Source organism: Jatropha curcas, chromosome 9 (genome assembly GCF_041381405.1).
Source record: "Jatropha curcas cultivar XTBG-Jc1 chromosome 9, XTBG_Jcur_1.0, whole genome shotgun sequence".
Lineage (NCBI taxonomy): Eukaryota > Viridiplantae > Streptophyta > Magnoliopsida > Malpighiales > Euphorbiaceae > Jatropha > Jatropha curcas.
Genome location: NC_143159.1, coordinates 15,623,592 through 15,695,680, shown reverse-complemented (window position 1 = coordinate 15,695,680; position 72,089 = coordinate 15,623,592). Strand labels below are relative to the sequence as shown.

General features: G+C 39.0%; 1 protein-coding gene across 1 annotated transcript; it reads left to right on the top strand.

Moving 5' to 3' along the window:
* Positions 1 to 25,212: 25,212 nt before the first annotated feature.
* On the top strand, positions 25,213 to 68,378 carry LOC149493696 (uncharacterized). Its single transcript, XM_089726313.1, has 4 exons — positions 25,213 to 25,665; positions 65,116 to 66,290; positions 67,713 to 68,252; positions 68,336 to 68,378. Exons 1-4 carry the CDS (start codon positions 25,213 to 25,215, stop codon positions 68,376 to 68,378), a joined length of 2,211 nt encoding a protein of 736 aa, XP_089582439.1.
* The last annotated feature ends 3,711 nt before the right edge of the window (positions 68,379 to 72,089 follow it).

The following is a 72,089-nucleotide window of genomic DNA, read 5'->3' as shown; positions in this document are numbered from 1 at the left end:
TCTAGAAGGGGTTGTAGAGTTAGAAGTACCTTTGTTGCTTTTAAATGGAGTTTGGACAGTTTCTTTACCTTTTGAAGTTGAATCTGTCCTTTGAGAATTAGAACCTCTAAATTCCTTCTTCTCATCTTCTTTAGGCCATTTAGATCCCCATGTGTTGCTGGAATACTTATTGGTGTTGGATCTCCCCTTTTTCTGTCTTTCAAGTTTCATGGCCATATCTACCATCTCCTCTAAGCTTTCATACCTATACATCTCTAAAGCATCAGCAATGTCTTTATTGAGACCTCCAAGGAATCGTGACATGGTGATTTGCTCTTCTTCCTCAATCTTGGCTCTAGCCATGCAAATCTCCATCTCCTTGTAGTATTCTTCAACACTTCTTCCTCCTTGCACCATTCTAGCTAATTTGTTATGTAAATCCCTAAAGTAATGAGTAGGGACAAATTTTTGGTGCATTAGCTCTTTCATGATCTCCCATGGTGGTACGGGTCGTAATCCCTTCCTTCTTCTTTTCAATAGCAATTGTTCCCACCAAAACATAGCATACCCTTTGAATTCAACAGCAGCAAGATGGGATTTCTTTTCTTGAGAATAGTTATGGCATTCAAAAATTTGTTCTACTTTTCTCTCCCATTCAAGATATTCTTCAGCATTGTTGTTGCCTTTGAATTCTGGAATCCTCATCTTAATTGATCCCAAGTCCCCATCAGGTTTATTAGGATTGGTCTCTTCACTCTCTTCATCAACATCATGGTCTTGAAATCTGGTTTATGGACGAGTTCTAGTTGTATTAGAGCTTTGTGAAGCTTTTATCTCTTGCAGCTCCTCCCTCATGTCTTGGACAAGATTATTGAAGGTCCTAAACTGTCCTTGAATTGCTTCCATGAAGAGTTTTAATTGAGGATCTTTAATTGGAATTCCATCATTACCATCTCCAGATTTGCCTGAACTCATGGTTAGTATTCAAAAGAAAACACAAAAGATTTGGGTTATTGATAAATCACTCCCTCACGTGTTTACACTCTTGAATCACTCCTTGCAATTCTTCTAATTGAACTTCAGAATCTTAGTTCAACCAATCAACTCAAAGATCACGTTTAGAATCAAAGAATGAAAACTTAACAATGAAAAACAAGCACAAGTTCTAGAAAGAAGACTCAAAACGATATGGACAGTAGCACAAGAACATAAACAATGCACTACTTTAATGATCAATTAGAGTGTAGTGAACAAGCAAACACACCCTAATAATATAATAGAAGCAACAGAAAGCTCACACAAAAACAAAGAAACTAGAATTTGAAAGACAATATTAGGATATAATGTATGAATTTAGCTTACTACAAAGCAAACCAAATATGGACCTAATTAATTCTACCCAAAACAAAGCAAGTAATCAAAGAAAAACAAAAGAAAACAGTTTGTTTAATAGGTTCAGAACCGTGCACGGGCGTGCTAGATAGAGCACGGGCGTGCGTGTAAGATCTTAGTCCAACAAGTGGAAGTCAGAAAAGTGCACGGTGGTGCTTGAGGTGAAGCACGGGCGTGCTGCCTTGTGTCCCTTTTAATGCAACCCAATTTAAGTAGGATTCTTAGATTTGACAAGGATTGTAGTAGATTTTGCTCAATCTCAAAAGATATGGTCAACTAATTTTTTGTTATCTTATCCACAAGTAGTTAAGATTGGATTTTATCACAAGATTATAGTGGATAACTAATTCCCATAAAATATGGTCAAATCCCTTTAGGATTAGGAACAATCCCACTAAATATGGTCAAATCTCCTAAGGATTAGGAATAATCCCATAAAATATGGCAAAATCCCACAAAATAAGGTAAAATCCCTTTGAATTAGGATCAAATCCCTTGGATTCAGGAACAAATCAAGCTCCACACAAGCAATTTCAATGGTGGACGAAATTTTCTTTTTATACTCTTTTTTTTTTTTTTTTTTTTTAGTCAACAAGATCTAAGATCTAAACTTCCAGAATTGAAACAAGCACGAAATTACTAAATTTAATTGAAGCAAAAAAAAACGAATTGAAACTAAACAAAAGAAAACAAACACACAAAGAAACAAGATGAAGAAGAAAACAAACACAAGAATAATAAGAATAAGAAAAACAAATAAACACAGATCCTAGAGCTAAGATAAATAAGAATTTACCTTAATCTTTGGCTCTGATACCAAACTGACGCGGAACCCAATGAAAATAAATTTCATGAACTCAATGACAAGTTTTGGAAGAGATCAAAGATCTAGAATAAACTCCCCTCTATGGCACCCAAAGCTTAAAGAAGCAAGAACACCAATAATAGAGTAAAAGAATAAGATAAACGCCACAAAGAATTGATAAGTTTACCTTGATTCTTGATGCAATTAGAAGAATGCAATCTCACACTCTCTAAAAACATGAACACGCCAAAGGCATGGAAGAAGAAAATCTCTCTTTAATTGATTGAATAATTGATGTTATATTTACAAAATAACAAGCTATTTATACTAATCTAAGAGGTCCAGATCCTTAAAGGATTTAGAGTTAGCTAAGGAGTAGGATTTAGAAAATCTAAACCAACTAAGGATAAGACTAATAAAATCATAACAACTTAAGGATTTGGAGATCTAATCCAAATCCACTAAAGATTGACTAAATCTAATCAAAATAAGTCTAATTATTCAAGGGTGGACGAAATATTGGAGGCCCAACCCATTAACAAAGTAAAAACCCAAAATAAGCTAACTAACTAAATGAGAGGCAAGGACAAGCACGGCCTGGGTGTGCTATTTGGCACGGGCGTGCTTCAATGTAAAGGTTCCCTCGTGAGAGTCAGAGGGAAGCACGGCCAGGGTGTGCTATTTGGCACGGGCGTGCTTCAATGTAGAGGTTCCCTCGTGAGAGTCAGAGGGAAGCACGGCCAGGGTGTGCTATTTGGCACGGGGGTGCTTCAGAGTCAGAGGGAAGCACGGCCAGGGTGTGCTATTTGGCACGGGGGTGCTTCAGAGTCAGAGGGAAGCACGGCCTGGGTGTGCTATTTGGCACGGGGTGTGCTTCAAGGTAGTTATTTTCCTCAGCAAGTCAGACGAGGGCACGACCTGGGGTATGCCATCTAGTACGGGCGTGCTAACCAATTCATGTTCCCATTCAACATGTGCTTCTATTAATGTGAGAAACTTAGGTGTTCCTTCAAGTTCTTCATAGCACTTGTTGAAAGCAAGGTCATGGAGCTCTTTTGTAACTTGTTCTTGAATGTGTAAGGACATGGTTGCTCCATACTTCTTTGCACGGCTCCTTGTAATTGGTCCACTAGGAAGTGCTAATGGATTGTCATTGTTGTGGTCCTTGTTCCCTTGAGCTCCATAGGTGGTTGGTGGTAGTGGATCCGTATCATGTTCTTATTGATATGGATCCATTGGTGCTTCCTAGTGGGCTTGGATGTGTACTTATCCCTTGTTGCTTGTTTTGGTCTAATTAATATGTAAGGGATATGGGCGCATAGTGTTTATTTAAGTTGTTTTGGGTCGATTTTATGATGCATGCAATCTGCCCAATATTAAGTTGTTTGTTTTGGGCTGGAAATGACTTTATTTTGTGTTTTAGAGTTAAGCCCATGTGTTTTGGCCCTAGGGCAGCCTAGTTAGATGCTCTTCTTTAGGGTTATGTTTGTGTAAGGCATATAAATAGCCTCCTTAAGATGTAAAACGAGATTTTTGGCATAATTTGAATCAAAGGCAGAATTGCTCATGCTCTTGCATGTTCTTCTTAATTAGAGTGATTGTGAGAATTTGCTATCCTCTAATTGCGTTAAGAATTAAGGTAAACTTATCAATTCATTTGTGGCGTTTATCTTGTTCTTTGCTCGATTATTGGTGTTACCGTTTCCTTATAAACGTGGGGTGCCATAGAGGCGAACTTATATCCCATTCCTTTGATTCCCGATCCCGGATGAATGATATGGATCCATTGGTTCTTCCTAGTGGGCTTGGATGTGTTCTTATTGATATGGATCCATTGGTGCTTCCTAGTGGGCTTGGATGTGTACTTATCCCTTGTTGCTTGTTTTGGTCTAATTAATATGTAAGGGATATGGGCTCATAGTGTTTATTTAAGTTGTTTTGGGTCGATTTTATGATGCATGCAATCTGCCCAATATTAAGTTGATTGTTTTGGGCTGGAAATGACTTTATTTTGTGTTTTAGAGTTAAGCCCATGTGTTTTGGCCCTAGGGCAGCCTAGTTAGATGCTCTTCTTTAGGGTTATGTTTGTTTAAGGCATATAAATAGCCTCCTTAAGATGTAAAACGAGATTTTTGGCATAATTTGAATCAAAGGCAGAATTGCTCATGCTCTTGCATGTTCTTCTTAATTAGAGTGATTGTGAGAATTTGCTATCCTCTAATTGCGTTAAGAATTAAGGTAAACTTATCAATTCATTTGTGGCGTTTATCTTGTTCTTTGCTCGATTATTGGTGTTACCGTTTCCTTATAAACGTGGGGTGCCATAGAGGCGAACTTATATCCCATTCCTTTGATTCCCGATCCCGGATGAATGATATGGATCCATTGGTTCTTCCTAGTGGGCTTGGATGTGTTCTTATTGATATGGATCCATTGGTGCTTCCTAGTGGGCTTGGATGTGTACTTATCCCTTGTTGCTTGTTTTGGTCTAATTAATATGTAAGGGATATGGGCTCATAGTGTTTATTTAAGTTGTTTTGGGTCGATTTTATGATGCATGCAATCTGCCCAATATTAAGTTGATTGTTTTGGGCTGGAAATGACTTTATTTTGTGTTTTAGAGTTAAGCCCATGTGTTTTGGCCCTAGGGCAGCCTAGTTAGATGCTCTTCTTTAGGGTTATGTTTGTTTAAGGCATATAAATAGCCTCCTTAAGATAAAACGAGATTTTTGGCATAATTTGAATCAAAGGCAGAATTGCTCATGCTCTTGCATGTTCTTCTTAATTAGAGTGATTGTGAGAATTTGCTATCCTCTAATTGCGTTAAGAATTAAGGTAAACTTATCAATTCATTTGTGGCGTTTATCTTGTTCTTTGCTCGATTATTGGTGTTACCGTTTCCTTATAAACGTGGGGTGCCATAGAGGCGAACTTATATCCCATTCCTTTGATTCCCGATCCCGGATGAATGATATGGATCCATTGGTTCTTCCTAGTGGGCTTGGATGTGTTCTTATTGATATGGATCCATTGGTGCTTCCTAGTGGGCTTGGATGTGTACTTATCCCTTGTTGCTTGTTTTGGTCTAATTAATATGTAAGGGATATGGGCTCATAGTGTTTATTTAAGTTGTTTTGGGTCGATTTTATGATGCATGCAATCTGCCCAATATTAAGTTGATTGTTTTGGGCTGGAAATGACTTTATTTTGTGTTTTAGAGTTAAGCCCATGTGTTTTGGCCCTAGGGCAGCCTAGTTAGATGCTCTTCTTTAGGGTTATGTTTGTTTAAGGCATATAAATAGCCTCCTTAAGATGTAAAACGAGATTTTTGGCATAATTTGAATCAAAGGCAGAATTGCTCATGCTCTTGCATGTTCTTCTTAATTAGAGTGATTGTGAGAATTTGCTATCCTCTAATTGCGTTAAGAATTAAGGTAAACTTATCAATTCATTTGTGGCGTTTATCTTGTTCTTTGCTCGATTATTGGTGTTACCGTTTCCTTATAAACGTGGGGTGCCATAGAGGCGAACTTATATCCCATTCCTTTGATTCCCGATCCCGGATGAATGATATGGATCCATTGGTTCTTCCTAGTGGGCTTGGATGTGTTCTTATTGATATGGATCCATTGGTGCTTCCTAGTGGGCTTGGATGTGTACTTATCCCTTGTTGCTTGTTTTGGTCTAATTAATATGTAAGGGATATGGGCTCATAGTGTTTATTTAAGTTGTTTTGGGTCGATTTTATGATGCATGCAATCTGCCCAATATTAAGTTGTTTGTTTTGGGCTGGAAATGACTTTATTTTGTGTTTTAGAGTTAAGCCCATGTGTTTTGGCCCTAGGGCAGCCTAGTTAGATGCTCTTCTTTAGGGTTATGTTTGTGTAAGGCATATAAATAGCCTCCTTAAGATGTAAAACGAGATTTTTGGCATAATTTGAATCAAAAGCAGAATTGCTCATGCTCTTGCATGTTCTTCTTAATTAGAGTGATGATATACTCATCTATAGCAAGTCTCTTAATGATCATATTGAGCATGTTAGGATAGTATTACAAACTTTGAGGACAGAAAAGTTGTATGTTAAACTTAACAAATGCACATTTTGTATAGATAGACTTGTATTTCTTGGTTTTATTGTGAGTGCACAAGGTATTGAAGTAGATGAGGAGAAAATGAAAGCTATCAAAGAGTGGCCAACTCCCAAATCAGTTTCTGAAGTTAGGAGTTTTCATGGGTTGGCAAGCTTCTATAGAAGGTTTGTTAAAGATTTCTCTTCAATTGCAGCACCACTAACAGAAATAATCAAAAAGGAAGTTGGGTTCAAGTGGGAAGAAGAGCAACAAAAGGCGTTTGACACGCTTAAAGGGAAGTTAACTTCTGCACCTATACTTTCTTTGCCTAATTTTGAGAATACTTTTCAGATTGAGTGTGATGCTTCTGGAGTGGGAATTGGGGCTGTCCTAATGCAAGAAAAGAAGCCAATTACCTACTTTAGTGAGAAGTTGAATGGAGCACAACTCAACTATTCAACCTATGACAAAGAACTTTATGCCTTGGTAAGAACTTTACATGTTTGGCAACACTACTTATTACCTAAAGAGTTTGTCATCCATACTGACCATGAGGCCCTAAAACACTTGAAGGGTCAAGGTAAGCTCAATAAAAGACATGGTAAGTGGGTTGAATTTATTGAACAATTTCCATATGTGATTAAATACAAGCATGGAAAAGACAATGTTGTTGCTGATGCATTATCAAGAAGATATACTCTAATTACTGCTCTTAGTTCTAAATTACTTGGATTTGAGTATGTTAAAGAATTGTATGTGAATGATTCTGATTTTGGCAACATATATGTAGCATGTGAGCATGGAGCATTTGATAAGTTCTATAGACATGATGGTTATTTGTTTAAGGGCAGCAAACTTTGTGTGCCTAAATGTTCTATGCGTGAATTGCTTGTGCTTGAATCTCATAGTGGGGGATTGATGGGACACTTTGGGGTACATAAGACTTATGATATGTTAAATGAACATTTTTATTGGCCTCACATGATTAAAGATGTAGAGAGGGTTTGTAACTCTTGTATTACTTGTAAACAGGCCAAATCTAAGTCTATGCCTCATGGATTATACATGCCTTTACCTGTTCCTAGTTCTCCTTGGATTGATATATCTATGGACTTTGTACTTGGATTACCTAGGACTAAACGTGGTAAAGATAGCATATTTGTTGTTGTTGATAGATTTAGCAAGATGGCTCATTTCATTCCTTGTCATAAAACTGATGATGCCAATAATGTTGCTGATCTATTCTTTAAAGAAGTGGTAAGATTGCATGGGGTACCAAGAACTATAGTTTCCGATAGGGATGCAAAGTTTCTTTCACACTTTTGGAGAGTTTTGTGGGGTAAGCTTGGAACTAAATTGCTTTATTCTACAACTTGTCATCCACAAACAGATGGACAAACTGAAGTTGTGAATAGAACCTTAGGAACATTGCTTCGTGCCATTGTGGGTAAGAACTTGAAAACTTGGGAAGAATGTTTACCATTTATTGAGTTTGCATATAATCGTACCATACATTCTACCTCAGGTTTTAGTCCATTTGAACTTGTTTATGGCTTTAATCCACTAACTATATTAGATCTTGTTCCTTTACCTTTGAATGAACTTTCTAATCTAGATGGTGAGAAAAAGGCAGAATTGGTGAAGTCTTTACATGAGAAGGCTAGAGCCAACATAGAAAAGAGGAACAAACAATATGCTGATAAAGCCAACAAGGGCAGGAAGAAATTAGTGCTTATGCCAGGTGATTGGATTTGGGTGCACTTTCGCAAGGAAAGATTTCGCAAACAAAGGAAAAGTAAGCTAGATGCACGTGGAGATGGTCCATTCCAAGTCTTAGAGCGCATCAATGACAATGCCTACAAAATAGACTTGCCAGGTGAGTATGGTGTTTCTGCAACTTTCAATATTAGTGATTTGTCTCCCTTTGACATGGATGCAGATTTGAGGACAAATCTTTTTAAAGAAGGGGGGGATGATACGGATCCACTACCACCAACCACCTATGGAGCTCAAGGGAACAAGGACCACAACAATGGCAATCCATTAGCACTTCCTAATGGACCAATTACAAGGAGTCGTGCAAAGAAGTATGGAGCAACCATGTCCTTACACATTCAAGAACAAGTTACAAAAGAGCTCCATGACCTTGCTTTCAACAAGTGCTATGAAGAACTTGAAGGAACACCTAAATTTCTCACATTAATAGAAGCACATGTTGAATGGGAACATGAATTGGTTAGCACGCCCGTGCTAGATGGCACGCCCGTGCTAGATGGCACGCCCTAGGCCGTGCCCTCGTCTGACTTGTTGAGGAAAACAACTACCTTGAAGCACACCCCGTGCCAAATAGCACACCCAGGCCGTGCTTCCCTCTGACTCTGAAGCACCCCCGTGCCAAATAGCACACCCTGGCCGTGCTTCCCTCTGACTCTCACTAGGGAACTCCTACATTGAATCACGCCCGTGCCAAATAGCACACCCAGGCCGTGCTTGTCCCTGCCTATCATTAAGTTAGTTAGCTTATTTTGAGTTTTTGCTTTGCTAATGGGTTGGGCCTCCAATATTTCAGCCACCCTTGAATAATTAGCCTTATTTTGATTAGATTTAGTCAATCGTTAGTGGATTTAGATTAGATCTCCAAATCCTTAAGTTGTTATGATTTTGTTAGTCAACTCCTTAGTTGGTTTAGATTTGCTAATCCTACTCCTTAGCTAACTCTAAATCCTCTAAGGATCTGGACCTCTTAGATTAGTATAAATAGCTTGTTATTTTGTAATTATTCAACTATTATTCAATGAATTAAAGACTACTTCTTCATGCTTAGGCGTGTTCATGTTTTTAGAGAGTGTGAGATTGCATTCTTCTAATTGCATCAAGAATCAAGGTAAACTTATCAATTCTTTGTGGCGTTTATCTTATTCTTTTACTCTATTATTGGTGTTCTTGCTTCTTTAAGCTTTGGGTGCCATAGAGGGGAGTTTATTCTAGATCTTTGATCTCTTCCAAAACTTGTCATTGAGTTCATGAAATTTATTTTCATTGGGTTCCGCGTCACCACTACCACCAAGCACCTATGAAGCTCAAGGGAACAAGGGCCACAACAATGGCAATCCATTAGCACTTCCTAGTGGACCAATTACAAGGAGCCGTGCAAAGAAGTATGGAGCAACCATGTCCTTATACATTCAAGGGCAAATCACACAAGAGCTCCATGACCTTGCTTTCAACAAGTGTTATGAAGAACTTGAAGAAACACCTAAGTTTCTCACATTAATGAAAGCACATGTTGAGTTGGACACGTCTGCTACAGTAACTTTGACTTGAAGGCTTGTATAAGCACGCCCGTGCAAGATAGCACGCCCCAGACCGTGCACTCTAGTGCCTCTCGCAAGGGAAACTAATGCATGCGCGCACGCCCGTGCCAGTCAGCACACCCCAGGCCGTGCACTTCTCTGCCTCTCACGAGGAACGCACATACCTGCGCGCACGCCCGTGCGCCTTGGCACGCCCTGGACCGTGCAACTCCCTGCCTCTCAAATATTAGTTAGTTATTTTTGAGTTTTTGCTTTGTTAATGGGTTGGGCCTCCAATATTTCGACCACCCTTGATTAGTTAGCCTTATTTTGATTAGATTTAGTCAATCTTTAGTGGATTTGGATTAGATCTCCAAATCCTTAAGTTGTTATGATTTTGTTAAGTCTTATCCTTAGTTGGTTTAGATTTGCTAAATCCTACTCCTTAGCTAACTCTAAATCCTTTAAGGATCTGGACCTCTTAGATTAGTATAAATAGCTTGTTATTTTGTAATTATTCAACAATTATTCAATGAATTAAAGACTACTTCTTCATGCTTAGGCGTGTTCATGTTTTTAGAGAGTGTGAGATTGCATTCTTCTAATTGCATCAAGAATCAAGGTAAACTTATCAATTCTTTGTGGCGTTTATCTTATTCTTTTACTCTATTATTGGTGTTCTTGCTTCTTTAAGCTTTGGGTGCCATAGAGGGGAATTTATTCTAGATCTTTGATCTCTTCCAAAACTTGTCATTGAGTTCATGAAATTTATTTTCATTGGGTTCCGCGTCACCCTCTATGGCACCCAAAGCTTAAAGAAGCAAGAACACCAATAATAGAGTAAAAGAATAAGATAAACGCCACAAAAGAATTGATAAGTTTACCTTGATTCTTGATGCAATTAGAAGAATGCAATCTCACACCCTCTAAAAACATGAACACGCCAAAGGCATGAAAGAAGAAGATCTCTCTTTGATTAATTGATTGAATAATTGTTTTATAATTACAAAATAACAAGCTATTTATACTAATCTAAGAGGTCCAGATCCTTAGAGGATTTAGAGTTAGCTAAGGAGTAGGATTTAGCAAATCTAAACCAATTAAGGAGTTGACTAACAAAATCATAATAACTTAAGGATTTGGATATCTAGTCCAAATCCACTAAAGATTGACTAAATCTAAACAAAATAAGGCTAACTAATCAAGGGTGGTCGAAATATTGGAGGCCCAACCCATTAACAAAGTAAAAACTCAAAATAAGCTAACTAACTTAATGAGAGGCAGAGACAAGCACGGCCTGGGTTTGCTATTTGGCACGGGCGTGCTTCAATGTAGGAGTCCCTCGTGAGAGGCAGAGGGAAGCACGGCCTGGGTGCGCTATTTGGCACGGGGGTGCTTCAAGGTAGTTGAGAGGCAGAGGGAAGCACGGCCTGGGTGTGCTATTTGGCACGGGGGTGCTTCAAGGTAGTTGTTTTCCTCAGCAAGTCAGACGAGGGCACGGCCTGGGATGTGCCATCTAGCACGGGCGTGCTAACCAATTAATGTTCCCACTCAACATGTGCTTCTATTAATGTGAGAAACTTAGGTGTTCCTTCAAGTTCTTCATAGCACTTGTTGAAAGCAATGTCATGGAGCTCTTGTGTGACTTGTTCTTAAATGTGTAAGGACATGGTTGCTCCATACTTCTTTACACGGCTCCTTGTGATTGGTCCACTAGGAAGTACTAATGGATTGCTATTGCTGTGGTCCTTGTTCCCTTGACCATCATAGGTGTTTGGTGATAGTGGATCCGTATCATAACCTCTCTAGCTCTTGCATAAAAAGTCTATTTCTTTTTCTCCTCTCTTTCTTTTTCTCTCACAATTGGGCCATTAATTTGTTTTGTTATTTTTGTGGCCTCTTTTCCCTCATCCTTACTCTTTTCTCTCTTTTGTTCTCTCAATCTCAAATTCTCACTCTCATGTTTTCTTAAGGCCGAAACCTCTCTTTCTCTCTCAACTATCTTTCTTTGGTCTTCATAAACCTCTTGAGGTGATAATGGTACAAGAACCACCTTTTTCCCTTTATGAATCAAAGAATATCGATTGTGGAATCCATCATGAAGTGCTCTTCTATCATATTGCCATGGTCTTCCCAACAATAGATGTCCAGCTTGCATAGGTACTATATCACACAAAATTTCATCTTCATACCATCCAATAGAAAATGGCACAAGTACCTATTTAGTCACTTTCACTTCCCCACAATCATTCAACCATTGCAACCTATAAGGTTTAGGATGCTTGAGACAAGTCAAGTTCAGTTTGTTTACCATGCTTACACTAGCAACATTAGTGCAACTACCCCCATCAATAATAAGAGTACACACTTTTCCACTAATCAAACATCTAGTGTGAAATATATTCTCATGTTGCTTAAGGCTTTCTTCTTTAACATGCATGTTCAAAGCACGTCTAGGAACCAAAGCTTCTCCATGTTCAGGAAGTATTAAATTTTCTGAATCATCATCATCATTATCATCAAGTAATTTAGGCATATCATCATAATCACTACATTCAGATTCAGAACTAACATTCCCATCATCTTTAACAATCATAACCCTTTTATTAGGACATTGAGATGCATATTGCCCTTTCCCCAAACATTTAAAACATTTAATTTCTCTAGAAGGGGTTGTAGAGTTAGAAGTACCTTTGTTGCTTTTAAATGGAGTTTGGACAGTTTTTTTACCTTTTGAAGTTGAATCTGTCCTTTGAGAATTAGAACCCCTAAATTCCTTCTTCTCACCTTCTTTAGGCCATTTAGATCCCCATGTGTTGTTGGAATACTTATTGGTGTTGGATCTCCCCTTTTTCTGTCTTTCAAGTTTCATGGCCATACCTACCATCTCCTCTAAGCTTTCATACCTATACATCTCTAAAGCATCAGCAATGTCTTTATTGAGACCCCCAAGGAATCGTGACATGGTGATTTACTCTTCTTCCTCAATCTTGGCTCTAGCCATGCAAATCTCCATCTCCTTGTAGTATTCTTCAACACTTCTTCCTCCCTGCACCATCCTTGCTAATTTATTGTGTAAATCCCTAAAGTAGTGAGTAGGGACAAATTTTTGGTGCATCAATTCTTTCATAATCTCCCATGGTGGTACAAGTCGCAATCCCTTTCTTCTTCTTTTCAATAGTAATTGTTCCCACCAAAACATGGCATAACCTTTGAATTCAACAGCAGCAAGATGGGATTTCTTTTCTTGAGAATAGTTATGGCATTCAAAGATTTGTTCTACCTTTCTTTCCCATTCAAGGAATTCTTCACCATTGTTGTTGCCTTTGAATTCTGGAATCCTCATCTTGATTGATCCCAAGTCTCCATCAATTTTATTGAAATTGGTTTCTGCAGTATCTTCATCATCATGAGCTTGAAATCTAGTTTGTGGACGAGCTCTTGTTGTATTAGAGTTTTGTGAAGCTCTTATCTCTTGCAATACCTCCTTCATGTCTAGGAAAAGATTGTTGAAGGTTCTAAACTGTCCTTGAATTGCTTCCATGAATACTTTCATTTGAGGATCATGAATTGGACTCTCATCTCCAGATTTGCCTGAACTCATGGTTAGTATTCAAAGAGAAAACACAAAAGATTTGAGTTATTGTAATTCACTCCCTCACGTGTTTACACTCTTTAATCACTCTTTGCAATTCTTCCAATTGAACTTCAGAATCTTGGCCAACCAATTCAACTCAAAAGTACATTTACAATCAAGGAATAAAACTTAAAAATGAAAGCAAGCACAAATTCTAGAAAGAAGACTCAAAACGAGATGGATAGTAGCACAAGAACATAAACAATTCACAACTTTAATTATCAATTAGAGTGTAGTAAACAAGCAAATACACCATAACAATGTAATAGAAGCAATAGAAAGTTCAAACAAAAAAAAATAAAGAAACTAGAATTTATTTAAAAGAAAATAAATAAACTTTTAGTAACAAGGCTCTAATACCAGATTCGCCCAGGGTAGACACTTTTTTTTTTTTTAATTTAAAAGTTGATCTAGGAAGCGTACAATAATATTAAACAGTGCTAATAAACGTTCAGTTTCTTCATAGTTACAGTATTGATTATGTGTTTCAATATGTTCTTCAACTAGAGCAATACCATTATCTATGACTTCTTGACGAAAGAAACGAATTTGATTACGATTAGTTAAATCAAGCAAACATAAATTACGAACAATAGCAGGAATAAAAGACATAAAAACAAATTGTACTTACTTGGAAGGAAGAAAGATACTTTTCTTTAATATTATTACAAGCGAGACAAAGATCTCCTAGCTGGTAGTCTATATCACAAACTTGATCGTGAAGTTGATCAATAGCTTCATAAATAAAATCTAAGTTTACTGCTAATTTAGAGGCTGCTAATTGCTCCAGGATGAGAGCTAGTCTACTTACAAGAGAGAGATTATTTTATTCGATGCCTAAAACACAACATACTAAGGCTATATATATACATAAAAGGAATCTTCTGACGTCAGGGTGTGCGTCAGAAAGAGAGTAAGTGCTAGACTGCTTTAGCACGATAAGGGAAGCTTGCTTGGTTCTTTAGTAAAGAGATAAGATTCTTTTGCCAGGTGTCTACTTTATGAAAAGTCACATGGGTCCTGGCTGTCAATAAACAGATCATCCATCTTTGTGTCACTATTGGATGAGTCAGTGGAATCTTTCGCTATCTCCTTTTCTTTTAGGCGATCATGCCTAGATTTAGAGGATTCAGCTTTTTCTTTTTCTCTAGATTTCGGAATAGGTTCATCTTCTTCCAAAATTTTAAATAATTGTTTCCTAACTTCTTCTTTAGGAATATTCGTTAAAACTTCTTTAAATAGTTGGGATAAATTCAGTGGAGAGGTAACTTCTGCTGATGATTTTATAGGAATGGGTTTTTTAGCAAAATCAATTAGTCCTTTTGCTGCATAAACTGATGGAGGATTGAAAAAATTACATTTGTCCCACCATCTTAAAAGAACTCTCCTGACTAGCCATGGAACTTCAACTCTAGTTTCTTCAAGTTTTAATTGTTTCTTGATGGCAATCTGATAGTCCCATTTAATAATCCATGGTATTTTATATGCAACGGTAAATGTTAATCTTGGATTATAAAGGGAACGGTTCATGTCATAGAATTGTTCATAAAGGGTTCTTATTTTGTCCGGCATAGCTATTGGAAAAAGTCCCCAGTGGTAAAACCATTCTTGAAACCATAAGGGAAAATCCCATTCTTCTTTAGCTAGGTTAAAGACGATAAACCAACTAAATTTTCTTTGTCGGTTATCGTAACAAAGGGCACCTGACCAGGCATCAATATAATCAAAATAATTAAAATACCTTGGTCTGCCATGATGGAGTTCTTTAGTTTGAAATAAATCGGTTCCCCAATCTTCATAAGAGAAAACTCATTTTATGACAAACTTACTGTATGCCCATTCACCTTCTCCTCTAACTGTAGGAGTGAAGATGACTGAGCCTGTCGCTTCGAGGATAGCCTGATAATAGAGATAATCTTTAGGCAAAAAAGGATTAGTAAAGTGATTTTTCGTATAATATTTTGCTACTTCATGCGGAATCATGAGGCTATGTTCTTTAGCGATAGGAACTAAGAAATTATGATTTATTGGTATTAATGGAAGACCATCATTAGAGGAATTCAGGATGCTAGCTTCATAAGCATCAGGCCGAGGCTTTTTAGGATCTTGAGCTCGGCTGGAAGTTTCAGCAAGCCTTTTGTGTGTGGAGGGAAGCACGCCTGCTACAGTGCCCGCGCCAATTAGCTTGACTTGCTGCAGTAAATTTGACTTTTCTACAGTAACTTTGACTCGCTACAGTGACATCGACTTGAAGGCTTGGAGTGACTTAGGCGTGTTTTGTGTGTTTTATGCTTTGTTAAACCTAGATTCCTTATTTAGTATAAATAACTTGTCTTCCATGTAAGGACGGAATTTTGATAAAATTGAAAAACTTCATTTGTTCAAGCTTTGCTTGTTCCATTTGCTTAGAGTGACAGTGAGAGATTGCTTCCTCTAATTGCATCAAGAATTTAAGGTAAATTTATCAATTCGTTTGTGACGTTTATCTTGTTCTTTGCTTGATTATTGGTGTTACTGTTTCCTTATAAACGTGGGGTGCCATAGAGCATTTAATCTCGATTATTGGTGTTTCCGTTTCATTATAAACGAGGGGTGCCATAGAGGCAAACTTACATCTCATCCTTTGATTCAATCCGTATCAATAGAGTTCATGGAATTTATTTCCATTGGGTTCCGCGTCACATTACCTTCTACCCAAAGAATTTGTCATACACACTGACCATGAGTCTTTAAAGCACCTCAAGGGACAAGGTAAGTTGAACAAGAGACATGGTAAGTGGGTTGAATTCATTGAACAGTTTCCTTTTGTGATTAAATACAAGCAAGGGAAAGAAAATATTGTGGCTGATGCACTTTCTAGGAGGTATGCTTTAATTACTACTCTCAATGCTAAGTTGTTAGGATTTGAGCATATAAAATCCTTGTATGTTGATGATGATGACTTCGGTCTTATTTGGAGTGCATGTGAACATGGGGCCTTTAACAAGTTCTTTAGGCATGAGGGGTTTTTATTTAAGGGAAATCAACTTTGTATACCCAAATGTTCTATGCGTCAATTGCTTGTGTTAGAATCACATTTTGGGGGACTTATGGGGCACTTTAGGGTTCTTAAGACATATGATATACTTGCTGAACATTTCTTTTGCCCACATATGATACGGAATCGCTACCACTCAACCATAGATCTCAAGGAAGCATGGAGAACACCTAAGTTTCTCACATTAATGGAAGCACATGTTGAGATGGAATCTGAAATTCCAGCATATGGCATGCTCTGGCCATACTAGAGCCTAACTTTGGCGTAATAAGTTAGCCCATTTTTGTTAGTTTTGAGTTGTAATATTGTTAATGGGTTGGGCCACCAATAAATTGGGCCACCCTTTTAATTTTTATCCTTAGTTGGTTTGGATTAATTATTCCTTATCCTTAGTTGGTTTGGATTAATTGTTCCTTATCCTTAGTTTGTTTGGATTAGTTAGTCCTTATCCTTAGTTGGTTTGGATTAATTATTCCTTATCCTTAGTTGGTTTGGATTAATTACTCCTTATCCTTAGTTGATTTGGATTAATTATTCCTTATCCTAAATTTGTTTAGATTTTAGCTAATCTTTAGTTGATTTGGATTAGTTAATCCTTATCCTAGATTTGTTTAGATTTAGCTAATCTTTAGTAGATTTGGATTAGATATCCAAATCCTTAAGTTGTTATGATTTTTGTTAGTCATATCCTTGGTTGGTTTAGATTTGCTAAATCCTAATCCTTAGCTAACTCTAAATCCTTTAAGGATCTGGACCTCTTAAATTAGTATAAATACCTTGTTATTTTGTAATTAACGACACATTATTATTCAATCAATTAAAGAGAATTCTTCTTCATGCTTTGGCGTGTTCTTGCTTTAGAGAGAGTGTGAGATTGCATTCTTCTTATTGCATCAAGAATCAAGGTAAACTTATCAATTCTTTTGTGGCGTTTATCTTATTCTTTTACTCTATTATTGGTGTTCTTGCTTCTTTATAGAAATCCTTCGTAAAAGATCATCATGCATTTGTTGAGCTTCTTGGCGGAAGGAAGACACAGTTGTCATAGAGTTCATGGAATTTATTTCCATAGGGTTCTGCGTCAACATATGCGTAGAGATGTAGAGAAACTGTGTGGTGTGTGCATAGCATGTAAGCAAGCTAAGTCTAAGTCTATGCCTCATGGCCTTTATATGCCTTTACCTGTACCTACTTTGCCTTAGACTGATGTTTCTATGGATTTTGTGCTTGGATTGCCCAGAACAAAGTGTGGTAGGGATAGTATTTTTGTTGTTGTGGACAGGTTTAGTAAGATGGCACATTTCATTGCATGCCATAAGAGTGATGATGCTGTCCATGTTGCTGAGTTGTTTTTCAGGGAGGTTGTGAGATTGCATGGGGTGCCATGCACCATAGTCTCAGACCGTGATGCCAAGTTCCTTTCTCATTTTTGGCGTGTTTTATGGGGTAAGCTTGGTACGAAGTTGCTGTACTCTACTACTTGTCATCCCAAGACGGATGGCCAGACTGAGGTAGTCAACAGAACTCTAGGTACTTTGCTTAGAGCAGTGGTTGGTAAGAATCTAAAAGCCTGGGAGGATTGTTTGCCTTTCATTGAATTTGCTTATAATAGGTCTATACATTCTTCTAGTGGTTATAGTCCATTTGAGCTTGTGTATGGTTTTAATCCTTTGACTGTACTTGATTTGTCTCCTTTGCCTTTGAGTGAAATTGCTAACTTGGATGGTGAAAAGAAGGCTGAATTGGTCAGGGAGATACATGCTAAAGCTAGGGCTCATATAGACATGAAAAACAAAAGCTATGCTGACCGTGCCAACAAGGGAAGGAGGTGTGTGGTATTTCAACTTGGAGATTGGGTTTGGGTGCACATAAGGAAGGAAAGATTCCCAAACCAAAGGAAGGGAAAGCTTGCTGCCCGAGGTGATGGGCCTTTTCAAGTGTTGGAGAGGATCAATGATAACGCCTATAAGATTGATCTACCAGATGAGTATGGCGTGTCTGCTACCTTTAATGTTTCTGACCTTTCTCCATTTGATTATGATTCAGATTTGAGGAAAAATCTTTTTGAGGAGGGAGGGAATGATACGGATCAAGGGAGCAAGATGAAGGATCCCCTAGCTCTACCTCACGGGCCAATCACAAGAGCTCGTGCAACCAAGCTACGAGCAGCCTTGAATGCATTTGCTCAAGAACAAATTACATTGGAGCTTCAAGATCATAATTATGCAAGATGTGAGATTGAACTTGAAGAAGCACCAAAGCTTGTTATGGTGCTTGAGGTGTGCAAAGAGGATGTTATTTTATTATGAACTTAAGTATGGGTTGTGTAGGGCCTCTGGCCCATTTGTCCTGTTTTTGTTTAAATTCTTTTAGTGGACTTAATTAATTAGTGTAAGGTTGGTTGGGCATATTTTCCAGAGTTGGGCCAGCCCTAGATTAGTTAATGTTTAAGTCAGGCTTGTTTTAATTAGTTAGCTTGGACTTGTATTTAATTAAGCCCATTTGGGCCACATTAGGTTTAGGCCTAGGCTAACTTAAGTTAATAGCTAAATTAGGGTTAGCTTAGGTTATTTATATTATTTGTAAGAGCTGCACGGCAGCCAAAGTTGAATTAATCAAAACTTTACATTTTTCTTTGTTCTTCAAGAACAACCGTGTTCTTCATCTTTGTATGAATAGAACCAACTTTTCCTTAGTAATTAAGATTGTGAGTTCTACAAGATTAATTGCGCCAAGAATTTCAGAGTTGTTTTCAAGAGTACTTGAAGTTAAGTTTCTGATTCTTGTTTTAAATTCCTTGCTTTCTCTCTTCAAGAGTACTTGGGGGTTTAGGGGATTGTCGGGTACTTCCATGATTGCATGCTTTCCACTAGATTTTTCCTTGTTGATTTGCAAGAGTACTTGTTAATTGGCTAGGGTCGTATTACTATAATTGATAATTAAGTAGTGCGTTGTTTTTGTTCTTGTTCTTGTGTTGCTATCCATCTCGTTTTTGAGTCTTCTTTCTAGAATTTGCACTTGCTTTTCATTGTTAAGGTTTATTCCTTGTTTCCAAACGTGCTTTTGAGTTGGTTGGTTGACCTAAGATTCTGAAGTACAATTGGAGGAATTGCAAGGAGTGATTAAAGAGTGTAAACACGTGAGGGAGTGCTTTACTATAAACTCAAATCTTTTCGTGTTTTCTATTTTGAATACTAACCATGAGTACAGGCAAGTCTGGAGATGGTAATGGCGATGGAAATCAAATTAAAGATCCTCGACTGAAATTTTTCATGGAATCAATCCAAGGACTGTTTAGAACCTTCAACAATCTCTTTCAAGACATGAGGGAAGAATTGCAAGAGATAAAGGCTTCACAAAGCTCTAATACAACAAGAGCTCGTCCACAAGCTAGATTCCAAACCCATAAAGATGAGGAGACTGAAGATTCTAATTTTAATAAAATTGATAGGGACTTGGGATCAATCAAAATGAGGATTCTAGAATTCAAAGGTAACAAACAATATGCTGATAAAGCAAACAAGGGCACGAAGAAGCTTATGCTTATGCCAGGTGATTGGGTTTGGGTACATTTTCGCAAGGAAAGGTTTCCCAACCAAAGGAAGAATAAGCTCGATGCACGTGGAGATGGTCCATTTCAAGTCTTGGAGCGCATCGATGACAATGCCTACAAAATAGACTTGCCAGGTGAGTATGGTGTTTCAGCTACTTTCAATATTAGTGATTTGTCTCCCTTTGACATGGATGCAGATTTGAGGACAAATCTTTTTAAAGAAGGGGGGCATGATACGGATCCACTATCACCAATCACCTATGGAGCTCAAGGGAACAAGGACCACAACAATGGCAATCCAGTAGTACTTCCTAGTGGACCAATTACAAGGAGCCGTGCAAAGAAAATATGGAGCAACCATGTCCTTATACATTCAAGAACAAGTTACACAAGAGCTCCATGACCTTGCTTTCAACAAGTGCTATGAAGAACTTGAAGGAATACCTAAGTTTCTCACATTAATGGAAGCCCATGTTGAGTTGGAACCTGAATTTCCAGCATATGGCACGCCCAGACCATGCTAGGTTAGCACGCCCGTGCAAGTCTCTGACTCTCGCAAGGAAACACTTACCTTGAAGCACGCCCGTGCCAATTAGCACGCCCCAGATTGTGCCCGCCACTAACTCTCGCAAGGAAACACTTATCTTGAAGCACGCCTGACGTGGAACCCTATGGAAATTTATTCCAAGAACTCTATGACAAGATTTGGAAGAGATCAAAGATCTAAATAAACTCCCCTCTATGGCACCCAAAGCTTAAAGAAGCAAAAACACCAATAATAGAGTAAAAAAATAAGATAAACGCCACAAAGAATTGATAAGTTTACCTTGATTCTTGATGCAATAAGAGGAATGCAATCTCACACTCTCTCCAAAGCAAGGGACACCCCTAAGCATGAAAGAAGAAGTTCTCTTTTGTATTGATTGAATAATTACAATATAGCAAGCTATTTATACTAATTCTAAAAGGTCCAGATCGTTAAAGGATTTAGATTAGTTAGTCTAAATCAGCTAAGGATAAGGATTAGCAAATCTAAACTAACTAAGGAGTTGACTAACAAATCATAACAACTTAAGGATTTGGATATCTAATCCAAATCAACTAAAGATTGACTATCTAAACAAAATAAGGCTAAATAATCAAGGTTGGCCGAATTATAGGAGGCCCAACCCATTAACATTGTTAAAACTCAAAATAAAATAACTAAATTTCAAGAGGCAGAGGCGTGCACGGTCTGGGGCGTGCCAAGGCGCACGGGCGTGCTTCAATGTAAGTGGCTCCTCGCGAGAGGCAGAGGCGTGCACAGTCTGGGGCAGGCTTTGTGGCACAGGCGTGCGCTTCAATGTAAGTGGTTCCTCGCGAGAGGCAGAGGCGTGCACAGTCTGGGGCATGCTTTGTGGCACGGGCGTGCGCTTCAATGTAAGTGGTTCCTCGCGAGAGGCAGAGGCGTGCACAGTCTGGGGCATGCTTTGTGGCACGGGCGTGCGCTTCAATGTAAGTGGTTCCTCGCGAGAGGCAGAGGCGTGCACAGTCTGGGGCATGCTTTGTGGCACGGGCGTGCGCTTCAATGTAAGTGGTTCCTCGCGAGAGGCAGAGGCGTGCACAGTCTGGGGCATGCTTTGTGGCACGGGCGTGCGCTTCAATGTAAGTGGTTCCTCGCGAGAGGCAGAGGCGTGCACAGTCTGGGGCATGCTTTGTGGCACGGGCGTGCGCTTCAATGTAAGTGGTTCCTCGCAAGAGGTAGAGGCGCGCACGGTCTGGGGCGTGCTTCGTGGTAAGTGTTTCCTCTCGAGAGTCAGACGCGGGCACGGCCATGGGCGTGCTATCCAGCACGGGGATGCTACTCTAGCACGGTCTGGGGCGTGTTGTTTAGCACGAGCGTGCTTCTTGTTCACCTCAACATATGCTTCAATTAATGTAAGAACTTTGGGACTATCTTGAAGTTCTACACAGCACTTGTTGAAAGTAAGGTTATGGAGCTCTTGTGTGACTTGTTCTTGACTGTGTAGGGACATGGTTATTCTATATGTGATTGATGATGGTGGATCCGTATCATCCCTCCCTTCTTTAAAAAGATTTGTCCTCAAATCTGCATCCATGTCAAAGGGAGACAAGTCACTAATATTGAAAGTAACGGAAACACCATACTTACTTGGTAAGTCCTGATACGGATCAAGGAAGCAAGGTGAAGGATCCTCTAGCTCTACCCGTGGGGCCAATCACAAGAGCTCGTGCAACCAAGCTACGAACAGCCTTGAATGCATTTGCTCAAGAACAAATCACATTGGAGCTTCAAGATCATAATTATGCAAGATGTGAGATTGAACTTGAAGAAGCACCAAAGCTTGTTATGATGCTTGAGGCGTGCAATGAGGCTGTCATTTGATGCATTTTACATGATTCTATACTTAGGCAAATTTAGGAGGTTGTTATCTTATTATGAGCTTAAGTATGGGTTGTGTAGGGCCTTCAGCCCATTTGCCCTATTTTGTTTAAATTCTTTTAGTGGACTTAATTAATTAAATGTAAGGTTGGTTGGGCTTATTTTCTAGAGTAGGGCCAGCCTAAGTTAGTTAATGTTTAAGTCAGGATTGTTTTAAGTAGTTAGCTTGGACTTGTATTTAATTAAGCCCATTTGGGCCACATTAGGGATAAGCTTGGGCTAACTTAAGTTAATAGCTAAATTAGGGTTAGCTTAGGTTACTTATAATGTTGTAAGAGTTGCACAGCAGCCACCATTGAATTGAAATCAAAACAAAACGTTTTCTTCTTGTTCTTTCAAGAACAGATTGTGTTCTTCATAGAACCAAAATATCCTTAGTAGTTAAGCTTGTGAGTTCTACAAGATTAATTGCACCAAGAATTTCAGAGTTGTTTTCAAGAGTACTTGAAGGTAAGTTTCTGATTCTTGTTCTAAATTCCTTGCTTTCTCTCTTCAAGAGTACTTGGGGGTTAAAGGGATTGTCGGGTACTTCCGAGATTGCATGCTTTCCGCTAGATGTTCCTTGTTGATTTGCAAGAGTACTTGTTAATTGGCTAGGGTCATATCATCTGGTATCAGAGCCAAATCAAAGTTTTGGGGTAAGTTCTGTTATCTTAGTTAGGAATTTGAGTTTTCTTGTTGTTGGATTCATTGTTGTTTATCTTCGTGTTTTCTTTTCATTCTGAGATCTACACATTATCTCTTTAGGTCTTGTTGGATCTAGACATTATCTCTTTAGATCTTGTTGGATCTAGACAATTTCTCTTTAGATCTTGTTGGATTTAGATAATTTCTCTTTAAATCTTCTTGAATCTAGTTTTCTCTTTGTATCTTCTTATTGTTTGCATCATTTTCTAGTTACCCTTTTGACTAATTCAAGATCTATCTTTGAACATTCTTGTTGTTTGCTTATTTCTTGATAAAAAAAAAAAAAAATCTGGATCTGAATTGGTTGTTAAAGACATTACCTACCTGAAATTGAATTGGGAGACACAAAAATCATTGTTGGACAAAGTCATTACCTACCTAAAATTGAATTGGGAGACACAAAAGTCATTGTTGGACTAAGTCATTACCTACCTAAATTGAATTGGGAGACACAAACCATCCACTTATACCTTGTTAAGCCCTTACCCTACCTAAATTGGGTCACATTTGTAGGTTAAGTGAGGATATAAATCAAAAACGTTGTGCTACAGTAACTTGCTACAGGAACTTAGAAGCAAACTTGCTACAGTACCTTAAAACGTCTGCTACAGTAACTTGCTACAGGAACTCAGAAGCAAACTTGCTACAGTACCTTAAAAAAAAAAATTTTTTTTTTTTTTTGGGTTTTCTTTGTTTGCTTGCTTTGATTGGGTAGAATTAATTAGGTCCATATTTGGTTTGCTTTGTAGCGAACTAAATTCATACACTATATCCCTAAATCGTCTTTTAAATTCTAGTTTCAATTTCTTGTTTGTGTGCTATCTTTGCTTCATTTAACATTGCTAAAGTGTTATTTGCTTGTTCCTACACTTTAGTTTATTGATTTCTAGCAATACACCTTTCTTATTCTTGTATTGCCATTCAAACATTGTGATTTCTTGATAGAGTTTGTGCATTACTTAATTATATTCTTTGTTTTTCCTAACTTTCTCTTGACTTTTGTAGCAACTTTGGGATTCTGAAGTGCAATTATTCAAGTGGAAAGAGTGGTAAAAGGCTGGAGTGAAACCCACATATTGAAAAAAAAAAAAAAAGCCAAATAAGGAGAGAAACACGTGAGGGAGTGATAAACTAACTATTTCCTTAATTTTTGCAATCTTATTTCAGGATGTCTAATTCATCTAGAGACAAGGATAATAGCCCTCTCAAAGTTGAAGATCCAAAACTACAAGCCTTTCTAGATGCTTTCTCTGGAGAAATGGGACGAATCACTAGGCTTATGGAGAGCTTTAATGACAGACTGGAGATTCAAGAGCAAAAGACAGAAAGACATGACCCTAATGCCACAAGGAGGGGTGCAAGCACTTCCAAAGAGCACTCTAGACAACCTTGGCATGAAGAGTATGAAGAAGAGGATGATGAATGGCATAGAGAGCCTATGTGGGCAAGAGGAGGTAGAAATAATAGAGGAAGAGGAAGAGGGATTGGTAGAGGCCGTGTTTACATAAATGAAACTTACTATGGAGAGGATGACGAAGAGGTTGACACACCATTAGATGGTAACTTGGGTAACATCAAACTCAAGGTGCCACCTTTCAAAGGCCGAAACAATGCAGACGAATACTTGGAATGGGAGAGGAAGGTCGAGATGATCTTTGAATGCAACAGGTATAATGAAGAAAAAAAGGTGAAAATTGCAGCCTTAGAGTTCCAAGACTATGCTCTATTTTGGTGGGATCAACTTAATCAGAGTCGAAGAAAAGTGGGAAGACGACCTATCCACAATTGGGAAGACATGAAGGAGGTAATGAGAAAATGTTTTCTTCCTGAGCATTATTTCAGGGAGTTGCATCAGAAGCTTCATAGACTCGTCCAAGGAGCCAAATCAGTAGAAGACTATCATAAGGATATGGAGATGTGCATCAGTAGAGAAGCAGAGAAAAGGGAAGAGCACCACATCATATAGGGCTGCCAACAACAACAGCAATTCTTGGGGTGCTAGATGGCCTAAAAGGGAGGAGAAAAAGGAGTTTCAAAGCTCTACACAAAAGGGGACAGATTCAGTGCCTAAGGCATTCACGCCTAATGTGCCAACTTATTCAAAGGGTTCAAGTTCCAATACTCCTAGTAGAGACATCAAATGTTTCAAGTGTCTTGGGAAGGGCCATATATCTTCTCAATGCCCTAATAAGAGAGTAATAGTGATTAGGGATGGATACACCTATTCTGAATCTGAGGATGAAGAAAACCCAATGCCACCACTTGAAGACTGTCATGATGATGATGAGGTTGATGATGAAGTTTTACAACCTGAGATGGGACAATTACTAGTTACTAGGCGAGTTCTCAACATGCAAGTTCAAGAGGAGAGCTTAGTACAAAGAGAGAATATTTTCCATACTAGGTGCTTAGTACTTGACAAGGTATGTCTTTTGATTATTGATAGTGGAAGTTGCACTAATGTAGCTAGTTTGAGCATGGTGCAGAAATTGGGTTTGACATGTGTGCAGCACCCAAGGCCATATAAGCTTCAATGGCTAAATGATATGGGTTCTGTAAGAGTAAACAAGCAGGTGAAGGTGCCATTTTCCATTGGAAAGTACAAGGATGAGGTCACTTGTGATGTAGTACCTATGCTAGCTGGGCATATTCTTCTAGGCCGCCCATGGCAATTTGACAGGCGAGTCCAGCATGATGGGTACACCAACCGGTTCTCCCTAGCCTATTTGGGTAAAAATGTGGTTCTAGCTCCTTTAACACCACAAGAGGTCTATTTGGACCAAAAGAGGATATTAGAAAGTGAGGGGCAGAATTGTATTCAGGGGGAGGGAGAAAATAAAGATCAAGAAAAAAGGGATAAAGAGGCCAAGAGTGAAAAGAAACAATTGAATGGCCCATTGGTGAGTGAAACACCAAGAGAGGGAAGAAAGAAACAAAACATGTATGTAAAAGAGAGAGAGATCCGTAGCAGTGTTGGTGAGGGTAGACCAATCTTAATGATTCGGTTTAAGGAAACTTTGCTTAATTTGCTTGACATTGACACTTCTTCTTTGCCTCCTAGTTTTGTTTCTTTGTTGCAGGAGTTTTCTGATGTGTTTCCTGATGAAATGCCTAGCGGACTACCACCCCTAAGAGGCATTGAGCATTAGATTGACTTCGTGCCCGGAGCCACAATTCCTAATAGGCCAGCGTATAGGAGCAACCCCATGGAGACTAAGGAGTTGCAGCGCCAAGTTGATGACCTGTTGTCTAAGGGATTTGTGAGGGAGAGTATGAGCCCATGTGCAGTGCCTGTATTACTTGTGCCTAAGAAGGACGGTTCTTGGAGGATGTGTGTTGACTGCCGAGCTGTCAACAAAATCACAGTTAAGTATCGCCATCCAATTCCTAGGCTAGATGATATGTTAGATGAACTGCATGGTAGTAAATACTTTTCGAAAATTGATTTAATGAGTGGATATCATCAAATTAGAATGAAGTTAGGTGATGAATGGAAAACTGCCTTTAAGACTAAGTATGGTTTATATGAGTGGATGGTTATGCCATTTGGTCTAACAAATGCACCTAGTACTTTCATGAGATTAATGAACCATATCTTACGTGCTTTTCTAGGCAAATTTGTTGTGGTTTATTTTGATGATATACTGATTTATAGCCAATCTATTGATGAGCATATTGAGCATGTTAGGTTAGTATTGATAACTTTGAGAGCTGAAAAGTTATATGCTAAACTACAGAAATGCACTTTTTGCATAGATAGGCTTGTTTTTCTTGGTTTTGTTGTGAGTGCACAGGGGATTGAAGTCGATGAGGAGAAGGTTAAAGCAATTTGAGAATGGCCAACTCCTAAATCTATATCTGAGGTGAGGAGTTTCCATGGCTTGGCAAGCTTCTACCGGAGGTTTGTGAAGGACTTCTCTACTATAGCAGCCCCACTCACAGAGGTGGTAAAGAAGGAAGTTGGGTTCAAATGGGGGGAAGCGCAACAAAGGGCATTTGATACTTTAAAATCCATTCTTTGTTCTGCTCCTATTTTAGTTTTACCTGACTTTGATAAAACATTTGAGATTGAGTGTGACGCTTCTGGTGTAGGTATTGGTGCAGTGTTGATGCAGGAGAGAAAGCCTATTGCCTATTTCAGTGAGAAACTCAATGGAGCGCAACTCAATTATTCAACCTATGACAAGGAGCTATATGCTCTAGTGAGAGCATTGGAGGGAGGTTGTGAGATTGCATGGGGTGCCACGCACCATAGTCTCAGACCGTGATGCCAAATTCCTTTCTCACTTTTGGCGTGTTTTATGGGGTAAGCTTGGTACAAAGTTGCTGTACTCTACTACTTGTCATCCCCAAATGGATGGACAGACTGAGGTAGTTAACAGAACTCTAGGTACTTTACTTAGAGCGGTGGTTGGTAAGAATCTGAAAACTTGGGAGGATTGTTTGCCTTTCATTGAATTTGCTTATAATAGGTCTATACATTCTTCTAGTGGTTATAGTCCATTTGAGCTTGTGTATGGTTTTAATCCTTTAACTGTACTTGATTTATTTCCTTTGCCTTTAAGTGAAATTGCTAACTTAGATGGTGAAAGAAGGCTGAATTGATCCGGAAGATACATGCTAAAGCTAGGGCTCATATAGACATGAAGAACAAAAGCTATGCTGACCGTGCCAACAAGGGAAGGAGGCATGTGGTATTTCAACCTGGCGATTGGGTTTGGGTGCACATGAGGAAGGAAAGATTCCCAAACCAAAGGAAAGGAAAGCTTGCTGCCCGAGGTTATGGGCCTTTTCAAGTGTTGGAGAGGATCAATGACAATGCCTACAAGATTGATCTACCAGGTGAGTATGGCGTGGCTGCTACCTTTAATGTTTCTGACCTTTCTCCATTTGATTATGATTCAGATTTGAGGACAAATCTTTTTGAGGAGGGAGGGAATGATACGGATCAAGGAAGCAAGGTGAAGGATCCTCTAGCTCTACCCGTGGGGCCAATCACAAGAGCTCGTGCAACCAAGCTACGAACAGCCTTGAATGCATTTGCTCAAGAATAAATCACATTGGAGCTTCAAGATCATAATTATGCAAGATGTGAGATTGAACTTGAAGAAGCACCAAAGCTTGTTATGATGCTTGAGGCGTGCAATGAGGCTGCCTGATACGAATCCACTACCACCAACCACCTATGGAGCTCAAGGGAACAAGGACCACAACAATGACAATCCATTAGCACTTCCTAGTGGACCAATTACAAGGAGCCGTGCAAAGAAGTATGGAGCAACCATGTCCTTACACATTCAAGAACAAGTTACAAAAGAGCTCCATGACCTTGCTTTCAACAAGTGCTATGAAGAACTTGAAGGAACACCTAAGTTTCTCACATTAATAGAAGCACATGTTGAATGGGAACATGAATTGGTTAGCACGCCCGTGCTAGATGGCACACCCCAGGCCGTGCCCTCGTCTGACTTGCGGAGCAAAACAACTACCTTGAAGCACACCCCGTGCCAAATAGCACACCCAGGCCGTGCTTCCCTCTGACTCTAAAGCACCCCCGTGCCAAATAGCACACCCTGGCCGTGCTTCCCTCTGACTCTCACGAGGGAACCTCTACATTGAAGCACGCCCGTGCCAAATAGCACACCCTGGCCGTGCTTCCCTCTGACTCTCACGAGGGAACCTTTACATTGAAGCACGCCCGTGCCAAATAGCACACCCAGGCCGTGCTTGTCCCTGCCTCTCATTTAGTTAGTTAGCTTATTTTGGGTTTTTACTTTGTTAATGGGTTGGGCCTCCAATATTTCGTCCACCCTTGAATAATTAGCCTTATTTTGATTAGATTTAGTCAATCTTTAGTGGATTTGGATTAGATCTCCAAATCCTTAAGTTGTTATGATTTTATTAGTCTTATCCTTAGTTGGTTTAGATTTGCTAAATCCTACTCCTTCGCTAACTCTAAATCCTTTAAGGATCTGGACATCTTAGATTAGTATAAATAGCTTGTTATTTTGTAAATATAACATCAATTATTCAATCAATTAAAAGAGAGGTTTTTCTTCTTCCATGCCTTTGGCGTGTTCATGTTTTTAGAGAGTGTGAGATTGCATTCTTCTAATTGCGTCAAGAATCAAGGTAAACTTATCAATTCTTTGTGGCGTTTATCTTATTCTTTTACTCTATTTGATACGGATCCATCATCACTCGTCGCTGGATCTCAAGGGAGCATGGCTAACGACGAAGGAGATCCATTGGTGCTTCCTATTGGACCGATTACAAGGAGCCGTGCCAAGCGATATGGAGCAGCCGTATCACTATTTGTTCAAGCCCAAATAACACGAGAACTTCATGATGTCGCATTTAACACGTGTTGTGAGGAACTTGAAGGCATTCCTAGGCTCCTAATGTTGCTACAGTGCCCGTGCCAATAAGTTTGACTTTGCTACAGTGCCCGTGCCAATAAGTTTGACTTTGCTACAGTTGAACTTGACTTTGCTACAGTTGCTACACACTGGTGCAACTCGCGAGCGCGAGCTTGACCTGCGCGAGCGCGAGAAGCGCAAACGAGAGGCAGAGAGTTAGGCCGCGCAACTCGCGAGCGCGAGCCTCACATGCGCGAGCGCGACCAACACTCGCGAGCGCGAATCTACACTGCTCGAGCGCGAGAAGCGCAAACGAGAGGCAGAGAGTTAGGCCGTGCAACTCGCGAGCGCGAGCCTAACATGCGCGAGCGCGACCAATACTCGCGAGCGCGAACCTACACTGCGCGAGCGCGAGAAGCGCAACTCGCGGGGCAGAGAGCTAGTTAGCATAAGTCGCGAGCGCGAACCTACAATGCGCGAGCGCGACTCATGCCTATTTTATGTTTTATGCTTTATTTGTTATCTTTGTAACCTAATATGTTTAGGTTTAGTATAAATACTCTCATCTTCATTGTAAACACAACTTTTGAGATATTGATAAACTTCATTTGTTCAAGCTTTGCTTGTTCTCCTTGCTTAGAGTGATAGTGAGAAATTGCTTCCTCTAATTGCATTAAGAATTAAGGTAAACTTATCAATTCGTTTGTGGCGTTTATCTTGTTCTTTGCTCGATTATTGGTGTTACCGTTTCACTATAAACGTGGGGTGCCATAGAGCTATTAATCTCGATTATTGGTGTTTCCGTTTCAATATAAACGTGGGGTGCCATAGAGGCGAACTTATATCCCATTCCTTTAATTCCCGATCCCGGATCCGCGTCACTATTATTGGTGTTCTTACTTCATTAAGCTTTGGGTGCCATAGAGGGGAGTTTATTCTAGATCTTTGATCTCTTCCAAAACTTGTCATTGAGTTCATGAAATTTATTTTCATTGGGTTCCGCGTCAGTTTGGTATCAGAGCCAAAGATTAAGGTAAATTCTTATTTATCTTAGTTCTAGGGTTTGTGTTTATTTGTTTTCTTGTTCTTCTTCTTCTTGTGTTTGTTTTCTTCTTCATCTTGTTTCTTTTGTGTTTGTTTTCTTTTGTTTAGTTTCAATTCGTTTTGCTTCAATTAAATTTCATAAATTTCGTTCTTGTTCAAGTCTGGAAGTTTAGATCTTAGATCTTGTTGACTAAAAAAAAAAAAAAAAAAAAAGAGTATAAAAAAAAAAAATTCGTCCACCATTGAAGTTTGTTGGTGTGGATCTTGTTTTTGTTCCTGAATCCAAGGGATTTGATCCTACTTCAAAGGGATTTTACCTTATTTTGTGGGATTTTGCCATATTTTGTGGGATTATTCCTAATCCTTAGGAGATTTGACCATAATTAGTGGGATTGTTCCTAATCCTAAGGGGATTTGACCATAGTTTATGGGATTTAGTTATCCACTATAATCTTGTGATAAAATCCAATCTTAACTACTTGTGGATAAGATAACAGAAATTAGTTGACCATATCTTTTGAGATTGAGCAAAATCTACTACAATCCTTGTCAAATCTAAGAATCCTACTTGAATTGGGTTACAATAAAAGGGACACAAGGCAGCACGCCCGTACTACACCTCAAGCACACCCGTGCTAGATCTTGCCTACCACTTGTCGGAATAGGCCTAATTACACACGCCCGTGCTCCATCTAGCACGCCCGTGCTCGATTCTGTCCATTGTTTTCTTTTGATTTTTCTTTGTTTGCTTGCTTTGTTTTGGGTAGAATTATTAGGTCCATATTTGGTTTACTTTGTAGTAAGCTAAATTCTTACATTATATCCAGTAATTGTCTTTTAAATTCTAGTTTTCTTTATTTTTGTTTAAACTTTCTTTTGCTTCTATTACATTGTTAGGGTGTGTTTGCTTGTTTACTACACTCTAATTGATAATTAAAGTAGTGCATTGTTTATGTTCTTGTGCTACTATCCATCACTTTTTTGAGTCTTCATTCTAGAATTGTGCTTGCTTTTCATTGTTAAGTTTTATTCCTTGTTCTAAACATGATCTTTGAGTTGGTTGGTTGAACTAAGATTCTGAAGTTCAATTGGAAGAATTGCAAGGAGTGATTTCAAGAGTGTAAACACGTGAGGGAGTGATTTATCAATAACCCAAATCTTTTGTGTTTTCTTTTGAATACTAACCATGAGTACAGGCAAATCTGGAGATGGTAATGATCCTCAATTAAAACTTTTCATGGAAGCAATTCAATGACAGTTTAGAACCTTCAATAATCTTGTCCAAGACATGAGGGAGGAATTGCAAGAGATAAAGGCTTCACAAAGCTCTAATACAACTAGAACTCATCCACAAACCAGATTTCAAGACCATGATGTTGAAGAGAGTGAAGAGACCAATCCTAATAAACTTGATGGGGACTTGGGATCAATTAAGATGAGGATTCCAGAATTCAAAGGCAACAACAATGCTGAAGAGTACCTTGAATGGGAAAGGAAGGTAGAACAAATCTTTGAATGCCATAACTATTCTCAAGAAAAGAAATCTCATCTTGCTGCTGTTGAATTCAAAGGATATGCTATGTTTTGGTGGGAACAATTGCTATTGAAAAGAAGAAGGAAGGGATTACGACCCGTACCACCATGGGATCTCATGAAAGAGCTAATGCACCAAAAATTTGTCCCTACTCATTACTTTAGGGATTTACATAACAAATTAGCTAGAATGGTGCAAGGAGGAAGGAGTGTGGAAGAGTACTACAAGGAGATGGAGATTTGCATGGCAAGGGCCAAGATTGAAGAGGAAGAGCAAATCACCATGTCACGATTCCTTGGAGGTCTCAATAAAGACATTGCTGATGCTTTAGAGATGTATAGGTATGATACATTGGAGGATATGATAGATATGGCCATGAAACTTGAAAGACAGAAAAAGGGGAGATCCACCAACAAGTATTCCAGCAACACATGGGGATCTAAATGGCCTAAAGAAGGTGAGAAGAGGGAATTTAAGGGTTCTAATTGATACGGATCCATCACCACTTGTCGTTGAAACCCAAGGAAGCATGATGAACAATGAAGGAGATCCATTGGTGCTTCCTAATGGACCGATTACAAGGAGCCGTGCCAAACGATATGGGGCAGCCGTATCATTATTTGTTCAAGCCCAAATAACACGAGAACTTCATGATGTGGCATTTAACAAGTGTTGTGAGGAACTTGAAGGCATTCCTAGGCTTCTTATGTTGTTAGTGGCATGTGAAGTTGGTGTTCTACAGTTGCACGGCCGTGCCAACTAGCACGCCTCAGACCGTGCACTCTACTGACTCTCTAAGGTGAGAAGAGCACGCTTGCTACAGTGCCCGTGCTACTGCGCACGCCCGTGCTACAGTGCCCGTGCTACTAGACCGTGCACTCTTCTGACTCTTTAAGTGGAGAATTGCTACAGTGCTACAGTGACATGCTACAGTGCTACAGTACCCATGCTACTGCGCGCACGCCCTGGACCGTGCAACCTACTGACTCTTTAAGTGTGCTACAGTACCATGCTACAGTGCATGCTACAGTGCCCGTGCTACTGCGCACGCCCGTGCTACAGTGCCCGTGCTACTGCGCACGCCCGTGCTACTGCGCACGCCCTGGACCGTGCAACCTACTGACTTAGGCGTGTTTTGTGTGTTTTATGCTTTATTGAGCCTATTTCTTGTTTTAGTATAAATAGCTTGTCTTCCATGTAATAAGACAACTTTGATATATTGATAAACAACATTTGTTCAAGCTTTGCTTGTTCTCCTTTGCTTAGAGTGATAGTGAGAGATTGCTTCCTCTAATTGCATCAAGAATTAAGGTAAACTTATCAACTCGTTTGTGGCGTTTATCTTATTCTTTGCTCGATTATTGGTGTTACCGTTTTCTTATAAACGTGGGGTGCCATAGAGCGATTAATCTCGATTATTGGTGTTTCCGTTTCCTTATAAACGTGGGGTGCCATAGAGGGGAACTTACATCTCATCCTTTGACTCGATCCGTGTCATTTGGTATCAGAGCCAAATCAAAGTTTTGGGGTAAGTTTTGTTATCTTAGTTTAGGAATTTGAGTTTTCTTGTTGTTGGATTCCATTGTTGTTTGTCTAAATTCTTGTTTTCATTCTAGATCTGGATTTTTCTCTTTAGATCTTGTTAGATCTAGATATTTTTTCTTTTAGATCTTGTTAGATCTAGACATTGTCTCTTTAGAACTTGTTGGATCTAGATTTTTCTCTTTAGATCATCTTGGATCTATAATTTTTCTTATTAGATCTTCTTGGATCTAGGTTTCATCTTGCTTTTCTTCTTTGTGTTTGCTTAGTGTTCGATTATCCTTTTGGATTTATTCCAAATTCTGGGTTTTTGCTTTGTTATTCATTGAGTTTTCTTCTAGTGTTCTTGATTTTAAAAAAAAAAAAAAAAAGGAAAAAGAGAAAGACTTTAGGTTTGTTTTTTTAAAAAAAAAAAAAAAAAAAAATCATTGTTCGACAACTAATTATTACCTACCAAATTTGAATTGGGGGACACAAAAGCATTGTTGGACAATTAATTATTACCTACCAAATTTGAAGTGGGAGACACAAAAAGCATTGTTGGACAATATGATCATTACCTACCTAAATTGAATTGGGAGACACAAAACACCCACTTATACCTTGCTAAGGCCTTACCCTACCTAAATTAGGTCACATTTGTGGGTTAAGTGAAGGTACAAGTCAAGCACGCCCGTGCCTCTACTTAGCACGCCCGTGCTACAGTAGCACACCCGTGCTACAGTGACTCGTGCTACAGTACCTTATAAAAAAAAAAATTGGGATTTTCCTTGATTGCTTGCGGCATTGTTTGGGTAGAATTACATAAGTCCTTATTTGGTTTGCTTTGTAGTAAACTGAGTTCATAAATTATATTCGTAAATCGTCTTTTAAATTCTAGTTTGTTTAATTCTTATTTTGATCTTCCTTTGCTTCTATTACATTATTAAGGTGTATTTGTTTGTTCACTGCACTCTAAATTAATATAATCAAGTAGTACATAGTCTTGTCCTTGTACTACCATCCATTATCGTTTTGATTTTTCTTTCTAGATTTTGTGCTTACTTTCATTGTTAAGATTTATTTCCTTGTTTCTAAATGCACTTTTGAGTTGGTTGGTTGATCTACGATTCTGAAGTACAATTGGAGGAATTGCAAGGAGTGATTGAGGAGTGTAAACACGTGAGGGAGTGCTTTATCACTAACTCAAATCTTTTTCGTGTTTTCTATTCTTGAATACTAACCATGAGTACAGGCACATCTGGAGGTGGTAACGGAGATGGAAATCCAATTAGAGATCCTCAACTAAAATTATTCATGGAATCTATCCAAGGACAATTTAGAACCTTCAATAATCTCTTTCAAGACATGAGGGAAGAATTGCAAGAGATGAAGGCTTCACAAAGCTCTAATGCCACTAGAACCCGTCCCCAAGTTAGAACTCAAACACATGATGATGAGGAGGCTGAAGATACTAATCCTAATAAAATTGATGGAGACTTGGGAGCAATTAAGATGAGAATCCCAGAATTCAATGGCAACAACAATGCTGAAGAATACCTTGAATGGGAGAGAAAGGTAGAACAAATCTTTGAATGCCATAATTATTCCCAGGAGAAGAAATCCCATCTTGCAGCTGTGGAGTTCAAAGGATATGCTATGTTTTGGTGGGAACAATTGCTACTAAAAAGAAGAAGTAGGGGGATGCGACCAGTACCACCATGGGAGATCATGAAGGAATTAATGCACCAAAAGTTTGTCCCTGCTCATTACTTTAGGGATTTACACAACAAACTAGCAAGAATGGTGCAAGGAGGGAGGAGCGTGGAAGAGTACTACAAGGAGATGGAGATTTGTATGGCAAGAGCCAAGATTGAGGAAGATGTCCAAATCACCATGTCACGATTCCTTGGAGGTCTAAATAGCGATATTGCTGATGCTTTGGAGATGTATCGCTATGATACACTAGAAGAGATGGTAGATATGGCCATGAAGCTAGAAAGGCAGAAAAAGGGAAAGTCTACCAACAAATATTCCAGCAATACTTTGGGAAACAAATGGTCCAAAGGAGGAGAGAAGAAAGACCTCAAAGGTCCTAGTTTCCACAGAACGGAATCAGTTTCGAAAGGTAAAGAGGTTGCCCAAACTACATTCAAGGGAAACAAAGGTACTTCTAACTCTACAAACCCTGCTAGAGAGATTAAATGCTTTAAGTGTTTAGGAAAAGGGCATATTGCATCTCAATGTCCTAATAAAAGGGTTATGATTGTTAGGGAGGATGGTAATATTAGTTCTGAATCTGAATGTAGTGATTGTGATGATTTGCCTCATTTGCATGATGTTGATAATGACAAGTCAGATGAGGATGAGCATAACTTATTGTTTGCTGAACGTGGAGAATCTCTAGTTGTTAGGCGAGTTTTGAATATGCATGTTAAGGAGGAGAGCCTTGAACAACGTGAGAACATATTTCACACTAGATGCTTGATACATGGAAAAGTGTGCTTGCTTATTATTGATGGGGGTAGTTGCACTAATGTTGCTAGTGTGAGTATGGTGAATAAGTTGAATTTGGCATGTCTTATTAAACATCCTAAACCTTATAGATTGCAATGGTTGAATGATGGTGGAGAGGTGAAGGTGACACGCCAGGTGCTTGTGCCGTTTTCTATTGGATGGTACAAAGATGAAATTTTGTGTGATGTAGTACCAATGCAGGCAGGCCATCTATTGTTGGGAAGGCCATAGCAATATGATCGAAAGGCACTACATGATGGGTTCTTTGATCGATACTCTTTGGTTCATAAGGGGAAGAAGGTGACTCTTGCTCCATTATCACCTCAAGAAGTGTACACCGATCAGAAGAAAATACTTGAGAGAGAGAGAGAGACTTCAGCTTTGAGGGAAGATGGGAGTGAGGCTTCCAGTTCGAGAGAACAAAAGAGTGTTAAAAGAGAGGTTGAAAAGAAAGAGGCCATAAAAGATACCAAACAGATTATTGGCCCAACGGTGAGTGAAACACCGAGAGGAGAGAGAAAGAAACACACTTTTTATGCGAGAGCTAGAGAGGTTAAGTGTGCCATAGCCTTGAGGCAACCCGTGTTGCTTCTTAGGTTCAAGGAAATTTTATTTTCTAACACTGACACTAACCTTGATGGTTTACCTTCTGTGTTTGTTTCTATGTTACAGGAATTCACTGATGTTTTTCCAGAGGAGCTGCCTAGTGGATTACCACCTTTGAGAGGGATAGAACATCAGATTGATTTCATTCCCGGCTCCACCATTCCAAATCGACCAGCCTATAGAAGCAATCCAACGGAGACAAAGGAGTTGCAGAGGCAAGTTGATGAGCTTATGGAGAAGGGATTGGTGCGAGAGAGTATGAGTCCTTGTGCCGTTCCGGTACTTCTAGTACCTAAAAAGGATGGTACATGGCGAATGTACATTGACTGCAGGGCGGTCAACAAAATCACTGTAAAGTATAGACACCCTATACCTAGACTTGATGACATGTTAGATGAGTTGTGTGGGTCTACTTACTTTACAAAGATTGATTTAATGAGCGGTTATCATCAAATTCGAATGCAACCAGGTGATGAATGGAAAACTGCTTTCAAAACTAAGTATGGCTTGTATGAATGGTTAGTTATGCCTTTTGGATTGTCTAATGCACCTAGTACTTTCATGAGGCTTATGAATCATGTTTTACGTGCTTTCTTAGGAAAATTTGTAGTTGTATATTTTGATGATATACTTGTTTATAGCAAGTCTTTGAATGATCATGTTACACATGTTAGGCTAGTATTACAAGCTTTGAGGACTGAACAATTGTATGCTAAGCTTAAGAAGTGCACATTTTGTATAGATAGACTTGTGTTCCTTGGTTTTGTTGTGAGTGCACAGGGAATAGAGGTGGATGAAGAGAAAGTGAAAGCTATCAAGGAATGGCCGACGCCGAAATCAGCTTCGGATGTGCGAAGTTTCCATGGGTTGGCAAGTTTCTACCGACGGTTTGTACAAGATTTCTCTTCGATTGCCGCACCACTCACGGAGGTAATTAAAAGGGAAGTTGGGTTCAAGTGGGGCGAGGAACAGCAGAAAGCGTTTGACACTCTTAAAGGGAAGTTGACATCCGCTCCTATACTTTCTTTACCTAACTTTGAGAACACCTTTGAAATTGAGTGTGATGCTTCTGGTGTAGGAATTGGAGGAGTGCTGATGCAAGAGAAGAAGCCAATTGCCTATTTCAGTGAGAAGTTGAATGGAGCACAACTCAATTACTCGACCTATGATAAGGAGTTATATGCCTTGGTGAGAACTTTAAGTGTATGGCAACATTACTTACTACCTAAAGAGTTTGTCATTCATACTGATCACGAAGCCCTAAAACATTTGAAGGGTCAAGGTAAGCTCAACAAGCGACATGGTAAGTGGGTTGAGTTCATTGAACAATTCCCTTACGTTATTAAATACAAGCATGGAAAGGATAACGTTGTTGCTGATGCATTGTCACGGAGATATACTTTACTTACTACTCTTAGCTCTAAATTGATAGGATTTGAGTATGTTAAGGATTTGTATGCGTCTGACTCTGATTTTGACAATGTATATTTGGCATGTGAACATGGGGCATTTGATAAATTTTATCGACACGAAGGATATTTGTTTAGGGGCAGTAAACTTTGTGTGCCTAAATGCTCTATGCGTGATTTGCTTGTACTTGAGTGTCACTGTGGGGGATTGATGGGACATTTTGGGGTACATAAGACTTATGACATGTTGAATGAACATTTTTATTGGCCTCACATGCGAAAAGATGTCGAGAAAGTTTGTAATTCTTGTCTTACTTGTAAACAGGCCAAGTCTAAGTCTATGCCTTTACCAGTTCCTAGTTCACCTTGGGTTGATATATCTATGGATTTTGTACTTGGATTACCTAAGACTAGGCATGGTAGAGACAGTATATTTGTAGTAGTTGGTAGGTTCAGCAAAATGGCTCATTTCATTCCTTGTCATAAAACTGATGATGCTATTCATGTTGCTGAATTATTCTTTAGAGAGGTGGTACGATTACATGGAGTTCCACGGACTATCGTTTCTGATAGGGATGCTAAGTTTCTTTCACATTTTTGGAGGGTTTTGTGGGGTAAGCTAGGTACAAAATTACTTTATTCTACTACTTGTCATCCACAAACTGATGGACAAACTAAAGTTGTGAATAGGACTTTAGGAACTTTACTTCGTACTATAGTGGGTAAAAATTTGAAAACTTGGGAGGATTGTTTGCCATTTATTGAATTTGCATATAATCGAAGCATACATTCTACTTCAGGTTTTTCTCCATTTGAACTTGTTTATGGATTTAACCCACTAACTGTTTTGGATCTTGTTCCTTTACCTTTACATGAGCTCTCTAGTTTAGATGGTGAAAAGAAAGCTAAACTGGTGAAGTCTTTACATGAGAAGGCTCGAACAAATATTGAAAAGTGGAACAAACAGTATGCTGACAAGGCCAATAAAGGAAGGAAGAAGCTAGTGTTTGCGCCTGGAGATTGGGTTTGGGTACACCTTCGGAAGGAGAGATTTCCCAACCAACGAAAGTCTAAGCTAGATGCACGTGGAGATGGTCCATTCCAAGTCTTGGAACGCGTCAATGACAACGCCTACAAGATAGACTTGCCCGGTGAGTATGGTGTTTCCGCTACCTTTAACGTTAGTGATTTGTCTCCTTTTGACATGGATGCAGATTTGAGGACAAATCTTTTTGAGGAAAGGGGGGATGATACGGATCCATCACCACTTGTCGTTGAAACCCAAGGAAGCATGATGAACAATGAAGGAGATCCATTGGTGCTTCCTAATGGACCGATTACAAGGAGCCGTGCCAAACGATATGGGGCAGCCGTATCATTATTTGTTCAAGCCCAAATAACACGAGAACTTCATGATGTGGCATTTAACAAGTGTTGTGAGGAACTTGAAGGCATTCCTAGGCTTCTTATGTTGTTAGTGGCATGTGAAGTTGGTGTTCTACAGTTGCACGGCCGTGCCAACTAGCACGCCCCAGACCGTGCACTCTACTGACTCTCTAAGGTGAGAAGAGCACGCTTGCTACAGTACCCATGCTACTGCGCACGCCCGTGCTACAGTGCCCGTGCTACTGCGCACGCCCGTGCTACTAGACCGTGCACTCTTCTGACTCTTTAAGTGGAGAATAGCTACAGTGCTACAGTGACATGCTACAGTGCTACAGTACCCATGCTACTGCGCGCACGCCCGTGTTACTGCGCACGCCCTGGACCGTGCAACCTACTGACTCTTTAAGTGTGCTACAGTACCATGCTACAGTGCATGCTACAGTGCCCGTGCTACTGCGCACGCCCGTGCTACTGCGCACGCCCGTGTTACTGCGCACGCCCTGGACCGTGCAACCTACTGACTTAGGCGTGTTTTGTGTGTTTTATGCTTTATTGAGCCTATTTCTTGTTTTAGTATAAATAGCTTGTCTTCCATGTAATAAGACAACTTTGATATATTGATAAACAACATTTGTTCAAGCTTTGCTTGTTCTCCTTTGCTTAGAGTGATAGTGAGAGATTGCTTCCTCTAATTGCATCAAGAATTAAGGTAAACTTATCAACTCGTTTGTGGCGTTTATCTTGTTCTTTGCTCGATTATTGGTGTTACCGTTTTCTTATAAACGTGGGGTGCCATAGAGCGATTAATCTCGATTATTGGTGTTTCCGTTTCCTTATAAACGTGGGGTGCCATAGAGGGGAACTTACATCTCATCCTTTGACTCGATCCGTGTCACTAATTCCCAAAGGACAGATTCAACATCAAAAGGTAAAGAGGCTGTCCAAGCTCCATTCAAAAGCAACAAAGGTACTTCTAACTCTACAACCCCTTCTAGAGAAATTAAATGTTTTAAATGTTTGGGGAAAGGGCATTATGCATCTCAATGTCCTAATAAAAGGGTTATGATTGCTAAAGATGACGGGAATATTAGTTCTGAATCTGAATGTAGTGATTATGATGATATGCCTAATTTATATGATGATATGCCTAATTTAGATGATGATAATGATGATTTAGAAAATTTAATACTTCCTGAACATGGAGAAGCTTTGGTTGTTAGACGTGCTTTGAACATGCATGTCAAAGAAGAAAGCCTTGAGCAACGTGAGAACATATTTCACACTAGATGTTTGATTAGTGGAAAAGTGTGTACTCTTATTATTGATGGGGGTAGTTGCACTAATGTTGCTAGTGTAAACATGGTAAACAAACTGAACTTAATTTGTCTCAAGCATCCTAAGCCTTTTATAGGTTGCAATGGTTGAATGATTGTGGGGAAGTCAAAGTAACTAAACAGGTACTTGTGCCATTTTCTATTGGATGGTATGAAGATGAAATTTTGTGTGATATAGTACCTATGCAAGCTGGACATCTATTGTTGGGAAGACCATGGCAATATGATAGAAGAGCACATCATGATGGATTCCACAATCGATACTCTTTGATTCATAAGGGGAAAAAGGTGGTTCTTGTGCCATTATCACCTCAAGAAGTATATGAAGATCAAAGAAAAATAGTTGAGAGAGAGAGAGAGGTTTCAGCCTTGAGAAAAAAAGAGAGTGAGGTTTCGAGAGAACAAAAGAGAGAAGATAGAAAGAATGAGGGAAAAGAGGCCACAAAAATAACAAAACAAATCAATGGCCCAATTGTGAGAGAAAAAGAAAGAGAGGAAAAAAAGAAACAGACTTTTTATGCAAGAGTTAGGGAGGTTAAGTGTGCTATTGCCTTGGAGAAGCCCATATTGCTTCTAAGGTACAAAGAGGTTTTATTTGCTGAAACTAACACTAACCTTGAAAGTTTGCCTTCTATGTTTGTTTCTATGTTGCAAGAATTTGATGATGTCTTCCCTAGTGAACTACCAAGTGGTTTACCACCTTTAAGAGGAATAGAACATCAAATTGACTTCATTCCTGGATCCACCATTCCAAATAGGCCTGCCTATAGAAGCAATCCAATGGAAACAAAGGAATTGCAAAGGCAAGTTGATGAACTTATGGAGAAAGGTTTGGTGAGAGAAAGCATGAGCCCGTGTGCCGTTCCCGTGCTTCTAGTACCTAAAAAGGATGGAACATGGCGCATGTGTGTTGATTGTAGAGCGGTCAACAAAATCACTGTAAAGTATAGACACCCTATCCCTAGACTTGATGATATGTTAGATGAATTGCATGGGGCAACTTACTTTACTAAAATTGATTTAATGAGTGGATACCATCAAATTAGAATGCAACCAGGTGATGAATGGAAAACTGCTTTTAAAACTAAGTATGGTTTGTATGAATGGTTAGTTATGCCTTTTGGATTATCTAATGCACCTAGTACTTTTATGAGGCTTATGAACCATGTATTGCGTGCCTTCTTAGGAAAGTTTGTGGTTGTATACTTTGATGATATACTCATCTATAGCAAGTCTCTTAATGATCATATTGAGCATGTTAGGATAGTGTTACAAACTTTAAGGACTGAAAAGTTGTATGCTAAACTTAACAAATGCACATTTTGTATAGATAGACTTGTGTTTCTTGGATTTATTGTGAGTGCACAGGGTATTGAAGTAGATGAGGAGAAAGTTAAAGCCATCAAAGAGTGGCCAACTCCCAAATCAGTTTTTGAAGTTAGGAGTTTTCATGGGTTGGCAAGCTTCTATAGGAGGTTTGTTAAAGATTTCTCTTCAATTGCAGCACCACTAACAGAAATAATCAAAAAGGAAGTTGGGTTCAAGTGGGAAGAAGAGCAACAAAGGGCGTTTGACACGCTTAAAGGGAAGTTAACTTCTGCACCTATACTTTCTTTGCCTAATTTTGAGAATACTTTTGAGATTGAGTGTGATGCTTCTGGAGTGGGAATTGGGGCTGTCCTAATGCAAGAAAAGAAGCCAATTGCCTACTTTAGTGAGAAGTTGAATGGAGCACAACTCAACTACTCAACCTATGACAAAGAGCTTTATGCCTTGGTAAGAACTTTACATGTTTGGCAACACTACTTATTACCTAAAGAGTTTGTCATCCATACTGACCATGAGGCCCTAAAACACTTGAAGGGTCAAGGTAAGCTCAATAAAAGACATGGTAAGTGGGTTGAATTTATTGAACAATTTCCATATGTGATTAAATACAAGCATGGAAAAGATAATGTTGTTGCTGATGCATTGTCAAGAAGATATACTCTAATTACTGCTCTTAGTTCTAAATTACTTGGATTTGAGTATGTTAAGGACTTATATGTGAATGATTCTGACTTTGGCAACATATATGTAGCATGTGAACATGGAGCATTTGATAAGTTCTATAGGCATGATGGATATTTATTTAAGGGCAGCAAACTTTGTGTGCCTAAATGTTCTATGCGTGAATTGCTTGTGCTTGAATCTCATAGTGGGGGATTGATGGGACACTTTGGGGTACATAAGACTTATGATATGTTGAATGAACACTTTTATTGGCCTCATATGATTAAAGATGTAGAAAGAGTTTGTAATTCTTGTATTGCTTGTAAACAGGCCAAATTTAAGTCTATGCCTCATGGATTATACATGCCTTTACCTGTTCCTAGTTCTCCTTGGATTGATATATCTATGGACTTTGTACTTAGATTACCTAGGACTAAGCGTGGTAAAGATAGCATATTTGTTGTTGTTGATAGGTTAGCAAGATGGCTCATTTTATTCCTTGTCATAAAACTGATGATGCCATTAATATTGCTGATCTATTCTTTAGAGAAGTAGTAAGATTACATGGGGTACCAAGAACTATAGTTTCTGATAGGGATGCAAAGTTTCTTTCACACTTTTGGAGAGTTTTGTGGGGTAAGCTTGGAACTAAATTGCTTTATTCTACAACATGTCATCCACAAACAGATGGACAAACTGAAGTTGTGAATAGGACTTTAGGAACATTACTTCGTGCCATTGTGGGTAAGAACTTAAAAACTTGGGAAGATTGCTTGCCATTCATTGAATTTGCATATAATCGTAGCATACATTCTACTTCAGGTTTTAGTCCATTTGAACTTGTTTATGGCTTTAATCCACTAACTGTATTAGATCTTGTTCCTTTACCTTTGAATGAACTTTCTAATTTAGATGGTGATAAAAAGGCAGAATTGGTGAAGTCCTTACATGAGAAGGCTAGAGCCAACATAGAAAAGAGGAACAAGCAATATGCTAATAAAGCCAACAAGGGCAGGAAGAAGTTAGTGCTTATATCAGGTGATTGGGTTTGGGTACACTTTCGCAAGGAAAGATTTCCCAACCGAAGGAAGAGTAAGCTAGATGCACGTGGAGATGGTCCATTCCTAGTCTTAGAGCGAATCAATGACAATGCCTACAAGATAGACTTGCCAGGTGAGTATGGTGTTTCTGCAACTTTTAATGTTAGTGATTTGTCTCCCTTTGACATGGATGCAGATTTGAGGACAAATCTTTTTAAAGAAGGGGCGGATGATACGGATCCACTATCACCAACCACCTATGGAGCTCAAGGGAACAAGGACCACAACAATGACAATCCATTAGCACTTCCTAGTGGACCAATTACAAGGAGCCGTGCAAAGAAGTATGGAGCAACCATGTCCTTACACATTCAAGAACAAGTTACAAAAGAGCTCCATGACCTTGCTTTCAATAAGTGCTATGAAGAACTTGAAGGAACACCTAAGTTTCTCACATTAATAGAAGCACATGTTGAATGGGAACATGAATTGGTTAGCACGCCCGTGCTAGATGGCACACCCCAGGCCGTGCCCTCGTCTGACTTGCTGAGGAAAACAACTACCTTGAAGCACACCCCGTGCCAAATAGCACACCCAGGCCGTGCTTCCCTCTGACTCTGAAGCACCCCCGTGCCAAATAGCACACCCTGGCCGTGCTTCCCTCTGACTCTCACGAGGGAACCTCTACATTGAAGCACGCCCGTGCCAAATAGCACACCCGGGCCGTGCTTCCCTCTGACTCTCACGAGGGAACCTTTACATTGAAGCACGCCCGTGCCAAATAACACACCCAGGCCGTGCTTGTCCCTGCCTCTGATTTAGTTAGTTAGCTTATTTTGGGTTTTTACTTTGTTAATGGGTTGGGCCTCCAATATTTCGTCCACCCTTGAATAATTAGCCTTATTTTGATTAGATTTAGTCAATCTTTAGTGGATTTGGATTAGATCTCCAAATCCTTAAGTTGTTATGATTTTATTAGTCTTATCCTTAGTTGGTTTAGATTTGCTAAATCCTACTCCTTAGCTAACTCTAAATCCTTTAAGGATCTGGACCTCTTAGATTAGTATAAATAGCTTGTTATTTTGTAAATATAACATCAATTATTCAATCAATTAAAAGAGAGATTTTTCTTCTTCCATGCCTTTGGCGTGTTCATGTTTTTAGAGAGTGTGAGATTGCATTCTTCTAATTGCATCAAGAATCAAGGTAAACTTATCAATTCTTTGTGGCGTTTATCTTATTCTTTTACTCTATTATTGGTGTTCTTGCTTCATTAAGCTTTGGGTGCCATAGAGGGGAGTTTATTCTAGATCTTTGATCTCTTCCAAAACTTGTCATTGAGTTCATGAAATTTATTTTCATTGGGTTCTGCGTCACTGCCATTTGATGCATTTTACATGATTCTATACTTAGGCAAATTTAGGAGGTTGTTATCTTATTATGAGCTTAAGTATGGGTTGTGTAGGGCCTTCAGCCCATTTGCCCTATTTTGTTTAAATTCTTTTAGTGGACTTAATTAATTAAGTGTAAGGTTGGTTGGGCTTATTTTCTAGATTAGGGCCAGCCTAAGTTAGTTAATGTTTAAGTCAGGATTGTTTTAAGTAGTTAGCTTGGACTTGTATTTAATTAAGCCCATTTGGGCCACATTAGGGATAAGCTTGGGCTAACTTAAGTTAATAGCTAAATTAGGGTTAGCTTAGGTTACTTATAATGTTGTAAGAGTTGCACAGCAGCCACCATTGAATTGAAATCAAAACAAAACGTTTTCTTCTTGTTCTTTCAAGAACAGATTGTGTTCTTCATAGAACCAAAATATCCTTAGTAGTTAAGCTTGTGAGTTCTACAAGATTAATTGCACCAAGAATTTCAGAGTTGTTTTCAAGAGTACTTGAAGGTAAGTTTCTGATTCTTGTTCTAAATTCCTTGCTTTCTCTCTTCAAGAGTACTTGGGGGTTAAAGGGATTGTCGGGTACTTCCGAGATTGCATGCTTTCCGCTAGATGTTCCTTGTTGATTTGCAAGAGTACTTGTTAATTGGCTAGGGTCGTATCAAGTCCATCTTGTAGTTGTTGTCATTGATGTGCTCCAAGACTTGGAATGGTCCATCTCTATGTTCATCGAGCTTAATCTTCCTTTGGTTGGAAAATCCTTCCTTGTGAAAATGTGCCCAAACCCACTCTCCAGGTTTAAACACAACATACCTCCTTCCCTTGTTGGTATGGTTGGCATAGCCTTTGTTCTTCATGCCCATATGAACCCTAGTCTTAGCGTGCATCTCCTTCACCATTGTAGGTTTTTCCTCACCATTAGAGAACTCCTGCAACAAAGAAACAGAACTAGAAGGTGATACGGATCCACCAACCACCTATGGAGCTCAAGGGAACAAGGACCACAACAATGGCAATCCATTAGTACCTCCTAGTGGACCAATTACAAGGAGCCGTGCAAAGAAATATGGAGCAACCATGTCCTTATACATTCAAGAACAAGGCACACAAGAGTTCCATGATCTTGCTTTCAACAAGTGCTATGAAGAACTTGAAGGAACACCTAAGTTTCTCACATTAATGGAAGCACGTGTTGAGTTGGAACCTGAATTTCCAACATATGACAAGCCTAACCTGTGCTTGGTTAGCACGTCTCTATGCAAGGTGGCACGCCCCAGGCCGTGCAAGCTTCTGCCTCTCAAGAAACAACACTTGACTTGAAGCACGCCCGTTGACGCGGAACCCTATGGAAATAAATTCCATGAACTCTATGACAAGTTTTTTGGAAGAGATCCACCCAAAGCTTAAAGAAGCAAGAACACCAATAGTAGAGAAAAAGAATAAGATAAACGCCATAATTAGATTGATAAGTTTACCTTGATTCTTGATGCAATTAGAAGAATGCAATCTCACACTCTCTAAAAACATGAACACGCCAAAGGCATGGAAGAAGAAAATCTCTCTTTAATTGATTGAATAATTCATGTTTAATTACAAAATAACAAGCTATTTATACTAATCTAAGAGGTCCAGATCCTTAGAGGATTTAGAGTTAGCTAAGGAGTAGGATTAGCAAATCTAAACCAACTAAGGAGTTGACTAACAAAATCATAACAACTTAAGGATTTGGAGATCTAATCCAAATCCACTAAAGATTGACTAAATCTAATCAAAATAAGGCTAATTATTCAAGGGTGGCCGAAATATTGGAGGCCCAACCCATTAGCAAAGCAAAAACTCAAAATAAGCTAACTAACTTAATGATACGCAGGGACAAGCATGGCCTGGGTGTGCTATTTGGCACGGGCGTGCTTCAATGTAGGAGTTCCCTCGTGAGAGTCAGAGGGAAGCACGGCCAGGGTGTGCTATTTGGCACGGGGGTGCTTCAGAGTCAGAGGGAAGCACGGCCTGGGTGTGCTATTTGGCACGGGGTGTGCTTCAAGGTAGTTGTTTTCCTCAGCAAGTCAGACGAGGGCACGGCTTGGGGTGTGCCATCTAGCACGGGCGTGCTAACCAATTCATGTTCCCATTCAACATGTGCTTCTATTAATGTGAGAAATTTAGGTGTTCCTTCAAGTTCTTCATAGCACTTGTTGAAAAGCAAGGTCATGGAGCTCTTTTGTAACTTGTTCTTGAATGTGTAAGGACATGGTTGCTCCATACTTCTTTGCACGACTCCTTGTAATTGGTCCATTAGGAAGTGCTAATGGATTGCCATTGTTGTGGTTCTTGTTCCCTTGAACTCCATAGGTGGTTGGTGGTAGTGGATCCGTATCATCCCCCCCTTCTTTAAAAAGATTTGTCCTCAAATCTGCATCCATGTCAAAGGGAGACAAATCACTAACATTAAAAGTTGCAGAAACACCATACTCACCTGGCAAGTCTATTTTGTAGGCATTGTCATTGATGCGCTCTAAGACTTGGAATGGACCATCTCCACGTGCATCTAGCTTACTCTTCCTTTGGTTGGGAAATCTTTCCTTGCGAAAGTGTACCCAAACCCAATCACCTGGCATGAATACCAACTTCTTTCTGCCCTTGTTTGCTCTTTCAGCATATTGCTTGTTCCTCTTTTCTATGTTGGCTCTAGCCTTCTCATGTAAAGACTTCACCAATTCTGCCTTTTTATCACCATCTAGATTAGAAAGTTCATTCAATGGTAAAGGAACAAGATCTAATACAGTTAGTAGATTAAAGCCATAAACAAGTTCAAATGGACTAAAACCTGAGGTAGAATGTATTCTACGATTATATGCAAACTCAATGAATGGCAAACAATCTTCCCAAGTTTTTAAGTTCTTACCCACAATGGCACGAAGCAATGTTCCTAAGGTTCTATTTACAACTTCAGTTTGTCCATCCGTTTGTGGATGACAAGTTGTAGAATAAAGCAATTTAGTTCCAAGCTTACCCCACAATACTCTCCAAAAGTGTGAAAGGAACTTTGCATCCCTATCAGAAACAATAGTTCTTGGTACCCCATGCAATCTTACCACTTCTTTAAAGAATAATTCAGCAATATTATTGGCATCATCAGTTTTATGACAAGGAATGAAATGAGCCATCTTGCTAAATCTATCAACAACAACAAATATGCTATCTTTACCACGTTTAGTCCTAGGTAATCCAAGTACAAAGTCCATAGATATATCAATCCAAGGAGAACTAGGAACAGGTAAAGGCATGTATAATCCATGAGGCATAGACTTAGATTTGGCCTGTTTACAAGTAATACAAGAGTTACAAACCCTCTCTACATCTTTAATCATGTGAGGCCAATAAAAGTGTTCATTTAACATATCATAAGTCTTATGTACCCCAAAGTGTCCCATCAATCCCCCACTATGAGATTCAAGCACAAGCAATTCACGCATAGAACATTTAGGCACACAAAGTTTGCTGCCCTTAAACAAATATCCATCATGTCTATAGAACTTATCAAATGCTCCATGTTCACATGCTACATATATGTTGCCAAAATCAGAATCATTCACATACAATTCTTTAACATACTCAAATCCAAGCAATTTAGAACTAAGAGCAGTAATTAGAGTATATCTTCTTGATAATGCATCAGCAACAACATTGTCTTTTCCATGCTTGTATTTAATCACATATGGAAATTGTTCAATAAATTCAACCCACTTACCATGCCTTTTATTAAGCTTACCTTGACCCTTCAAGTGTTTTAGGGCCTCATGGTCAGTATGGATGACAAATTCTTTAGGTAATAAGTGTTTTAGGGCCTCATGCTCTGATACCAAATTGTAACAGCCCAGCCCTAGTGTGATATTGTTCGCTTTGGGTGCCAAACCTGGCCTGAACCCTCACGGTTTTGTTTCTGGGCCAGGGAAACCTCCGCTCTGCCAGCCCAAAACGCGTCACACTGGTTCAAGGTTGCCACCCTTTATGTATAGGACTTCCACCTTGTGCGTAGCCGATGTGGGATTCGCCTAAGGTGTTGTGCCCCAAACCTGGGATGTCACATACACCCCCCCTTAGGGACTCAGCGTCCTCGCTGAGGTTTGCCCCACCACCGGCCAGAGGGACAAGGCTTGGCTCTGATACCAAACTGACGCGGAACCCAATGAAAATAAATTTCATGAACTCAATGACAAGTTTTGGAAGAGATCAAAGATCTAGAATAAACTCCCCTCTATGGCACCCAAAGCTTAAAGAAGCGAGAACACCAATAATAGAGTAAAAGAATAAGATAAACGCCACAAAGAATTGATAAGTTTACCTTGATTCTTGATGCAATTAGAAGAATGCAATCTCACACTCTCTCTAAAGCCAACACGCCAAAGCATGAAGAAATAGTCTTTAATTCATTGAATAATTGTTGTTTAATTACAAAATAACAAGCTATTTATACTAATCTAAGAGGTCCAGATCCTTAGAGGATTTAGAGTTAGCTAAGGAGTAGGATTAGCAAATCTAAACCAACTAAGGAGTTGACTAACAAAATCATAACAACTTAAGGATTTGGAGATCTAATCCAAATCCACTAAAGATTGACTAAATCTAATCAAAATAAGGCTAATTATTCAAGGGTGGCCGAAATATTGGAGGCCCAACCCATTAGCAAAGCAAAAACTCAAAATAAGCTAACTAACTTAATGATAGGCAGGGACAAGCACGGCCTGGGTGTGCTATTTGGCACGGGCGTGCTTCAATGTAGGAGTTCCCTCGTGAGAGTCAGAGGGAAGCACGGCCAAGGTGTGCTATTTGGCACGGGGGTGCTTCAGAGTCAGAGGGAAGCACGGCCTGGGTGTGCTATTTGGCACGGGGTGTGCTTCAAGGTAGTTGTTTTCCTCAGCAAGTCAGACGAGGGCACGGCTTGGGGTGTGCCATCTAGCACGGGCGTGCTAACCAATTCATGTTCCCATTCAACATGTGCTTCTATTAATGTGAGAAATTTAGGTGTTCCTTCAAGTTCTTCATAGCACTTGTTGAAAGCAAGGTCATGGAGCTCTTTTGTAACTTGTTCTTGAATGTGTAAGGACATGGTTGCTCCATACTTCTTTGCACGACTCCTTGTAATTGGTCCATTAGGAAGTGCTAATGGATTGCCATTATTGTGGTTCTTGTTCCCTTGAACTCCATAGGTGGTTGGTGGTAGTGGATCCGTATCACCACGTTTATAATGAAACGGTAACACCAATAATCGAGCAAAGAACAAGATAAACGCCACAAATGAATTGATAAGTTTACCTTAATTCTTGATGCAATTAGAGGATAGCAAATTCTCACAATCACTCTAATTAAGAAGAACATGCAAGAGCATGAACAATTCTGCCTTTGATTCAAATTATGCCAAAAATCCCGTTTTACATCTTAAGGAGGCTATTTATATGCCTCAAACAACCCTAAATTTAAAGAAGAGTATCTAACTAGGCTGCCCTAAGGCCAAAACACATGGGCCTAACTATTACACACAAAATAGAATCATTTCCAACCCAAAATAGACAACTTAATATTGGGCAGATTGCATGCATATAAAATTAGCCCAAAACAACTTAAAACAAACACTATAAGCCCATATCCCTTACATAGTAATTAGACCAAAACAAGCAACAAGAAATAAGAACACGTCCGAGCCCACATCCCTTACATATTAGCATGGCTAGAGTGTGCTACACCAACAGCACATGTCTCCAACATTGTAAGAAGCTTAGGTTTGCCTTCAAGTTCCACATAACACTTGTTAAATGCCACATCATGAAGCTCTTGTGTAATTTGGGCTTGAACATATAAGGATATGGCTGCCCCATATCTCTTTGCTTGACTTCTTGTAATTGGCCCACTAGGAAACACTAATGGATCTCCTATGTTGTTCTCCTTGCTCCCTTGAGCTCCATGGTTATGGTTGATCCATATCATTCCCTCCTTCCTCAAAAAGATTTGTCCTCAAATCTGCATCCATGTCAAAAGGAGACAAATCACTAACGTTAAAGGTAGCGGAAACACCATATTCACCTGGCAAGTCTATCTTGTAGGCGTTGTCATTGATGCGTTCCAAGACTTGGAATGGACCATCTCCACGTGCATCTAGCTTAGACTTTCGTTGGTTGGGAAACCTCTCCTTCCGAAGGTGCACCCAAACCCAATCTCCAGGTGCAAACACCAGCTTCTTCCTTCCTTTGTTTGCCTTGTCAGCATACTGTTTGTTCCTCTTTTCAATATTTGCTCGAGCCTTCTCATGTAAAGACTTCACCAATTCAGCCTTTTTATCACCATCTAGACTAGAGAGCTCATGTAAAGGTAAAGGAACAAGATCCAAAACAGTTAGTGGGTTAAATCCATAAACAAGTTCAAATGGAGTAAAACCTGAAGTAGAATGTATGCTTCGATTATATGCAAATTCAATAAATGGCAAACAATCCTCCCAAGTTTTCAAATTTTTACCCACTATAGCACGAAGTAAAGTTCCTAAAGTCCTATTCACAACTTCAGTTTGTCCATCTGTTTGTGGATGACAAGTAGTAGAATAAAGTAATTTTGTACCTAGCTTACCCCACAAAACCTTCCAAAAATGTTAAAGGAACTTAGCATCCCTATCAGAAACGATAGTCCGTGGAACTCCATTTAATCGTACCACCTCTCTAAAGAACAATTCAGCAACATGAATAGCATCATCAGTTTTATGACAAGGAATGAAATGAGCCATTTTGCTGAACCTATCAACCACTACAAATATACTGTCTCTACCATGCCTAGTCCTAGGTAATCCAAGTACAAAATCCATAGATATATCAACCCAAGGTGAACTAGGAACTGGTAAAGGCATATACAAGCCATGAGGCATAGACTTAGACTTGGCCTGTTTACAAGTAAGACAAGAATCACAAACTTTCTCGACATCTTTACGCATATGAGGCCAATAAAAATGTTCATTCAACATGTCATAAGTCTTATGTACCCCAAAATGTCCCATCAATCCCCCACAATGAGACTCAAGTACAAGCAAATCACGCATATAGCATTTAGGAACACAAAGTTTACTGCCCTTAAACAAATATCCTTCATGTCGATAAAATTTGTCAAATGCTCCATGTTCATATGCCAAATACACATTGCCAAAATCAGAATCAGACACATACAAATCCTTAACATACTCGAATCCTAGCAACTTAGAACTAAGAGTAGTAAGTAAAGCATGTCTCCGTGACAATGCATCAGCAACAATGTTATCCTTTCCATGCTTGTATTTAATAACGTAAGGGAATTGTTCAATGAACTAAACCCACTTACCATGTCGCTTGTTGAGCTTACCTTGACCCTTCAAGTGTTTTAGGGCTTCATGATCAGTGTGAATGACAAACTCCTTAGGTAATAAGTAGTGTTGCCATACGTTCAAAGTCCTCACCAAGGCATATAGCTCCTTGTCATAGGTCGAGTAATTGAGTTGTGCTCCATTCAACTTCTCACTGAAATAGGCAATTGGCTTCTTCTCTTGCATCAACACTCCTCCAATACCTACACCAGAAGCATCACACTCAATTTCAAAGGTGTTCTCAAAATTAGGTAAAGAAAGTATTGGAGCGGATGTCAACTTTCCTTTAAGCATGTCAAATGCTTTCTGTTGTTCCTCTCCCCACTTGAACCCAACTTCCTTTTTAATTACCTCCGTGAGTGGTGCGGCAATTGAAGAGAAATCTTGTACAAACCGTCAGTAGAAACTTGCCAACCCATGGAAACTTCGTACATCTGAAGTTGATTTCGGCGTCGGCCATTCCTTGATAGCTTTCACTTTCTCGTCATCCACCTCTATACCCTGCGCACTCACAACAAAACCAAGAAACACAAGTCTATCTATACAAAATGTGCATTTCTTAAGCTTAGCATACAATTGTTCAGTTCTCAAAGCTTGTAATACTAGCCTAACATGCCCAACATGATCATTAAGAGACTTGCTATAAACAAGTATATCATCAAAGTACACAACTACAAATTTTCCTAAGAAAGCACGTAAAACATGGTTCATAAGCCTCATGAAAGTACTAGGTGCATTAGACAATCCAAAAGGCATAACTAACCATTCATACAAACCATACTTAGTTTTGAAAGCAGTTTTCCATTCATCACCTGGTTGCATTCGAATTTGATGATAACCACTCATTAAATCGATCTTTGTAAAGTAAGTAGACCCACACAACTCATCTAACATGTCATCAAGTCTAGGAATAGGGTGTCTATACTTTACAGTGATTTTGTTGACCGCCCTGCAGTCAATACACATTCGCCATGTACCATCCTTTTTGGGTACTAAAAGTACTGGAACGGCACAAGGACTCATGCTCTCTCGCACCAATCCTTTCTCCATAAGCTCATCAACTTGCCTCTGCAACTCCTTTGTCTCCGTTGGATTGCTTCGATAGGCTAGTCGATTTGGAATGGTGGAGCCAGGAATGAAATCAATCTGATGTTCTATCCCTCTCAAAGGCGGTAATCCACTAGGTAGCTCCTCTGGAAAAACATCAGTGAATTCCTGTAACATAGAAACAAACACAGGAGGTAAACCATCAAGATTAGTGTCAGCGTTAGAAAACAAAATTTCCTTGAACCTAAGAAGCAACACGGGTTGCCTCAAGGCTATGGCACACTTAACCTCTCTAGCTATGTCTCACTCTCATTTTCCCTCAAAGCTGAAGTTTCTCTCTCTCTCTCAAATATTTTCTTCTGATCGGTGTACACTTCTTGAGGTGATAATGGAACAAGAGTCACCTTCTTCCCCTTATGAACCAAAGAGTATCGGTTAAAGAACCCATCATGTAGTGCCTTTCGATCATATTGCCATGGCCTTCCCAACAATAGATGGCCTGCCTGCATCGGTACTACATCACACAAAATCTCATCTTTGTACCATCCAATGGAGAATGGCACAAGCACCTGGCGTGTCACCTTCACCTCTCCACCATCATTCAACCATTGTAATCTATAAGGTTTAGGATGTTTAAGACATGCCAAATTCAACTTATTCACCATACTCACACTAGCAACATTAGTGCAACTACCCCCATCAATAATAAGCAAGCACACTTTTCCATGTATCAAGCATCTAGTGTGAAATATGTTCTCACGTTGTTCAAGGCTCTCCTCCTTAACATGCATATTCAAAACTCGCCTAACAACCAGAGATTCTCCACGTTCAGCAAACAATAAGTTATGCTCATCCTCATCTGAATTATCATTATCAACATCATGCAAATGAGGCATATCATCACAATCACTACATTCGGATTCAGAACTAACATTTCCATCTTCCCTAACAATCATAACCCTTTTATTAGGACATTGAGATGCAATATGCCCTTTTCCTAAACACTTAAAGCATTTAATTTCTCTAGCAGGGTTTATAGAGTTAGAAGTACCTTTGTTTCCTTTGAATGTAGTTTGGGCAACCTCTTTACCTTTCGAAACTGATTCCGTTCTTTGGAAACTAGGACCTTTGAAATCTCTCTTCTCTCCTCCTTTGGACCATTTGGTTCCCAAAGTATTGTTGGAATATTTATTGGTAGACTTTCCCTTTTTCTGCCTTTCTAGCTTCATGGCCATATCTACCATCTCTTCTAGTGTATCATAGCGATACATCTCCAAAGCATCAGCAATATCACTATTTAGACCTCCAAGGAATCGTGACATGGTAATTTGGACATCTTCCTCAATCTTGGCTCTTGCCATGCAAATCTCCATCTCCTTATAGTACTCTTCCACGCTCCTCCCTCCTTGCACCATTCTTGCTAGTTTGTTGTGTAAATCCCTAAAGTAATGAGCAGGGACAAACTTTTGGTGCATTAATTCCTTCATGATCTCCCATGGTGGTACCGGTCGCATCCCCCTACTTCTTCTTTTTAGTAGCAATTGTTCCCACCAAAACATAGCATATCCTTTGAACTCCACAGCTGCAAGATGGGATTTCTTCTCCTGGGAATAATTATGGCATTCAAAGATTTGTTCTACCTTTCTCTCCCATTCAAGGTATTCTTCAGCATTGTTGTTGCCATTGAATTCTGGGATCCTCATTTTGATTGCTCCCAAGTCTCCATCAATTTTATTAGGATTAGTATCTTCAGTTTCCTCATTATCATGGGTTTGAATTCTAACTTGGGGACGGGCTCTAGTGGCATTAGAGCTTTGTGAAGCCTTCATCTCTTGCAATTCTTCCCTCATGTCTTGAAAGAGATTATTGAAGGTTCTAAATTGTCCTTGGATAGATTCCATGAACAACTTTAGTTGAGGATCTCTAATTGGATTTCCATCTCCGTTACCATCTCCAGATGTGCCTGAACTCATGGTTACTATTCAAGAATAGAAAACACGAAAAAGAATTGAGTTAGTGATAAAGCACTCCCTCACGTGTTTACACTCCTCAATCACTCCTTGCAAATCCTCCAATTGTACTTCAGAATTTTAGGCCAACCAATCAATCTCAAAGCACGTTTAGAACACAAGGAAAATAAACCTTAACAAAAGAAACGTAAGCACAATTCTAGAAAGAAAACTCAAACAAAATGAATGGTAGCACAAGAACAAAACAATGTACTACTTGATTATTAATTAGAGTGTTGGAACAAGCAAATACACCCTAACAATATAAATGAAGCAAAGATAGCACACAAACAAGAACTAGAAACTAGAATTTAAAAGACAATTTAGGGATATAGTGTATGAATTTAGTTTACTACAAAGCAAACCAAATATGGACCTAATTAATTCTACCCAATCAAAGCAAGCAAACAAAGAAAACCCAAAAAAAAATTTTTTTTTTTTTAAAGGTACTGTAGCAAGTTTGCTTCTGAGTTCCTGTAGCAAGTTACTGTAGCAGACGTGCTTGGCTTGTATCCTCACTTAACCCACAAATGTGACCCAATTTAGGTAGGGTAAGGTCTTAACAAGGTATAAGTGGATGGTTTGTGTCTCCCAATTTCAATTTAGGTAGGTAATGACTTAATATTTAGGTTGTCCAACAATGACTTTTGTGTCTCCCAATTCAACTTAGGTAGGTAACCAACAATGAATTTTGTGTCTCCCAATTCAATTTAGGTAGGTAATGGTTTTATATTTAGAATATCCAGCAATGACTTTTGTGTCTCCCAATTCAACATAGGTAGGTAATGACTTTAACAAGATTTGACTTACCTCTCTCTCTTTTTTTTTTTTTATCAACAAGATTCAAGAAGACAAACAAATCTCTAGATTTGGTATTTAATAACTTATAAATTCTTGATAACGTAATCAATTGATTTTTTTTTATTTTTTATTTAATAAACAAACAAACAACAAGAAGATCCAAAGAGAAAACTCAGATCCAAGAACATCTAAAAGAAAAAGTCCAGATCCAAGAAGATCTAAAGAGAAAAATCAGCAACAAGAAATAAGAACACGTCCAAGCCCACATCCCTTACATATTAGCATGGCTAGAGTGTGCTACACCAACAGCACATGTCTCCAACATTGTAAGAAGCTTAGGTTTGCCTTCAAGTTCCACATAACACTTGTTAAATGCCACATCATGAAGCTCTTGTGTAATTTGGGCTTGAACATATAAGGATATGGCTGCCCCATATCTCTTTGCTTGACTTCTTGTAATTGGCCCACTAGGAAACACTAATGGATCTCCTATGTTGTTCTCCTTGCTCCCTTGAGCTCCATGGTTGAGTGATGGTTGATCCATATCATCCTCATCTACTTCAATACCCTGTGCACTCACAATAAAACTAAGAAATACAAGTCTATCTATACTAAATGTGCATTTGTTAAGTTTAGCATACAACTTTTCAGTCCTCAAAGTTTGTAATACTATCCTAACATGCTCAATATGATCATTAAGAGACTTGCTATAGATGAGTATATCATCAAAGTATACAACCACAAATTTTCCTAAGAAGGCACGCAATACATGGTTCATAAGCCTCATAAAAGTACTAGGTGCATTAGATAGTCCAAAAGGCATAACTAACCATTCATACAAACCATACTTAGTTTTAAAAGCAGTTTTCCATTCATCACCTGGTTGCATTCTAATTTGATGGTAACCACTCATTAAATCAATTTTAGTAAAGTAAGTTGCCCCATGCATTTCATCTAACATATCATCAAGTCTAGGGATAGGGTGTCTATACTTTACAGTGATTTTGTTGACCGCTCTACAATCAACACACATGCGCCATGTTCCATCCTTTTTAGGTACTAGAAGCACGGGAACGACACACGGGCTCATGCTTTCTCTCACCAAACCTTTCTCCATAAGTTCATCAACTTGCCTTTGCAACTCCAGGAATGAAGTCAATTTGATGTTCTATTCCTCTTAAAGGTAGTAAACCACTAGGTAATTCACTAGGAAAGACATCGTCAAATTCCTGCAACATAGAAACAAACATAGAAGGCAAACTATCAAGGTTAGTGTTAGTTTCAGCAAGTAAAACCTCTTTATACCTTAGAAGCAATATGGGCTTCTCCAAGGCAATAGCACACTTAATCTCTCCAGCTCTTGCATAAAAAGTCTGTTTCTTTTTCTCCTCTCTTTCTTTTTCTCTCACAATTGGGCCATTAATTTGTTTTGTTATTTTTGTGGCCTCTTTTCCCTCATTCTTACTATCTTCTCTCTTTTGTTCTCTCAAGGCCGAAACCTCTCTCTCTCTCTCAAGTATCTTTCTTTGGTCTTCATAAACCTCTTGAGGTGATAAAGGCACAAGAACCACCTTTTTCCCCTTATGAATCAAAGAATATCGATTGTGGAATCCATCATGAAGTGCTCTTCTATCATATTGCCATGGTCTTCCCAACAATAGATGTCTAGCTTGCATAGGTACTATATCACACAAAATTTCATCTTCATACCATCCAATAGAAAATGGCACAAGTACCTGTTTAGTTACTTTCACTTCCCCACAATCATTCAACCATTGCAACCTATAAGGTTTAGGATGATTGAGACAAGTCAAGTTCAGTTTGTTTACCATGTTTACACTAGCAACATTAGTGCAACTACCCCCATCAATGATAAGAGTACACACTTTTCCACTAATCAAACATCTAGTGTGAAATATGTTCTCACGTTGCTCAAGGCTTTCTTCTTTAACATGCATGTTCAAAGCACGCCTAGCAACCAAAGCTTCTCCATGTTCAGGAAGTATCAAATTTTCTGAATCATCATCATCATTATCATCAAGTAATTTAGGCATATCATCATAATCACTACATACAGATTCAGAACTAACATTCCCATCATCTTTAACAATCATAACCCTTTTATTTGGACATTGAGATGCATAATGCCCTTTCCCCAAACATTTAAAGCATTTAATTTCTCTAGAAGGGGTTGTAGAGTTAGAAGTACCTTTGTTGCTTTTAAATGGAGTTTGGACAGCTTCTTCACCTTTTGAAGTTGAATCTGTCCTTTGAGAATTAGAACCTCTAAATTCCTTCTTCTCACCTTCTTTAGGCCATTTAGATCCCCATGTGTTGTTGGAATACTTATTGGTGTTGGATCTCCCTTTTTTCTGTCTTTCAAGTTTCATGGCCATATCTACCATCTCCTCTAAGCTTTCATACCTATACATCTCTAAAGCATCAGCAATGTCTTTATTGAGACCCCCAAGGAATCGTGACATGGTGATTTTGATATGGATCCATTGGTGCTTCCTAGTGGGCTTGGATGTGTTCTTATCCCTTGTTGCTTGTTTTGGTCTAATTAATATGTAAGGGATATGGGCTCATAGTGTTTATTTAAGTTGTTTTGGGTTGGTTTTATGATGCATGCAATCTGCCCAATATCAAGTTGTTTGTTTTGGGCTGGAAATGACTTTATTTTGTGTTTTAGAGTTAAGCGCATGTGTTTTGGCCCTAGGGCAGCCTAGTTAGATGCTCTTCTTTAGGGTTATGTTTGTTTAAGGCATATAAATAGCCTCCTTAAGATGTAAAACGAGATTTTTGGCATAATTTGAATCAAAGGCAGAATTGTTCATGCTCTTGCATGTTCTTCTTAATTAGAGTGATTGTGAGAATTTGCTATCCTCTAATTGCATCAAGAATTAAGGTAAACTTATCAATTCATTTGTGGCGTTTATCTTGTTCTTTGCTCGATTATTGGTGTTACCGTTTCATTATAAACGTGGGGTGCCATAGAGCATTTTAATCTCGATTATTGGTGTTTCCATTTCATTATAAACGTGGGGTGCCATAGAGGCGAACTTACATCTCATTCCTTTGATTTTCGATCCCGGATCCTTATCAGATTTGCTCTTCTTCCTCAATCTTGGCTCTAGCCATGCAAATCTCCATCTCCTTGTAGTATTCTTCCACACTCCTTCCTCCTTGCACCATCCTTGCTAATTTATTGTGTAAATCCCTAAAGTAATGAGTAGGGACAAACTTTTGGTGCATTAGCTCTTTCATGATCTCCCATGGTGGTACAGGTCGCAATCCCTTTCTTCTTCTTTTCAATAACAATTGTTCCCACCAAAACATGGCATAACCTTTGAATTCAACAGCAGCAAGATGGGATTTCTTTTCTTGAGAATAGTTATGGCATTCAAAGATTTGTTTTACCTTTCTCTCCCATTCAAGGAATTCTTCAGCATTGTTGTTGCCTTTGAATTCTGGAATCCTCATCTTAATTGATCCCAAGTCTCCATCAATTTTATTGAAATTGGTTTCTGCAGTATCTTCATCATCATGAGCTTGAAATCTAGTTTGTGGACGAGCTCTTGTTGTATTAGAGTTTCGTGAAGCTCTTATCTCTTGCAATTCCTCCTTCATGTCTAGGAAAAGATTGTTGAAGGTTCTAAACTGTCCTTGAATTGCTTACATGAATACTTTCATTTGAGGATCATGAATTGGACTCTCATCTCCAGATTTGCCTGAACTCATGGTTAGTATTCAAAGAGAAAACACAAAAGATTTGAGTTATTGTAATTCACTCCCTCACGTGTTTACACTCTTTAATCACTCCTTGCAATTCTTCCAATTGAACTTCAGAATCTTGGCCAACCAATTCAACTCAAAAGTACGTTTACAATCAAGGAATAAAACTTAACAATGAAAGCAAGCACAAATTCTAGAAAGAAGACTCAAAACGAGATGGATAGTAGCACAAGAACATAAACAATGCACTACTTTAATTATCAATTAGAGTGTAGTAAACAAGCAAACACACCCTAACAATGTAATAGAAGAAATAGAAAGCTCACACAAAAACAAAGAAACTAGAATTTAAAAGACAATATTAGGATATAATGTATGAATTTAGCTTACTACAAAGCAAACCAAATATGGACCTAATTAATTCTACCCAAAACAAAGCAAGCAATCAAAGAAAAACAAAAGAAAACAATGGATAGAATCGAGCACGGGCGTGCTAGATGGAGCACGGGCGTGCTTAAATAGGCCTAGTCCAACAAGTGGAAGTCAGAAACATGCACGGGTATGCTTGAGGTGAAGCACGGGCGTGCTACCTTGTGTCCCTTTTCAATGCAACCCAATTTAAGTAGGATTCTTAGATTTGACAAGGATTGTAGTAGATTTTGCTCAATCTCAAAAGATATGGTCAACTAATTTTTGTTATCTTATCCACAAGTAGTTAAGATTGGATTTTATCACAAGATTATAGTGGATAAACTAAATCCCATAAAATATGGTCAAATCCCTTAGGATTAGGCACAATCCCACAAAATATGGTCAAATCTTCTAAGGATTAGGCACAATCCCACAAAATATGGTCAAATCTCATAAGGATTAGGAATAATGCCACAAAATAAGGTAAAATCCCTTTGAATTAGGATCAAATCCCTTGGATTCAGGAACAAATCAAGATCCACACAAGCAAATTTCAATGGTGGACGAAATTTTTTTCTATACTCTTTTTTTTTTTTTTATTCAACAATATCTAAGATCAAACTTCCAGAATTGAAACAAGAACGAAATTACTAAATTTAATTGAAGCAAAAACGAATTGAAACTAAACAAAAGGAAACAAACACAAAAGAAGCAAGATGAACAAGAAAACAAACACAAGAACAAGATGAACAAGAAAACAAATAAACAAAAACCCTAGAGCTAAGATAAATAAGAATTTACCTTAATCTTTGGCTCTGATACCAAACTGACGCGGAACCCTATGGAAATAAATTCCATGAACTCTATGACAAGTTTTTTGGAAGAGATCCAAGATCAAACTAAACCCCTCTCTATGGCACCCAAAGCTTAAAGAAACAAGAACACCAATAATAGAGAAAAAGAATAAGATAAACGCCACAATTAGATTGATAAGTTTACCTTGATTCTTGATGCAATTAGAAGAATGCAATCTCACACTCTCTAAAACATGAACACGCCAAAGGCATGGAAGAAGAAAATCTCTCTTTAATTGATTGAATAATTCATGTTTAATTACAAAATAACAAGCTATTTATACTAATCTAAGAGGTCCAGATCCTTAGAGGATTTAGAGTTAGCTAAGGAGTAGGATTTAGCAAATCTAAACCAACTAAGGAGTTGACTAACAAAAATCATAACTACTTAAGATTTTGGAGATCTAATCCAAATCCACTAAAGATTGACTAAATCTAATCAAAATAAGGCTAATTATTCAAGGGTGGCCAAAATATTGGAGGCCCAACCCATTAGCATTGTAAAAACACAAAATAAGCTAACTAGTTTAATGAGAGGCAGACAGTTGCACGGTCCAAGGCGTGCCAAGGCGCACGGGCGTGCGCGCATGTATGAGTTTCCTTCGCGAGAGGCAGAAGGGTGCACGGTCTGGGGCGTGCTAGTTGGCACGGGCGTGCGCGCATGTATGAGTTTCCTTCGCGAGAGGCAGAAGAGTGCACGGTCTGGGGCGTGCCACCTTGCACGGGCGTGCTAACCAAGCATGGTTCCCACTCAACTTGTGCTTCTATTAATGTGAGAAACTTAGGTGTTCCTTTAAGTTCTTCATAGCACTTGTTGAAAGCAAGGTCATGGAGCTCTTGTGTGATTTGTTCTTGAATGTATAAGGACATGGTTGCTCCATAATTCTTTGCACGGCTCCTTGTAATTGGTCCACTAGGAAGTGCTAATGGATTGCCATTGTTGTGGTCCTTGTTCCCTTGAGCTTCATAGGTGGTTGGTGATATCACCCGTGCCAACTAGCACGCCCCAGACCGTGCACGCCTCTGCCTCTCGCGAAGGAAGTCTTACATTGACGGGCACGCCCGTGCCAACTAGCACACCCCAGACCGTGCACGCCTCTGCCTCTTGTGAGGAGCAACTTACATTAAAGCACGCCCGTGCGGATTGGCACGCCCCAGGCCGTGCACGTCTCTGCCTCTTGAAATTTTAGTTAGTTTATTTTGAGTTTTTGCAATGTTAATGGGTTGGGCCTCCTATAATTCGGCCACCCTTGATTATTTTAGCCTTATTTTGTTTAGATTTAATCAATCTTTAGTAGATTTGGATTAGATATCCAAATCCTTAAGTTGTTATGATTTTGTTAGTCATATCCTTAGTTGGTTTAGATTTGCTAAATCCTACTCCTTAGCTAACTCTAAATCCTTTAAGGATCTGGACCTCTTAGATTACTATAAATAGCTTGTTATTTTGTAATTATAGAGATTATTATTCAATCAATTAATAAAGAGAGACTTCTTCTTCATGCTTTGGCGTGTTCTTGCTTTAGAGGGTGTGAGATTGTATTCTTCTAATTGCATCAAGAATCAAGGTAAACTGATACAGATCAAGGGAGCAAGATGAAGGATCCTTTAGCTCTACCCGAGGGACCAATCACAAGAGCTCGTGCAACCAAGCTACGAACAGCCTTGAATGCATTTACTCAAGAACAAATCACATTGGAGCTTCAAGATCATAATTATGCAAGATGTGAGATTGAACTTGAAGAAGCACCAAAGCTTGTTATGGTGCTTGAGGCGTGCAAAGAGGCTGCCCATTGATGCATTCTACATGGTTCTATACTTAGGCAAATTTAGGAGGATGTTATTTTATTATGAGCTTAAGTATGGGCTGTGTAGGGCCTCTGGCCATTTGTCTTGCTTTTATTTAAATTCTATTAGTGGACTTAATTAATTAAGTGTAAGGCTGGTTGGGCTTATTTTCCAGAGTTGGGCCAATCCTAGATTAGTTAATGTTTAAGTCAAGCTTGTTTTAATTAGTTAGCTTTGGACTTGTATTTAATTAAGCCCATTTGGGCCACATTAGGTTTAGGCCTGGGCTAACTTAAGTTAATAGCTAAATTAGGGTTAGCTTAGGTTATTTATATTGCATTGTAAAGAGCTGCACGGCAGCCAACATTAATTTGAATTAAAACCAACGTGTTTTTCTTTGTTCTTCAAGAACAAACCGTGTTCTTCATCCTTGCATGAACAGCACCATATCTACCTTAGTAATTAGGCTTGTGAGTTCTACAAGATTAATTGCGCCAAGAATTTCAGAGTTGTTTTCAAGAGTACTTGAAGGTAAGTTTCTGATTCTTGTTCTAAATTCCTTGTTTTTCTCTCTTCAAGAGTACTTGGGGGTTAAAGGGATTGACGGGTACTTCCGTGATTGCATGCTTTCCGCTAGATTACCTTGTTGATTTGCAAGAGTACTTGTTAATTAGCTAGGATCATATTATCTGGTATCAGAGCACTGTGGTTGTGGATTTCAATCTATCCTAGGGTTAGGGATTTAAAAAAAAAAAAAAAAAAAACGAAAAAAAGAAAAGGAATCTTTGTTTATATTTTGCTGCCAATTCGCATTGAAAAAAAAAAAAAAAGAATTGTTATTCGTTTGACCTGAGAATTATATGCTAGCAAACTATGTGCTTGTATGAAGCTTGAGAATTGACTTGTGACAACCTGAAATTGTGCACTAAAGTGAATTGATAACCTAGCACTGCTATAGTTACATATTGTCCTTGGGAAATTTTCTTGAATACTAGCTTTGATAATTAGATTGATTAGGTCCATAGTTAATTTTACTTTGTAGTGAATTAACTTCGTGCATCTTGTCCAGAATTGTCTATTTGTTGATTCTAGTAATCTATTATTTGTTTGTGTGGAACAATTAGAGCTTAGTAGTTAGGAAATTTTGGACCTCACACGTCCAGAGAGAAGCACGCCCGTGCGCCTGCCCGTGCTCGCCTCTGGAAGTCCAGGCGATTCTGTAGGCTGGGAGAAGCACGCCCGTGCTACCTCTCTAATCAGCCCGTGCTTGCTTCTGGAAGTCCAAGCACGCCCGTGCCAAACATAGCACACCCCGTGCTTGCCTCTGGAAGTCCAAAACTTGCCCGTGCCGTTCCAGCACGCCCGTGCTTTGCCTCTTTTCATTGCTAAAGTGTTATTTGCTTGTTCCTTCACTTTAGTTTATTAACTTCAAGCAATACACCTTCTTGTTCTTGTATTGCCATTCAAAATGTTGTGAATTCTTGTTAGAGTTTGTGCATTACTTGATTATATTCTTTGCTTTCCTAACTTTCTCTTGATTTTTGTAGCAACTTTGGGATTCTGAAGTGCAATTATTCAAGTGGAAAGAGTGGTAAAAGGCTGGAGTGAAACCCACATATTGTGAAAAAGCCAAATAAAGAGAGAAACACGTGAGGGAGTGATCAACTAACCATTTCCTTTAGTTTTTGTGTTTGTTATTCTATTTCAGGATGTCTGATTCATCTAGAGATAAGAATGACAGCCCTCTCAAAGTTGAAGATCCAAAACTACAAGCCTTTCTAGATGCCTTTTCTGGAGAGATGGGGCGAATCACTAGGCTTATGGAGAGTTTTAATGATAGACTGGAACTTCAAGAACAAAGGACAGAAAGACATGACCCTAATGCCACAAGGAGGGGTGCAACCACTTCCAAAGAGCACTCTAGACAACCTTGGCATGAAGAGTATGAAGAAGAGAATGATGAATGGCATAGAGAGCCCCCGTGGGCAAGAGGAGGTAGAAATAACAGAGGAAGAGGAAGAGGGATTGGTAGAGGCCGTGTTTATAGAAATGAAACCTACTATGGGGAGGATGAAGAAGAGGTTGATACGCCATTAGATGGTAACTTGGGTAACATCAAACTCAAGGTGCCACCTTTCAAAGGCCGAAACAATGCAGATGAATACTTGGAATGGGAGAGGAAGGTTGAGATGATCTTCGAATGCAATAGGTATACTGAGGAGAAAAAGGTGAAGATTGCAGCCTTAGAATTCCAAGATTATGCTCTGTTTTGGTGGGATCAACTTAATCAAAGCCGAAGAAAAGTGGGACGACGACCTATCCACAATTGGGAGGACATGAAGGAGGTAATGAGAAAACGTTTTCTTCCTGAGCATTATTTTAGAGAGTTACATCAGAAACTTCATAGACTTGTCCAAGGAGCCAAATCAGTAGAAGACTACCATAAAGATATGGAGATGTGCATGGCTAGAGCACATATTGAGGAGAATGAGGAGGTGACTATGGCTAGATTCCTAGGTGGCCTTAATAAGGACATAGCTGATGCACTAGAAATGTACAGGTATGATTCCATGGAGGAGATGTTGAATATGGCTATGAAGTTAGAGAAGCAGAGAAAAGGGAAGAGCACCACATCATATAGGGCTGCCAACAACAACAGTAACTCTCGGGCTGCTAGATGGCCTAAAAGGGAAGAGAAAAAGGAGTTTCAAAGCTCTACACAAAAGGGGGCAGATTCAATATCTAAGGCATTCATGCCCAACGCTCCAACTCATTCAAAGGGATCAAGTTCCACTACTCCTAGTGGAGACATCAAATGTTTCAAATGTCTTGGGAAGGGCCATATATCTTCTCAATGCCCTAACAAAAGGGTAATAGTGATTCGAGATGGCTACACCTATTCTGAATCTGAGGATGAAGAAAACCCAATGCCGCCACTTGAGGACTGCCATGATGATGATGAGGTTGATGAAGAAGTTTTACAACCTGAGATGGGACAGTTACTAGTTACCAAGCGAGTTCTCAACATGCAAGTTCAAGAGGAGAGCTTAGAACAAAGAGAGAATATTTTCCATACTAGATGCTTGGTACTTAACAAGGTATGTCTTTTAATTATTGATAGTGGAAGTTGCACTAATGTAGCTAGTTTGAGCATGGTGCAGAAATTGGGTTTGACATGTGTACAGCACCCAAGGCCATATAAGCTTCAATGGCTCAATGATATGGGTTCTGTAAGAGTAAACAAGCAGGTGAAGGTGCCATTCTCCATTGGATGGTACAAGGATGAGGTCACTTGTGATGTAGTACCTATGCTAGCTGGGCATATTCTTCTAGGCCGCCCATGGCAATACGACAGGCGAGTCCAGCATGATGGGTACACCAACCGGTTCTCTCTTACCTATTTGGGTAAACATGTGGTTCTAGCTCCTTTGACACCACCTGAGGTCTATATGGACCAAAAGAGGATATTAGAAAGTGAGGGGCAGAATTGTATTCAGGGGGAGGGAGAAAATAAAGATAAAGAAAACAGGGAAAAAGAGGCCAAGAGTGAAAAGAAACAATTGAATGGCCCATTGGTGAGTAAAACAACAAGAGAAGGAAGAAAGAAACAAAACATGTATGTAAAAGAGAGAGAGATTCGCAGTAGTGTTAGTGAGGGTAGACCAATCTTAATGATTCGGTTTAAGGAAATTTTGCTTAATTTGACTAACATTGACACTTCTTCTTTGCCTTCTAGTTTTGTTTCTTTATTGCAGGAGTTTTCTGATGTGTTTCCTGATGAAATGCCTAGCGGACTGCCACCCCTAAGAGGCATTGAGCATCAGATTGACTTTGTGCCTGGAGCTACAATTCCTAACAGGCCAGCATATAGGAGCAACCCCATGGAGACTAAGGAGTTGCAGCGCCAAGTTGATGACCTGTTGTCTAAGGGATTTGTGAGGGAGAGTATGAGCCCATGTGCAGTTCCTGTATTACTTGTGCCTAAGAAGGACGGTTCTTGGAGGATTTGTGTTGACTGCCGAGCTGTCAACAAAATCACAGTTAAGTATCGCCATCCAATTCCTAGGCTAGATGATATGCTAGATGAACTGCATGGTAGTAAGTACTTTTCTAAAATTGACTTAATGAGTGGATATCATCAAATCAGAATGAAGTTAGGTGATGAATGGAAAACTGCCTTTAAGACTAAATATGGTTTATATGAGTGGATGGTTATGCCATTTGGTCTAACTAATGCACCTAGTACTTTCATGAGATTAATGAACCATATCTTACGTGCTTTTCTAGGCAAATTTGTTGTGGTTTATTTTGATGATATACTGATTTATAGCCAATCTATTGATGACCATGTTGAGCATGTTAGGTTAGTATTGATAACTTTGAGAGCTGAAAAGTTATATGCTAAGCTACAGAAATGCACTTTTTGCATAGATAGGCTTGTTTTTCTTGGTTTTGTTGTGAGTGCACAGGGGATTGAGGTTGATGAGGAGAAGCTTAAAGCAATTCGAGAATGGCCAACTCCTAAATCTATATCTGAGGTGAGGAGTTTCCATGGCCTAGCAAGCTTCTACCGAAGCTTTGTGAAGGACTTCTCTACCATTGTAGCCCCACTCACAGAGGTGGTAAAGAAGGAAGTTGGGTTCAAATGGGGGGAAGCGCAACAAAGGGTGTTTGATACTTTAAAATCCATTCTTTGTTCTGCTCCTATTTTAGTTTTACCTAACTTTGATAAAACATTTGAGATTGAGTGTGACGCCTCTGGTGTAGTTATTGGTGCAGTGTTGATGCAGGAACGAAAGCCTATTGCCTATTTCAGTGAGAAACTCAATGGGGCGCAGCTCAATTATTCAACCTATGACAAGGAGCTGTATGCTTTAGTGAGAGCATTGGAGGTATGGCAACATTACCTTCTACCCAAAGAATTTGTCATACACACTGACCATGAATCTTTAAAGCACCTCAAGGGACAAGGTAAGTTGAACAAGAGACATGGTAAGTGGGTTGAGTTCATTGAACAGTTTCCTTTTGTGATTAAATACAAGCAAGGAAAAGAAAATATTGTGGCTGATGCACTTTCTAGGAGGTATGCTTTAATTACTACTCTTAATGCTAAGTTGTTAGGATTTGAGCATATAAAATCCTTGTATGTTGATGATGATGACTTCGGTCTTATTTGGAGTGCATGTGAACATGGGGCCTTCAACAAGTTCTTTAGGCATGAGGGGTTTTTATTTAAAGGAAATAAACTTTGTATACCCAAATGTTCTATGTGTGAATTGCTTGTGTTAGAATCACATTGTGGGGGACTTATGGGGCATTTTGGGATTCTTAAGACATATGATATACTTGCTGAACATTTCTTTTGGCCACAAATGCGTAGAGATGTAGAGAAATTGTGTGGTGTGTGCATAGCATGTAAGCAAGCTAAGTCTAAATCTATGCCTCATGGCCTTTATATGCCTTTACCTGTACCTACTTTGCCTTGGACTGATGTTTCTATGGATTTTGTACTTGGATTGCCCAGAACAAAGCGAGGTAGGGATAGTATTTTTGTTGTTGTGGATAGGTTTAGTAAGATGGCACATTTCATTGCATGCCATAAGAGTGATGATGCTGTCCATGTTGCTGAGTTGTTTTTCAGGGAGGTTGTGAGATTGCATGGGGTGCCACGCACCATAGTCTCAGACCGTGATGCCAAGTTCCTTTCTCATTTTTGGCGTGTTTTATGGAGTAAGCTTGGTACGAAGTTGCTGTACTCTACTACTTGTCACCCCCAAACGGATGGCCAAACTGAGGTAGTTAACAGAACTCTAGGTACTTTGCTTAGAGCGGTGGTTGGTAAGAATCTGAAAACCTGGGAGGATTGTTTGCCTTTCATTGAATTTGCTTATAATAGGTCTATACATTCTTCTAGTGGTTATAGTCCATTTGAGCTTGTGTATGGTTTTAATCCTTTGACTGTACTTGATTTATCTCCTTTGCTGATATGGATCCATTGGTGCTTCCTAGTGGGCTTGGATGTGTTCTTATCCCTTGTTGCTTGTTTTGGTCTAATTAATATGTAAGGGATATGGGCTCATAGTGTTTATTTAAGTTGTTTTGGGTTGGTTTTATGATGCATGCAATCTGCCCAATATCAAGTTGTTTGTTTTGGGCTGGAAATGACTTTATTTTGTGTTTTAGAGTTAAGCCCATGTGGTTTGGCCCTAGGGCAGCCTAGTTAGATGCTCTTCTTTAGGGTTATGTTTGTTTAAGGCATATAAATAGCCTCCTTAAGATGTAAAACGAGATTTTTTTGGCATAATTTGAATCAAAGGCAGAATTGCTCATGCTCTTGCATGTTCTTCTTAATTAGAGTGATTGTGAGAATTTGCTATCCTCTAATTGCATCAAGAATTAAGGTAAACTTATCAATTCATTTGTGGCGTTTATCTTGTTCTTTGCTCGATTATTGGTGTTACCGTTTCATTATAAACGTGGGGTGCCATAGAGCGTTTTAATCTCGATTATTGGTGTTTCCGTTTCATTATAAACGTGGGGTGCCATAGAGGCGAACTTACATCTCATTCCTTTGATTCCCGATCCCGGTTCCTTATCAGTATCAGAGCCAAATCAAAGTTTTGGGGTAAGTTCTGTTATCTTAGTTAGGAATTTGAGTTTTCTTGTTGTTGGATTCATTGTTGTTTATCTTCGTGTTTTCTTTTCATTCTGAGATCTACACATTATCTCTTTAGATCTTGTTGGATCTAGACATTATCTCTTTAGATCTTGTTGGATCTAGACAATTTCTCTTTAGATCTTGTTGGATTTAGATAATTTCTCTTTAAATCTTCTTGAATCTAGTTTTCTCTTTGTATCTTCTTACTGTTTGCATCATTTTCTAGTTACCCTTTTGACTAATTCAAGATCTATCTTTGATTATTCTTGTTGTTTGCTTGTTTCTTGATAAAAAAAAAAAAAAAAAGATCCAGACATTGCAGCCTTAGATCTTATTAATTAGATCATACAACACAAAAAAAGGGTCATTATTAAAGAAAGATAAGTCAGAAATTGTTAAGGTCATTACCTACTTAAGTTGAATTGGTAGACACAAAATTATTGGACAACCTACATACTAAGTCAATATCTACCTAGATTGAAATTGGAAGACACAATTGCTGGACAACCTAAAGGCATTTTGACTTGATTTGGGATCTTATCTTGAGAAAACACAAAAGTCATTGTTGGACAACTTAAATATTAAGTCATTACCTACCTAAATTGAAATTGGGAGACACAAACCATCCACTTATACCTTGTTAAGGCCTTACCCTACCTAAATTGAGTCACATTTGTGGGGTAAGTGAGGATACAAGTCATGCACGCCTGCTACAGTACTTGCTACAGGAACTCAGAAGCATCCGTGCTACAGTACCTTAAAAAAAATTTTTTTTTTGGGTTTTTCTTTGTTTGCTTGCTTTGATTGGGTAGAATTAATTAGGTCCATATTTGGTTTGCTTTGTAGTGAACTAAATTCATACACTATATCCCTAAATCGTCTTTAAATTCTAGTTTCTATTTCTTGTTTGTGTGCTATCTTTGCTTCATTTATATTGTTAGGGTGTATTTGCTTGTTCCAACACTTTAATTAATAATCAAGTAGTACATTGTTTTGTTCTTATGCTACCATTCATTTTGTTTGAGTTTTCTTTCTAGAATTGTGCTTACGTTTCTTTTGTTAAGGTTTATTTTCCTTGTGTTCTAAACGTGCTTTGAGATTGATTGGTTGGCCTGAAATTCTGAAGTACAATTGGAGGATTTGGTTGGCCTGAAATTCTGAAGTACAATTGGAGGATTTGCATGGAGTGATTAAAGAGTGTAAACACGTGAGGGAGTGCTTTATCACTGACTCAGATGTTTTTGTGATTTCTATTTTGAACACTAACCATGAGTGCAGGCACATTTGGAGATAATAGTGGGGATGGAAGGCAAATAGAGGATCCCCAATTGAAACTTGTAATGGAGTCAATTCTAGGACAGTTTAGAACCTTCAACAATTCTGTCCAAGATATGAGAAAGGAGTTGCAGGAGATTAAGGCTGCCCAACGCTCTAATACAATAAGAGTTCGACCTAGTACTACACCAAATAGATTTAAAACTCATGAAGAGAAGAAGGTCGATAATCCTAATCATTACTTTAGGGATTTGAACAATAAGTTAGGAAGGGTGCAAGAAAGGAAAAATGTGGATTACCTCAATAGGTATTCATTCACAAAGGATGGGTGGATGACCATTCCAAGATCATTTTCCTCAAAACAAGTGGATGAAGACCAATATGGAAAGCAAAAGATGAGTTTTGAGGCTGTCAATAACGAAAAGGAGTGCAAAATAAAACGAGTGAAAATATATTGAGTGTAAATAAAAAGAAAGAGGGGGAAGAAAAGGAAAAACAAATTCAGCCTATATTTGTACCTTTGTGCAAAGAAGATTATTTTACCACTAATGATCTTAACCCATCCTTGCCAAGTGTGTTTGTTGATCTTTTGTAGGACTTTGAACATGTGGTTCCAGAAGAGATTGCCCAATCTTCATATGAGAGTGAAAAGGTGGTTCTTGCACCATTGACACCTCAAGAAGTGAATATTGATCAGAAAAAGTTGCTTGAGAGTGAGAAAGAGGAGTTCACTGATGTCTTTACTTTAATTATCAATTAGAGTGTAGTAAACAAGCAATCACACCCTAATAATGTAATAGAAGCAAAAGAAATTTCACACAAAAACAAGAAACTAGAATTTAAAAGACAATTTCAGGATATAATGTATGAATTTAGCTTACTACAAAGCAAACCAAACATGGACCTAATTAATTCTACCCAAAACAAAGCAAGCAATCAAAAAAAATCCAAAAGAAAACAATGGTCAGAATTGAGCACGGGCGTGCGCGTAATGCTTAGTCCAACAAGTGAAGGTCAGGCCCTAGCACGGTTGTGCTTGAGGTAAAGCACGGGCGTGCTGAGTTAAATCCTTTTTCAATGTATTCCAATTTAGGTAGGATTTTAGATTTG

Bases quoted from the DNA above. Each gene is read 5' to 3' on its own strand.
- LOC149493696 (XM_089726313.1), top strand. From the start codon at position 25,213: ATGGGACAATTACTAGTTACTAGGCGAGTTCTCAACATGCAAGTTCAA. The intron at 66,291-67,712 runs GCAGGTGAAGGT...AGCGCAACAAAG, and splicing joins GGTTCTGTAAGAGTAAACAA to GGTGTTTGATACTTTAAAAT. The intron at 68,253-68,335 runs GTTCTTTAGGCA...TGCTTGTGTTAG, and splicing joins GAACATGGGGCCTTCAACAA to AATCACATTGTGGGGGACTT.